General features: G+C 42.6%; 1 protein-coding gene across 1 annotated transcript; it reads right to left on the bottom strand.

Moving 5' to 3' along the window:
- Positions 1 to 6,927: 6,927 nt before the first annotated feature.
- Positions 6,928 to 51,407, bottom strand: LOC124868192 (NACHT, LRR and PYD domains-containing protein 12-like). The gene is made up of 8 exons (XM_047365102.1): positions 51,370 to 51,407; positions 33,978 to 34,081; positions 21,310 to 21,591; positions 18,794 to 20,633; positions 18,454 to 18,627; positions 10,879 to 11,052; positions 7,622 to 7,668; positions 6,928 to 7,509 (listed from the first exon to the last, which is right to left on the bottom strand). The coding sequence occupies exons 3-8, from the start codon at positions 21,581 to 21,583 to the stop codon at positions 6,944 to 6,946; spliced, it is 3,075 nt and encodes a 1,024-aa protein (XP_047221058.1). The 5' UTR covers positions 21,584 to 21,591; positions 33,978 to 34,081; positions 51,370 to 51,407; the 3' UTR covers positions 6,928 to 6,943.
- Positions 51,408 to 54,541: the final 3,134 nt, after the last annotated feature.

The following is a 54,541-nucleotide window of genomic DNA, read 5'->3' as shown; positions in this document are numbered from 1 at the left end:
CATGTCTTGAAGATATAAAAACTTGGATGACTTTACATTTTCTGCTTCTAAATTCAGACAAGACAGAAGTTGTCGTCTTTGGACCAGAGTCTTTAAAAAAGAAACTGCTTAGTCAATCACTTAACCTGGATGGCATTAAATTGACCTCCGGTAATAAAGTAAAAAACCTTGGTGTTAACTTTGACTAGGACATGTCATTTAAATCCCATATCAAACAGGTTTCTAGGATTTCCTTCTTTCATCTCCGGAACATTGCCAAAATTAGAAATATCCTGTCCAGGAGTGACGCTGAAAAACTAGTCCATGCATTTGTTACTTCAAGGCTGGACTATTGTAATTCTTTACTATCAGGATGTCCACAAAATGCAGTTAAAAGCCTTCAGCTGATTCAAAATGCTGCAGCAAGAGTTCTGATGAAAATTAAAAAGAGAGATCATATTTCTCCTATTTTAGCTTCCCTTCATTGGCTCCCTGTTAAATCCAGAATAGAATTTAAAATTCTCCTCCTCACATATAAAGCCCTTAATGATCTAGCTCCATCATACATCAGAGATCTGATTGGTCCATATGTTCCTAACAGAGCACTTTGTTCTCAGACTGCAGGTTTACTGGTGGTTCCTAGAGTCTCTAGAAGTAGAATGGGAGGCAGATCCTTTAGTTATCAGGCTCCTCTCCTGTGGAACCAGCTCCCAGTTTTAGTCCGTGAGGCAGACACCCTGTCTACTTTTAAGGCTTAAAACTTTCCTTTTTGATAAAGCTTACAGTTAGAGTGGCTTAGTTTATCAGGGAGGGAGCCTTCCTCCCTCGTTGGTTGGAGTAAGGGGGAGTCAGGTTTAGCCTAAACCGGCTCAGTTAGAGTTGAGTTCCAAACACACCCTCCATTTCTGCTACCTGTATGACCCCCTTCTCTTTTCCAATGGTTATAATCAGTCTGACAGAGAGAGGTATCCCAATCCTTGTGGTTTTTAGTATAACAATGACCATCAGTGGGCTCTAGATGGACAAACGTTATCAGTGTATTATTTTACTTAGTGCCCCTACACATAGCCCATTCTAACTAATCAGTCAGATTCAGTTATTTATTCAAATTGGATAAAAAGTTTTTCTATCTAAGGAAACCCAGCAGATTGCATCCAGTCAGTGACTTGCAGCATTCACTCCTCCTGGATGAGCATGTAGAGACAGTGGACAGTCACTGGCGTTGACTTTGCAGCAATCCCTCATACTGAGCATGCATGTAGCGACAGCGGAGAGGAAAAACTCCCTTTTAACAGGAAGAAACTTCCAGCAGAACCAGAACCAGGCTCAGTGTGAGCGGCCATTTGCCACAACCGACTGGGGGTTTGAGAGAACAGAGCAGAGACACAAAAAGAACACAGAAGAATCAGAATCAGCTTTATTGCTAAGTTCGTACATACAAACAAGGAATTTGACTCCGGTACACTTTGCTCTTTTGTTCTGTTTTTGCATTACAGAATATACAATTTACAATGTACAATATACACACATCTAACAGAAAAGGTGCATTTGCAACATCTGTATGCTGTTGTTCTGTACTCTATTGAATGTTAATCAGAGAAACAGCCTGGGGGAAGAAACTGTCTTTGTGGCGGCTGGTCAGAAGCTATCTGCTCTCGGTTTGTGCCGGCTGAAAGTGGATATAAAGCGTTTAGTAGTTATGTGGTGGATAACTGCGAGTACCAGTATATAAAATGTAATATTTTTCACCAGAAATTTGTAATTTTAATTTCATGTAGGAATTGTAAACTATTTCACTACAGTTTTGTAAGGCAAATACTTTAAGGCAGTGCTGATGATCAGAGCACTTTAAATTTTCCATGTACATAAAAATAAACATTTTCCTAAGATTTTCTTTTCATGTAAACCTAACTTAGTAGGGGCTGCATGGTGGCACAGTTGGTAGCACTGTTGCCTTGCAGCAAGAAGGTCCTGGGTTCAATTCCTGGCCTGGGGTCTTTCTGCATGGAGTTTGCATGTTCTCCCCGTGCATGTGTGGGTTCTCACCGGGTACTCCGGCTTCCTCCCACAGTCCAAAGACATGCCTGTTAGGTTAATTGGTCTCTCTAAATTGACCTTAGGTGTATGAATGAGTGTGTGCTTGGTTGTTTGTGTGTTGCCCTGCGATGGACTGGCGACCTGTCCAGGGTGTACCCCGCCTCTCGCCCATAGACTGCTGGAGATAGGCACCAGCTCCCCCGCGACCCACTATGGAATAAGCGGTAGAAAATGACTGACTGACTGACTAACTTAGTAGAGTGTGTAGTCTACTATTATTTACCATTTTTCATAGTTTTATGCAGATGGCTCTGCAGGAGGAGAGACCACAGTTCCAGGCTTGGATGCAGTTTCCCAGAAGCTCCCAGTGATCCTCTTCACCCTTGTGTCCTGCCATTCTCTGCTCAACTGTCTACACATCTTCTACTTTACATAAATATTTGCCTATGATTAGACAGTCAAGGTATCAGATCCCTGTACTTCTGGACTGATTATCTGTTTGTTTGGTTTTCATTCTAATAAAAACTTTTTTTGTTTTGCTGTAGATATCTAGAATGAGTTTACCCAATGATAATAGAAGAAAAATAAGTGTGTTAAGAAATGTTTAGTAGTTATTGTAAATGGATCATGCAGTTATAAAGCAACAACTCTGGCCTGTTGCAGGTTGGTAAAAAGATTTTAAACAATGATTTAAACTTTTCCTGCTTATGGATCCAGAACAACTTAAAGAGTAACTAGAATTGCGCCGCTCAAGGTGGCAGCAGGTTGGAGTACCTCTGTTACTTTTGATTCTGATTTATTCTTTTTTGGGAACTCTTCCTCTTGTGGTGGATACAGTTGATTTTATTTTTTGGACGACTGTCCACTCCAGTGTCAGATGCTGTGCAGCTTGGAGGATTTTTCCTAATACTTTCTATTTTTGGACATTTGTTATGATGCATTGCCATGGCAACAGGGTTTTTTCTTACAACCAGGAGCACCTGATTAATATCTCAAAAGCTCAAATAATACTTCAACTACAACCCCAAATCCCTGATGAGTTGAAAAGGAGACACCGTGGATGCAGAGCAGTAACAAAGAGAAGAGAGAGGAGGAAGTTCAAACCATCTCTTCCGTCGATTATGATGGGCAATGTGAGATCGTTGGGAAACAAGTTGGATGAACTCCAAGCCCTACAAAGGACCCAGCCAGAGTACCGGGCATGCAGTATCATGTGTTTTACTGAGACATGGCTGTAGGATCATATCCCCGACTCCAGCGTCTCGCTGCTGGGCTTTTTAACCATACGAGCAGACAGAGATTTGAAGAGGAGCGGCAAATGTAAAGGAGGTGGACTGGCAGTACCTGTGAACAACAGATGGTGTAATCCAGGACATGTAACTGTGAAGTGTCATATCTGCAGTCCAGATATTGAACTGTTGGCAGTAAGTTTTCATACATATTATTTACCCAGAGAGTTCACCAGTGTTATTTTGGCAACAGTTAACGTTCCACCTTCCGCTGTTGCCGACACTGCATGTGATGCCATCAGCTCAGTTGTTGCTAAGCTACAGACACAAAACCCCAATGCTTTTGTGGCAATTTCTGGTGATTTTAACCACGCTTAACTCTCTGCTACACTTCCAACGTTCCAACAGTTTGTCGGCTGCTTTACCCGAGAAAACAAAACGTTGGATTTGTTTTATGCAAATGTCGAGGACTCGTACATCTCTACAGCAAGACCTCCTCTAGGCAAATCAGATCACAATCTTGTTTTTCTCTGCTCGAAATATAAGCCCCTTGTTCAGAGGCAACCTGTAATAAAGAGGACTGTGAGAAAATGGTCACAGGAAACTGAAGAAGCTCTGCAAGGTTGCTTTGAGGCTACAGACTGGGACGCACTGTGCCAGCCACATGGAGAGGACATAAATGCCATGACTGAGTGTGTAACAGACTATATAAACTTCTGTGTGGATAACATCATCCTCACCAGAACTGTGAGATGCTTCCCCAATAACAAACCTTGGATCACCAGTGACCTGAAGGACCTGCTTAACAAGAAAAGAGCCTTCAGAGAGGGAGACAGAGAATTATTGAGTAGTTTACAGAAGCAACTTAAAGTCAAGATAAGAGACAGCAAGGAGGTGTACAAGAAGAAGCTGGAGAGCAAACTCCAGCAAAACAATATCAGAGATGTGTGGATAGGAATGAAGAAGATCACAGGCTTCAAGCAGAGGGATGATTAGACCGATGGAGGTCTGGACAGAGCCAATGAACTGAACACATTCTTCAACAGGTTCAGTTCAGAAACAAGCTCAGCAACCTCCTCTCCTGCTCACAGCCAAACAGACATCTCACCCTCCTTTGACCCACAGCTGTCCAGTAACACCTCAAATGTTTTATCTTCTACCTCAGCCCTAGACCCTTCTGCTTCTACATGTTTGCCTTCAACCATATCAGAAGATGCTGATGCTTCCTTTGCTTCCTTCCACCTGTGTGTCTCAAGAAGTCAGGTGAAGATGCAACTGGAGAGACTGAATCGGAATAAGGCTGCAGGTCCAGATCATGTCAGCCCTAGAGTTCTGAAGGCCTGTGCAGAGCAGCTCTGAGGGATTCTACAGCACCTCTTCAATCTTAGCCTGGCCCAGAAGAAGGTTCTGGTGTTGTGCAAGACCTCCTGTCTTGTTCCGGTACCAAAGAAAACTCACCCATCAGTCCTCAATGACTATAGACCTGTTGCCCTGACATCTCACATCATGAAGGTCCTGGAGAGACTCCTGTTGGCCCACCTGAGTAAGCAAACAGTAAACCATCAGGACCTCCATCAGTTTGCTTATCGCTGTGGAGTTGGAGTTGAAGATGCCATCAAACATCTGCTTCAACAAACCTACTGTCATCTGGACAAAGCCAGCAGCACTGTGAGGATCATGTTCTTTGATTTCTCCAGAACATTTAATACAATCCAACCTGATTTGCTTTGTCAGAAACTCCAGAAGACTCAGGTGGAGGCCTCAACAATCTCCTGGATCAAAGACTACCTGACAAACAGACCACAGTTTGTGAGACTGAAGGGTTGTGAGTCTAACCAGGTAGTCAGCAGCACAGGAGCACCACAGGGGACGGTACTCTCACCATTCCTTTTCACTCTGTACACCTCAGACTTCCAGTACAAGACAGACTCCTGTCATCTGCAGAAATACTCGGATGATTCTGTAGTTGTTGGTGGATCAGAGATGGAGAAGAAACTGAGTTCAGGGAGCTGGTGGACCACTTTGTGGCATGGTGTGGAAACAATCATCTCATCCTGAACGTGACTAAAACAAAGGAGATGATTGATTCAAGAGAAACAGGAATAAGTCAAAAACGATTTCTATCATGGGAGAAGAAGTGGAGGTGGTGGAGGAGTATAAATACCTCGGTGTTCACCTGGACAACAGACTGGAGTGGAGATGCAACTGTGAAGCCATCTACAAGAAGGGACAGAGCAGACTGTACTTCTTGAGGAAGCTTAGGTCCTTTGGTGTTTGCAGCAAGATGCTGCATATCTTCTATAAGTCTGTTGTGGAGAGTGTGATCTCTTCTACCATCATCTGCTGGGGAAGCAGCATCAGAACCAGGGACTTAAAAAAGCTCAACAAGCTGATAAAGAAAGCTGGCTCTTCTCCGGAACCTCTGGAGATCATTGTGCAAACAAGGATTCTTCATAAAATGAAGAACATTATGGAGAACCCTGAGCATCCTCTTCATGAGACTGTCCTACAACAACAGAGTGTCTTCAGTCAGAGGCTTCTTCAGATCTGCTGTAAGACGGAGCGCTACAGGAGATCCTTCCTGCCCACAGCCATCAGCATCTACAACGACGCTTTGAAGAAACCTTCATAATATGAGCTACAACAACATTTAATTTCCCTTTGGGATTAATAAAGTATTTTTGAATTGAATTGAACTAATTCCCATATCAACTTTTTTGGCAGATAAATTGTATAATGTGGGCCTTCAGCGTGCTATCTTTATGTTACTGTTGCATTTTCATGTAGACTTGTTTAATCCTGCATTATTTGTCCTAAAACCATCTTAGTGCTGCCCTATTTGGGTTGAATGGTGGCTATTCAAGTTGAATTTTCCTATTGGTTCAAACGGTCCAGCTTGGTCCATGTCCAGGCCACAGCACCACGTTCAGGTATAAAACCAGCTCACTCAGACACGTCCCCGTAGCGAGTCAGGACTTGAACCTGCTAGCATTGATCAGATGCTTTACTGGAGATAACATAAATCTACATGTAAATGTAAACTGTCTGAAAGTTACAGCTTTGAACGTTAGCGCATGTTAGCTATAATGCTGCCAACATCATTTTTCCACTCAGAAACTGGACCCGTTCTGTTTTCCACTGTCTCAGCAGCCTCCTTTGGGCATCGCCTAGTCAGCGACTTCAGTCAGTGGCTCCAACTGATAAGGTTCAGGCCCGCTGGGCTCCATAAAGCCTCCTTCAACGTCCGGTGGGGGGTGAAAAATCCTCTACCTGAAAAGATCCATTAGTGGAGGAACTACTGGCGTTGCTCTGCTCACGCTCCTGGCCACGCCCCTCAGTCTTTCTTAGCACCACCCACTTTGTTGTCAGTTTTCTAAATCAGTCTGGTGGCGGGGTTATGCTTTCACATCACACTAATGACGTTTTTTCAAAGTGATCTAATATAAAATTCACAGATTCGTGATAAACCAACAGTTAACAAATAAATAAATAAACCCCTAATTCTTTTCCAGGATATTTACTTTAAAAAACATTTACGGAGTTTTTTTTCCAGATAAACTGAATCCTGGTTCTGCTTGAGATGTTCCTCACATGTAAAATGTTCTGGATGTTAAATTCAGCTTCATTGTGTCTTTCATAATAAAAATTAAAACCAAAAAATCAAAAATTTTCTCTAAAGAAATGATGTTTGTGCTACTTTAATAGGATTCATCACAAAGAGGTTTGTTCTCCTCCAGAGAACACAGAGAAGCTGAAGATCCAGACCCACCAAACCAGAACCCAAAGCCAGCATATAGAGGTTCAGTGAATGTGGTGTTGAAGGTGTGGAGGTGGATCAGTGAGTCAGAGGAGACTCTGTAGAAGGACAGAACGCCAGCAGGACAGTCCACATAAACTGCTACTCTGTGGGAGACCGGGGAGGACGAGAGGACGGCTTCTTGCTCATTGTGGCCCACGGAGTAACCAACAGCTGAGCAGCTCAGACTCCACGACTGGTTATTTCTTCCAAACAAGCAGTCTTCTCTGGTTCCTTTCCTTCTGATTCCTCTGTAGCTCACCGCTATATGAACCACTCCTTCCCACTCCACCTCCCAGTAAGAGCGACCAGTCAGAGCATCAGTGCAGAGCAGCTGACAGAAGTGAAATCTGTGGGGATGATCAGGATATGGCTGCTGCTCTCTGACCACTGCCACCTTCCTGTTGCTGTCGGACAGCTGGAGCTTTCTGTGAGCCGTGTTCGGGTCCAGAGTCAGTTCACAGAAATCTGAGAGACAACCAGACCACAGCAGTTTATAAGAAGGCTCAGGTCTTTGGTTTCATCTGCTTCTTTATTAACAGACTGACTTTATTTTATGAATGCAAGTTAAAAAACTCACACTTCTTCAGTCCAGGTTTCAGTCTGTGTTCTCCTCCACATTCCAGTCTGCAGGAAGAAAACATCTCAGAAGATTATCTTCGAAAAATAAATCTTTGAGTGTTTAAAATGTACACAGACCACCGACTGATCCAAACAAACATGCTTAAATGAAGACAGTTTATAGAAATTAAGGTAAAAATCTGTCAACATATAGAACCCTGTTGGTATTGTCCAGCAACAGGGATAAATGTTAAATAAAATCAAAACATGTCTGTTTGATTTTAATTATTTTCCTTTAGTTGTCTCTAAATTATGCTCCATTGTTTTAACTCACAGCTGTAGCAAACATGTAAAAATGTGGTGCCTACAAATATTTAATCTGTTTTGAGTCCATAAGGAGAATATCAGACTTTAAAAAATAAAAATGATTTATAAAATAAAACTTGGAAAACTAAGGTATAGTTTTCTTCGTAAAGCTGTGACAGTAAATAATAATTTAGTTGTTATTTTGCATGTAGTTATTTAAACCTGACCGAATCCAGCTGTGTAAGAACGAACAACCTGCTGGACAACTTTGATTGAGGAGACATTTGTATTAATTGGTTAATTGATAGTCTGAGGAGACAAGATCTAAAATCATCAGCCTTCATGAAGAAGAAGGCAGGATTTTTGTAAGTGTAGTGACAAGTAAGTGATAAGACAGAATTCTTCGTTTTCTGGCGTTATAGTTTGGAGAGAGGGTGGTTATAAATACACTCCATGGAGATGATGTTTAGATCTTTCTAACTTGACCTTGGGTCGCTTTCTAAAACCTGATTCAAACCATTTCTTCATATGGAGTTTTACGGGGGTATAAAATAAAATTTGCCAAATCTCAGAACCAGAAGCAGTTTTAATCACCAAGTTTGTGACACAAAGTTTATTTCAGCTACACTTTGCTCTCAGTGAAGACATTTAAAAGATTTTATAGACATTAAATATAAATATATAAAAAGGAAAGTAGAAATAAAAAGTTATTTCTAAATATGTATAAATACAGTGTTTTACAAAAAAAGAAGACAAGGTTTAATTAGTGCAATTATGCCTAGTATGGATCTGGGCCCAGTTAACTGTTCATCAGAGCCGGGGGGAGAAACTGTCTCTATGTCGGCTGGTTGATGCAGATAGTGCTCTGTAGCGCCATCTGAAGGTAAAAGTCTAAACAGATTGTGACCAGAATTTTGTGGGGTCTTTGTTGCAGTCTGGACCTGTCCTGTTTTGTGGATGAGCCGAACCACACTGTAGTGGATGAACATAGGACAGGTGGAATAATAGTGTTGTAGAAAATGATCAGCAGTAGAAGGAGACAACATGAGTTGCAGGAAGTACGGAATCTGCTGGGCCTTCTTCCAAACAGTCTCTATTCGTGAGGACCACCTCAGGTCCTGAGAAAGGGTGGCTCCTAGGTATCAGAAGTCATCCATACTAGACACAGTGCTCTCTGGAAGTCCACCGTCATCTCCAGTCTTGAGAGAGTTAAGCTCTAGGTCAGGGGTGCTCATTACGTCGATCGCGATCTACTGGTCGATCGCAGCGTGACGTTAAACAAAATATTTGTCAGCCTATCAAACATCCCGTCACTTGATTGGCATACAGGGCAACCATTCAGATGACATGAAATGTGGAGTGGCATTTTCGGACTGTTCATGGAAAATATGACATCGACTTTCCGCCGAAAAGCCAGCTGAGAAAGAGAAAGGTGGAGGAACTAAAATCCCAGTTGTCTGGATAGCCGTCATTTTTCACTCAACAAACTTCAAAAGCGAAAGCCGCCACCGAAGCATCGTTCCGGGTGAGTCACGCCATCGTTAAAAACAATAAGTCCTTCCAAGACGGAGAGATGGTAAAAGAAGCATTCGTTGAAGCAGCTGACTCAGGTAATTACAAAAAATTTAAATAATTATTTATTATGTGTGTTTTGCAATATTGGCTTATTCAGTAATGCAAGGTCAACATACATTGTACATACAAAGAATCCTTAATAAATTTGAAAATAGTTATATGTTTTGCATTTTTGTAGTGGGAAGGTTGATCTTTTTGACTCGGTTGTTTTATAAGTAGCTCGCATGCTGAAAAAGTGTGAGCACACCTGCTCTAGGTGTTTCTGAGCGCACCAGTGGGACAGTCGAGCCACCTCTCGTCTGTAAGATGCATCGTTGTCCTGGATCAGACTGGTGGCAGTGGTGTCATCTGCAAACTCCAAGTGTTTCACAAACGGGTCCACTGAGGCGCAGTAATTTGTGTACAGAAAGAAGAGGAGTAAGGTGTGACCTGGGGGGCGCTGTTGCTGATGTTTGTGTGCTGGTGCTGATGCTAAGACCCTCAGTATCTGTTCCTGACATTTTAAAACCTTTTCCCTGTTGCTGCTCACCATCTGTTTGTTTTGTACTTTGGAAACAATGTGTCACTTACTTTTAGTGAGTTATTCAAGGACAAACATCCTAAAGGCTGATTTAAATTGTTGTGTTTGCCTCGAATGTTCTGCCCAGGCAGATTGACTCAGTACAGGGTGTACCCTGTCTCACACCCAGTGACCCCTGGCTATAGGCACTAGCCTCCCCTCAACCCTTTAAGTATATATTAGTATAGACAATGGATGGATGATTGTTTCCTATCCTTCTATTTAATAAAGTTGGTGTAGCATTTGAAGGCTGGTTGGGTTTATTTATTTGAAGCAAGAGGATACAATTAAAATGGCTAAATTTCAGATGCTAGGGTCTCCAGGGGTCTTAGATGTTCTATCAACATTTTGGTAATAGCAGAGTAGTTCAGACCTGACCCAACTGCCATCTGGTGGGATGTCTATATAATAACCCAATCACTCTCAAAATGAAAGCCCAAAGGTCCATCCACATTTTAGAAGGTCTCTCTTAGAAAATGTCATCTTTTACTATTGGTTTTAATAGTCCAGACTTCCTGGAAGGCTGCCAAGATCATAGTTTCAAAGCAAGGTACAAGATGCAACGACCAAGGGCAGGGGATTTACTTTATGTCTAGAATTTATTGTCTTTCCAACAACTGCAAGACCAGTTTGGCTGAAAATTATTTATAACTATGTATTCCAGAAATGCACCAGCAATGGCTTTTAATCAACCCAATAAATAAAAACCTGTCATCACTGCCCCCCGTCTTCCAGGAATAGACAGAACAAAAAGTCTCAGCCAACTAGTATAAAACAAATAACTCTTAGTGTATAAATGCATTGCATTCAACATGAAACATAGACATTAATCTGACCTGAGAGATTTTAGTTTGGAGAGTGGATGCTCAAATGTAGCAGAGAGTAGTGTTTTTCCTGACTCGCCAGGGTGATTGTAGCTTAAGTCCAACTCTCTGAGGTGGGATGGGTTGGACCTCAGAGCAGACTCCAGAAAAGCACAGCCTTCCCTTGAGATCATACAACCTGACAACCTGCAGGCAAACATGGATCAAGATATATAATCTAGTGGGCACATCTTTAAACGCACCAACTTTGTTATTATTATTATTACCAATAAGTGAAGATATTAAATCTAAAATAATTTTCTTTGTGAAAAGGCAAAATAAAGAAAAAAAAAGCAACGCACTGAAAAAAACCCACGTGTGCTATATTGACCATCATTACATCCTATTATTTTTAATAACTGAATAAAAAAGGTCCTTCATTTGTCTGGCAGATGGAGGAAAGGACATTGACTTCCAACTGGGTCAAGACTCAGTCTCAGTCATTGCTGATTAGAAATAAAATATTAAGGCCATAATACATACGTACACACATATATATATATATATATATATAGGAATCTTGTTTGACGAGGTGTTATATCATAACTAAAACATTTTTCATTTGGTTTTAGCTGCTGAGGACAAACTCAAACATTACCTGAGAGTTTCTACAATGCAGTGAGAACTCTGAAGTCCAGCAGAAAGACACTTCATCCCCGAATCCCCAAGGTCATTGTTATTTAGGTCCACATGTCTCAATTTTGAGGACTGGGAGTAGAACACTAATGAGAACTCCTCACAGCATTTCTCTGTGAAAGACGTTTGATTTAACCTGGCAGAAAATAGAAGTCACTGTAAGTATTCTAACTGAATGTTCAAAGGGCTTAGGATGCAGTGCTTTAAACTCTCTCAAAGATGGTATTTTCTGAGAAGTCATTTGCAACAAACTTTCCACATTGTACCTCTTTAAATAATTTTCCATCCTGTATTTCATTGAAAAGTACAACCCTGTCGAGTGAAGAGGCTTCCCTCCTCCCTGCTGGAGGGGAGATGACAGAAATCGCAGTATTGCAAACCCTCCAGCGAAGTTCCTGTCAAATCCCTTCCAAAACCGGGCCAACTTCACTACCCAAACCAGCGCCCTTTAGACCTCCTGTCCTCCTTTTTCAGAACGGTTCATGTAAAGAGGAGTATTTGGCCATCGAAAATTAGTTCAGGATGAAACAACCTAAATATTGTTAAGTTGAACTAGCTATCAGTGCTAGCAGACTATCTGCTCAGCTAATGTGAACAGACCTCTTCAGCCTTGAGGCTAGTTATTTGTTCCAAGTTGTGTTTTAAAGTTATGAAGAACTTAATTTTAATGAGGTATAAACACTGATGTTTCAGTAATATGAGTTTGCTCCATTTATGTGTTTTTCCTTATGTCCCTGAGCTAACCTGCTAAAACCTAGGTCTAATATTTGCTTAAACATGCCAAAGATCTGTATCTGCCAGCAGCTAACAGGCTACAATCTCTGCTTACATCACATGTTAGACAGCTTTGTTTATAACAGAGCTCTTTTAATTTGCTCCGTAATCGTTAGGTAATAAGTTGTCAGTGCTAATGTGCACATTAATCAGTGTATTAATGGTATTTAAAGTCCTACATGCCTTCTTACGTCCGTTGGCTGTACGCTCCCTGGCATCTTTAAATAAAGTCTTGCTGCCATTTTAGTAGTCCATTACCCCATGTGATGGCAGGTTAAAACATTAAGAACCAATTATCCAAAAACGGTTGATTTCTAATTCAGCAAAGCATTCTTTAAAATATTATTTTATCAAAATAATGTTTTATTTACTCTTCTGATTTTGCATTGTTACTGGGTGTCTGAAGACATAACAATTATTATTCTTAATTAGTTCTAAAACTAATTGGATTTCCAAATTCCTTCAGATAAACCTTGGTTCCTAAACATAAATATTTACATTGAACTGATATTCCATAATTTGTATTGATTCCCTTGTTCCTTCATTTGTACATAGTTCATTAGTTTTCTTTATTCCTTCATTTTGCTTGGTAGTTTTAGTTGAATTGTTCTAGCCTAGAGTTTGTAAACTGAAATATTTTAACTTGAAGTTGAATTGTTTTGTTATTAAATTCCTAGATTATGGAAAATGTTGTGAATAACTGATAATGGTTCTGAAGTGTTCCAGAGCTCATGTAGTAATATCAATGCCTCCTGAGGGGTCAAAGGTCACAGGCATTCAACGTTGGTCTCCTTGCTGCTACATGCAGAGATTTCCCCAGATTGTCTGAATCTTTGGATGATATTATAGTCTGTAGATGATGAAACCTCTAAATTCCTTGCTATTGTACGTTGAGAAGCGTAGTTCTTAAACTGTTGGACTATTTGCTCACACAGTTGTTCACAAAGTGGTGAACCTTGCCCCATCCTTGCTTGTGAACAACTGAGCCGTAAGGGATGCTCCTTTTCCACCCAATCATGACACTCACCTGCTTCCAGTTAATCTGTTCACACGTGGAATGTTCCAAACAGGTGTTTTTATTTTTTATTTAAAGATTTTTTTGTAACACTAGTGGGTTTTATTTTTTTAAAGTAACTTGACAGGAATTAGAGGCAGAGAGAGAGGGGGAGGGGGGGAGACATGCAGCAAATGTTGCCAGGGCCGGGACTCGAACCCAAGACAGCCGCATCAAGGACTAAAGCCTCCCTAAATGAGTCACGCGCATATCGACAAGTTCGTACATACAAACACGGAATTTGACTCCGGTACACTTTGCTCTTTGGTTTTGTTTTTGTATTACAGAATATACAAATTTACAATATACAATATACACATACAGGGGTTGGACAATGAAGCTGAAACCTGTCATTTTAGTGTGGGAGGTTTCATGGCTAAATTGGACCAGCCTGGTAACCAGTCTTCATTGATTGCACATTGCACCAGTAAGAGCAGAGTGTGAAGGTTCAATTAGCAGGGTAAGAGCACAGTTTTGCTCAAAATATTGAAATGCACACAACATTATGGGTGACATACCAGAGTTCAAAAGAGGACAAATTGTTGGTGCACGTCTTGCTGGTGCATCTGTGACCAAGACAGCAAGTCTTTGTGATGTATCAAGAGCCATGGTATCCATGGTAATGTCAGCATACCACCAAGAAGGACCAACTACATCCAACAGGATTAACTGTGGACGCAAGAGGAAGCTGTCTGAAAGGGATGTTCGGGTGCTAACCCGGATTGTATCCAAAAAACATAAAACCACGGCTGCCCAAATCACGGCAGAATTAAATGTGTACCTCAACTCTCCTGTTTCCACCAGAACTGTCCGTCAGGAGCTCCACAGGGTCAATATACACGGCCAGGCTGCTATAGCCAAACCTTTGGTCACTCATGCCAATGCCAAACGTCGGTTTCAATGGTGCAAGGAGCGCAAATCTTGGCCTGTGGACAATATGAAACATGTATTGTTCTCTGATGAGTCCACCTTTACTGTTTTCCCCACATCCGGGAGAGTTACGGTGTGGAGAAGCCCCAAAGAAGCGTACCACCCAGACTGTTGCATGCCCAGAGTGAAGCATAGGGGTGGATCAGTGATGGTTTGGGCTGCCATATCATGGCATTCCCTTGGTCCAATACTTGTGCTAGATGGACGCGTCACTGCCAAGGACTACCGAACCATTCTTGAGGACCATGTGCATCCAATGGTTCAAACATTGTATCCTGAAGGTGGTGCCGTGTATCAGGATGACAATGCACCAATACACACAGCAAGACTGGTGAAAGATTGGTTTGATGAACATGAAAGTGAAGTTGAACATCTCCCATGGCCTGCACAGTCACCAGATCTACATATTATTGAGCCACTTTGGGGTGTTTTGGAGGAGCGAGTCAGGAAACGTTTTCCTCCACCAGTATCACGTAATGACCTGGCCACTATCCTGCAAGAAGAATGGCTTAAAATCCCTCTGACCACTGTGCAGGACTTGTATATGTCATTCCCAAGACGAATTGATGCTGTATTGGCCGCAAAAGGAGGCCCTACACCATACTAATAAATTATTGTGGTCTAAAACCAGGTGTTTCAGTTTCATTGTCCAACCCCTGTATTATCAGTAAATAAAGAAGCTATGTCACCCTGTTAGAAACCAAAAGCCAAAAATGGAAAGCAGTGTAAGGTGGAGGAATGATGCTAAGTTATGAATATCACTGGGATCTGACCTGAGAGTTTCCACAGTACAGTGAGGACTTTGCAGTGCAGCACAGAGCAGCTTCACTCCCGAGTCCTGCAGGTTGTTTCTGCTCAGGTCCAGCTCTCTCAAACAACAGAACTTTAAGCTGAGGACTGATGATAACTCCTGACAGCTTTTTGCTGTGATGCCAGCCTGGCATAACCTCATGGACAGAAACATTTTTAAATTTACTTACTAGTTCATTATCATTATCTAGGAAATTAAAGTATGATGTATTTTTATTTAGCCAGAATTCTGGAAGGTATTATAAAGAGGTCATTAACCGAACTTTGCAACCTTTTAATATGTTTTGGTAATAATAACTTCCAACAGCAGGTGGATTTTTAATAATCCGATGCAAATGAATGAGTAAAACCTCTGTGTTTGAGATACAGTTTCTATATTCAACTCATTAAAGGTGAATTTGCATGCAAAAGTCAACTAAAGGTTGAAAGTTGTGGGACAAGTCAGAAAAATTAGAATCACCAACAACCTCGACCATCACTGAGGTCACATTTTATTAACCCATTTTACCATAATGTATGGTATTTTGGTTCCTGTCAGCTATAGATGTTTAACCTAATTGTCAAAGTAAGCATCTTCCATGTGACATGCTGTATAAATTTAACCTGAATAATGACCAAATAAGGTGTGTAGGGAAGCCAGTTTTTTTGTTCAGTTATCCATTCATCTGACAATTGCCTCGTACTTATCCCAGATTAACAATGATAACAGGGAACTGTAGACAACCCTCTTCCCACGAACATTCTCCAGCTCGTTCCAGGGAATCCCAACACATTCCTAGGCCAGAAAGGAAATTGATTCCCTCCAGAAATTCTGGGTCTGGCCAAGGGTTTCCTTCCAATGGGGCCTAGAGAACCTTTAAAGGGAGGTACCGAGGAGGATCCTGATCAGATGCCACATCCATCTAAGCTTAGCTGATCTTTTGATGTGGAGAAGCAGCAGCTTTACTCTGAGTTGCCCCCCGATGGTGGAGCTCCTTAGTCTTCCTCTATGGCTGAGACCAGCCACCCTATGAAGAAGGCTTATTTCAGTCATTTCTTCACATGTTCTCATTGTTTTGATCATGGTCCATATCTTGTGACCATAGCTGAGGGTTGGAACTTAGATGGATTGGTAAATTGAAAACTTTTCTTTTTGGCTCACCTCTTCACTGCAGTAGAGTCTATTCATTTCCAGCTTCATCCTACCATTTCTCATGAACAAGACAACTACATACTTCCACTCCTCTGGTTTAGATAGGGACTTACCCCTGGCCTGGAATGAGCAGTGTTTTGAGATGGGGACCATGGGGACCTTAAGGGACTCACTTATCCACATTCATATGAATCATCCGATCCATGGCCCGAAGAGACTAACAGAACCATGTAATCCACAAGAAGCAAAAATGAGACCATCTTGAGGCCAGGCTGGTGAAGACCAACTTGAATATTGACAAAGCTTTTCTTCGTGCCAAGAATGCAGACAAAGCTCCTGCTTCAATAATACAAGTTCCAGATAGCCTTTAAGATCATCCCTAACACACCATACTCCTGAAGCACCCTCCACAAAATACCCCAGAGAAAGAAATCCTAAGCTTTCTCCAGAACCATAAAACAAAGATTGGAAAAGTCTGCAGAAGTAAAGAATGTTTCCACTGTTAAATGGTCAGGGCAAACAAAATATTGCTTCTATTGAATTGATAATCAAGCATAAGCACTCCCGGGGAGGCTGACAAGTACTCGTACTCGTACTCGTCGTCTTCCGCTTTATCCGGGACCGGGTCACGGGGGCAGTAGACTCAGCAGAGACGCCCAGACGTCCCTCTCCCCAGACACCTTCTCCAGCTCCTCTGGGGGGAGCCCAAGGCGTTCCCAGGCCAGTCGAGACACATAGTCCCTCCAGCGTGTCCTGGGCCGTCCCCTGGGCCTCCTCCTGGTGGGACGTGCCTGGAACACCTCCCGAGGAAGGCGTCCAGGAGGCATCCGGTATAGATACCCGAGCCACCTCAACTGGCTCCTCTCGATGTGGAGGAGCAGTGGCTCTACTCCGAGCCCCTCCCGGATGGCCGAGCTCCTCACCCTATCTCTAAGGGAGTGCCCGGCCACCCTACGGAGGAAGCTCATTTCAGCCGCTTGTATCCGGGATCACGTTCTTTCGGTCATGACCCAAGACCCCGAGATACTTAAACTCCTTCACTTGAGGCAGGAACTCCCCTCCAACCTGAAGAGGACAACCCACCCTTTTCCGGTCGACAACCATGGCCTCGGACTTGGAGGAGCTGATCTTCATCCCAGCCGCTTCACACTCGGCTGCAAACCGCCCCAGCGCATACTCTAGGTCTTGGCTAGAGGAGGCCAGCAGGACCACGTCATCTGCAAAAAAAGAGACGAAATCCTCTGGTCCCCAAACCACACCCCCTCCGGCCCTTGGATGTGCCTAGAAATCCTGTCCATAAAAGTTATGAACAGGACCGGTGACAAAGGGCAGCCCTGCTGGAGTCCAACATGCACCGGAAACAGGTCCGACTTAGTGCCGGCAATGAGAACCAAACTCCTGCTCCGCTTGTACAGAGACCGGAGTAAAGGGCCCCCGATTCCATACTCCTCCTGGAGCACGCCCCACAAGGCATCATGAGGGACACAGTCAAATGCTTTCTCCAGGTCCACGAAACACATGTGAATCAGTTGGGCAAACTCCCATGAACCCTCGAGTACCCTGTAGAGGGTATAGAGCTGGGCAAGCTGACAAGTGTAATCCCTTTATAATTGGGACACACTATTCGGCCCCTTTTCTTAAATAGTGGAACCACCACCCAGTATGCCAGTCCACAGGTGTTGTCCTAGGTCCATCTGATGTCCACATCAATGTCCATCACTTCCACTGATTGACCTGCCTTCCCTCGAGACACCAAACTCTCTACTGCAGAGAACATGGTGACCAGATAGAAGAGATCTTCAAAGTGCTTCCTCCACCACCTTACAATGTCCTCAGTCTGGGGGCAGCCCAACTGCAGTGGATGCTCATAAGACTGACCATTCAAGCTCCATGACCCCAACCATTAGAACATTTCTTCAAGATCTCCTAGAAGTGGTCCTCAGCCAGATTTAATCAATTCACTTTCAGCACACGTTTTGTTAACTAGAACTGTCTGAACATACAGATGAATTCTGCATAACCTAAAATGGAAATGTTGTAAACTCATCACTTTTCATCTGGAGCCCAGTATGTTGTTTGATTGAAAAACCATTTAGATGTTATTAGTTGTTCATGAAGTGTAAAACAAACTAACTACATTTCCTTTCAGTTTAACACACTAGTTAAATTAAAGTACTACACAAAGTTACACAAAAATATAGCTTGACCTTACCGAAGAATCTCCAGCTTACAGTATGGACTCTCCATTCCAGCCAACAGTAGCTTCACTCCGGAATCCTCCAGGATATTTTTGCTCAGGTCCAAATCTTTCAAAGCAGATGACTGAGAGATAAGCAGACAGCCAAGAGCGTCACAGCTTCTCTCTGTCAGATTACATTCACTCAACCTGAAGGAAGTAAAAAGATGGACTCTGTGATTGCGCTGCTGTATTACTGTTTACAGCTGCTAATTTTCAATCACGATATTGAAGTGCACATTTGTTCAATTGTTTACATTAATCACTACAAGCTCTAAAAATGTCATACAACAGGAGCAGTTTTCTGTGCACCTACAGAGCTTTTCTGGAAACTTTGACCACTGGCAACAGCCTCAGAAGAGCCTCCTCTGAAGAAGAGTATTTCTTCAGGTCAAACACATCCAGATCTTTTGTTGAAAGTAGGATAAAGACCAGAGCTGACCACTGCGCTGGAGATAGTTTGTCTGTAGAGAGACTTCCTGAACTCAGGTACTGCTGGATCTCTTCCACCAGAGAACGATCACCCAGTTCATTCAGACAGTGAAACAGATTGATGCTTTTCTCTACAGACAGATTCACACTGATCTTCTTCTTGATGTATTGAACAGTTTTCTGAATGGTTTCTAAACTACTGTTTGTACTATTCAGCAGGTCCTTCAGTTTATCTCGGTTGCTGTGCAGTGAAAGACCTAGAAAAAAGCGAAGGAACAAGTCCAAGTGTCCGTTTGGAGACTGCAATGCTTTGTCAATGTAAATCCTGTGAATCTTCTTTGAAGATGATTTGTTTAATGTAAGTTGAAGGTTTTTTAATGATCGTTTTGTGAAAAATGAGTTTTTGCTGTTGCTACTAAGAGACATCCTCACATAAACAGCAGCCAGAAACTCCTGAACGCTCAGGTGGACAAAGCTAAACATCTTTTCTTTGTCTTTCCTGCCGCGCACTTCTTTGAAAATCTCTGTGAACACTCCAGAGCACACAGAGGCTTCTTTAAGGTCAACGCTGCTCTCCATGAGATCATTCTCATAGAAGATTAGGTTGCCCTTCTCCAGCTGCTGATAAGCTAGTTTTGCTAAGGATTTGATGTACTGAATAGACATCCCAGACCCATATTTGTCTTTAGTGTGATCAATGTGGAACACCAGGAACTCTGTATACATCTCAGTCAGGCTCTTGGGTAGCTCTCCTGTTTCTCTGGTTTTCAACATATCCTCCAGAACTGTAGCTGTGATCCAGCAGAAGACTGGGATGTGGCACATGATGTGGAGGCTCTGTGATGCCTTGATGTGGGAAAGGATCTTGTTGGCTTGGTCTTCATCTCTGAATCTTTTCCTGAAGTACTTCTCCTTCTGTAGGTCAGTAAACCCTCTGACCTCAGTCATACTGCTAACAAACTGTTGAGGAATCTGACTGGCTGCTGCTGGTCTTGATGTTATCCAGATTCGAGCAGAGCGTAGCAGTTTTCCATTGATGAGTTTCCTCAACAGAACTTCTGTTGTGGTTGTCTTTGTCACATCGACAGATCGAATGTCATCAATGTGGAGATCCAGATGAAGGCGGCTCTCATCCAGTCCATCCAACACAAAAAGAAGTTTAAATTTACTTTTGTCATAGTTACTGTTTCCAGAAGACTGCAGAATTTTAAAGATGTAATTCAGAGCCTCCTCTTTGATGTCTACAGTTTCTGGGATGCATTCATGGATGAGCTGAACTAAACTGAATTTTTCTGCTCTCAGTGGATTTAGCTGACGGAAGGTGAAGGGGAAAATAAGATCCACGTCTTGATTGGATCTTTGTTCAGCCCAGTCCAACACAAACTTCTGCACAAGGAATGTTTTTCCAATTCCTGCTATTCCATTGGTCAGGACAGTTTTTATGGGCTGGTATTCTCCTGAAGGATGGCTGAACATGTCTCTGGGCTTTACTGCTATTTCTTCTGCTGGCTTTAATACATTCTCAATCTGCCTGACCTCATGTTGTGTGTTGATGTGTACGTCACACCCAGCAGTGATGTAAACGTCTGTATAGATATCAACCAGACGCTGTTTATCTTCTGCCCAGCCCTCCTGTGTACACATGAACTTGTCCTGGAAGTTTAACTGAAGCATCCGTTGGTAAAATGTGATGGGATGCGGCTCAGGAACTGGAACCATATGATCTGTGTATACAAATAAGTTAATTGCGAGTATGTAACCTTTTTTCCTAGTAAGACTGATCAGTAAATATGGTTTTGACACATTCAACAGCCCTATCAGCCAGGAAACTAAAACTCATCTAAAAGACAAAATTGTTTTTAACTGGTTAGAGCATCAGAGATTTAAGAAGATTAATAATCTGTATCATTTGATTTAAAATAACCGAATAATTACAAACAAAACTACCCACATAATTGTTTTATTGGTCCTTGCATTAAGTTTGAAATACAGTCAGTTGAGCTCATCTTCATCATATCATTAGCTTTCTGGGTCACTTCAGCACAGCTTTCAGAAGTCAAGATCAGACATATTTTTCGCAGATCTGGGGTTCAAGGAATGATTCACATAGACAGATATGTCAGTGCATCACCAGTGTTAACCTAAGTTTTGAGTTATATCAAAGATTGACATTTTGACTACAAGACATCCATATGTACCAAAGAAGCTAAGATGTTTACCTTCTCTTTGAGGAAGAGGTGCCTGAGAGGAGGCATGTCCTATGTTTACAGAAGAGTCCTCAACATCACCAACACAGACTGACAGACAGAGATTATATGTGGCAAACAGATATGAGATGGTTGCACCAGTACAATACATTAATCAGTGTGCAGTGCACTGATGTTTAATTCTGTGACTGACCTTCCGGTTCTGAGTTGCTGACAGACAAACTTTGGAGTAGATCATTCCTGTTGATCTTTTCTAAAATCTTCCCAGTAACCTTCAGAGCTCCAGGAAGTCTGTAGGTCTGAAGCATCAGATCAACAGTATCCTCTCTGTTTGCCATCTGAAGCTGACCCTTTTTGATAGTTGGGAGGTCTTGAAGGCAGTCAATGTTTTGCAGGAACCATTTGAATCTAATGAACTCCTCATTGCCAAGATTATCCAGAGTGTTTAAGAGGTCCTCTGGTGTCATGATGGCTCCTGATAAAAAAAAACATTAAATACTGCCTTTAGTGGAGTTAGGGTTGTATTATTTTTGTGTTAATGTCCTGATCTGAGCCCAGTTAGGTGCTTTGTTTTAGGGTAGGCATGGAATGTCTATAAACACAATTTTGAAGCCTGTAGCGTGCCACCAGGCCACCTTGGCCCAAAGGCCAATGATTGCTTTTGTAATTATATCTTTGGAAATTTGTTAAGTCTTTGACATTCTGTGTGAAAAGAAAAGCAGAACTGATCACCACCTGGAATTCAGTTGGATGTTGAGGTGGGTTAGACTGGCAGACAGACCTCATAAACCAAATCAAGTGGTCACAGTGAATTGGGAATGTCTATAGGACATCCCTGCTCTGAAGATCTTAAACTCACACATCAATGCAACATTTCAGCTTCTGAGAAAAGTTTGGAACATCAAATCTGAACTGGCCATGTAGATGGTTCTCTATTACAGATACAGCCTTCAGGAACTGTGGCTTCAAAATCTTTGGTACCTGTTGCAACCAAAACAAGAGGACCCACTGGCAAACACCATTGGTGATGAAAGCCGTCGAACTCAAGAAGGGCCTGGCTGGCTCTAGGGACTCCTGGTACAGGTAACAGGTGGCCAGAGAAGAATATTGGTAGGTCAGATTCAAGAGGAGTAGTGCAGCATTCGCCCTGGCCATGAAACTATAAACCAAATCCTTACCCTTGCAGAGTTACTGAAGGGATCCTGGAAATGTTGTTGTCCATTCAACATGTTTTGTGGATCTAAAGAAGACTGGAGAGCACACAACTGTATCCAGCAAGGTATTTTGTGGGGACTTTCTGTCATGCACACCCAATGCAAGAGTTGGTTTTGTATTCTTGGCATAATGTTGAACTTGCTGCAACTGCAGGTTGGACTTTACTATGCCTGCTCATTGCTCCTGTTTGTGGCATTGATGGACAGGTTCTCAAGGCATAGTCATGGATAAGAAGGTGTCTGGTTTCTGAACCTGGGTTGTCAGCTCCTCCATGAGTCCATGGCACATCCTACGGGTAGGAGACCCCAGGGGAGACCCAGAACTCGATAAAGGAACTACAGGTCCTTCTCAAAACATTAGCATATTGTGATAAAGCTTCTGCTGGCAACAACTTAATGCTCACCTTCTACAGATGATCCACATGGCCCTGTCTTTCAGTGTTTAACCCTTTCTCTCTCCTAGACATAGCTACTGACTGAGCTTCTACTGTGACTAACTCTACAGGTCCTTCTCAAAATATTAGCATATTGTGATAAAGTTCATTATTTTCCATAATGTAATGATGAAAATGTAACATTCATATATTTTAGATTCATTGCACACTAACTGAAATATTTCAGGTCTTTTATTGTCTTAATACGGATGATTTTGGCATACAGCTCATGAAAACCCAAAATTCCTATCTCACAAAATTAGCATATCATTAAAAGGGTCTCTAAACGAGCTATGAACCTAATCATCTGAATCAACGAGTTAACTCTAAACACCTGCAAAAGATTCCTGAGGCCTTTAAAACTCCCAGCCTGGTTCATCACTCACAACCTGGTTCATCACTCACAACAAGCGTGCTACAGAGACTAATACCTGTACACCTTTGTAAGGGCCAGCCCAGAGCGATGGGCCATCTACAAAGAGAACACAGGTTGTTCATTGCATCGCCTATCTGAGACTCGCTGGAGTGCAAGGAATGAGGATGTAAACGTGTAGCAAAACACCTACCTTCTGTCATCAAAGCCCTTGATAGCATAGTTATGACATGCAGTCTCACCGGTGAAGAAAGATCAGAAGCTAATGGTCTTTTGATGCCATTGTTCTTCTCACTGTCTGGCTGAAAGTACTGCAAAGGTTTGAGAACAGGAATGTTATTCTCCAGTCAGGAGTCTCTAAGCGACGGCATCGGGAGTCTCTCCTAGCTGAGGCAAAGTTGACAGCTAGCGAAATGAATATTGCAGCACCTCAGTTAGCAAGGAGTGCAGACACCAGAAGAAAAGGCTGAGATTCTATGAAGAGTCCTCTGAAGAGGAAACAGGTCAAGAAGATTCAGAAACTGTGTTTCAGAACACTGGTTTTACTGCTATGGACAGTATCATCAGTGACCTGGACACTAGGTTCCAGAACACTGCAAATATGGTGAATGAATTTTCTGCTGTTCTGAAAGTTGGGCAGATTAGCGAGGACAAACTCTTCTATGTGCCAACTACTGATCACAAAGTACTCTAGTGATCCTACTCCTGATTTTGAAAATGAAGTAAGACACCTAAATATTGTACAGTACTGTGCAAAAGTTTTAGGCAGGTGTGAAAAAATGCTGTAAACAAAGAATATTTTCAAAAATGGAAGTGTTAATAATTTATTTCCATCAATCAACAAAATGCAGTGAGTGAACAAGAGAAATCTAAATCAAATCCATCTTTGGTGTGACCACCCTTTGGCTTCAAAACAGCATCAATTCTTCTAGGTAGACTTGGACAGAGTTTTGGAAGGAACTCGGCTGGTAGGTTGTTTCAAACATCTTGGAGAACTAACCACAGATCTTCTGTGGATGGAGGCTTCCTCACATCCTTCTGTCTCTTCATGTCATCCCAGACACACTCCATGATGTTGAGATCAGGGCTCTGTGGGGCCAGACCATCACTTCCTGTTAGGGTTTTTATATCTTTTGTATTGTTTATCACTCATGTAAGTGCTTTTCCTTCCTTACATGTTACAGGAAGGGAGATGGTCACAAGAATGAGTTATGCTTTTATTATTTTATTAGCAGCATCTGGGGGCTATTCACCAGGTCCCCACTTCCCACTTCCTCTGTTTGTTTATAATCAAGACAAATGAACCCTAACCTTTCTGACCCCACACACACACACACACACACACACACACACACACACACACACACACACCCTGAATGTTGTTTGAACTGTGTGTGACCAAGCATGTATAAATAAAGAGAGAGGAGTGTTAATATTTTGTAGTTTGTATTGCAGAGCTACCCTTGCCGCAAGTAAAACTGACTCTGTGTCGTTCCTTACCTCTGAGTTGATTAAATAATACCTAACATTAATTTGGTCATTCGAGCCGGAGATTATAAGAACTAAACTGATTTTATCTTTCTTTGCAGTGACTGGCGGATCTCTGGGAACAGCCTGACGTCGAGTTAAGCGCCGTTGTACAGCCGCATCTAGGCCTGGTGGCTGAAATTCCCGGTGTGTGACGTTCGCATCTGGCCGATGGGTTATTGTCTTGCTCGATGCCAGGTGACTCTGGAGGTCCGACAGAGTCACCTAGAAGTCAGCTCAGAGGTGAGACAGTTTTAAAATACAGTACATGAGATAAGAGTAAGCGCTATATAAATGAAAAAAGAAAAGTACTTAAAAGTCGTTTGGTAGTGTGTCGCCGGTTAAGGACACTGCATTGGATAGGTTTTATTTCGCTGCAAAGAAATAGCGATAAATTTAGGTAGGATCTCGCCGTAAGGAGATTAAAAACGACTAGGCGCCATAAAGTGAACTGGATAATTTGGTTGGTAACATTTCGCCGGAAGGGAATGAAATTAAGTGTTGAATAATAAAGGGAGCTCATAAACTAAACTAGGTCGACCATACATATTGCTGAAGGGACATAAATATGTTAAAATACAAATTGTGTGAGTGATGTTTTGTGTGTTTGCGAAGACTAAGCATTTTGGAAGAATCTTAGTAGGATTCTGCTGGTCTTGTGTTTTCTTTTACCCAGAATAGAAAGACGTTTTGGTGATTCTTGGAGATAAAGGTCGGGTTTAATCCCAGAAAATTAACACCGCTGCGAATTAGTCGCAGTAGAAGGGCGTGTTAATGTCCTCTCCTTGAATCTCATGCCAGTGAATTTCTATCTGGGACATTTATAGTATTGTGAAGTAAAATTAAATATCATGGGGAAGAAACAAAGTAAACTAACTAACTTAGAAGGAGATGTAAAGTTTATGGAGAATTATGTAGAAGGAGCAGGTATGATCTGTCATAGATGGAATAAAAAACATGGTTTCTTGGGTAAACTAAATATTAACGATATCTTAAAATTACAAAGGGATTTAAAATTAGAAATAATAAAAACCAAGAAACCAACTAAAAAGGACAAGAGAAAGGTTGAGTATAAATTCTCAGACAAATGGCTGGAACAAAGTAAATTAAGAAACATTCAGAGGCGAGATAAGAAGGAGAAGCGACAGGAGAAGCTGACAGCTGCAGTCTTGGTGCGCCCACATGAGGAAACAGTGGTCGCCTCCAGACAGCGAGGTGTTCAGCCCCCTGCCGTGCAGGAAGCAGGACAGGAGGCTGGAGCACAACAAATTGGAGGAGAGATGGAAGGAGCAGTTCCTAAAACTCCTATAAGTAAGCAAGAAAAATTAAGTAATCCTTTTAAAACAGAAGAACAGAGCTCTTCTAGTGAGTCCTGGTCTCCTAATTCCTGGTGGGACACAGGAGTGCGAACTAGGAGTCAAAATAAGAAAATTACACCCAGTATATACCCAGGCGAAGCCTTAATGGCTCACGAACAGAAATTTCATCCATCTGAAATAAATTTAGAGGAAAACACATTTCCTCTAGTTGAGGTAGCCAATCCAAACATAGGTGACGCTAATCACCGACAGCCGCCAACTATTCTAGTATATAGACCATGGACACAGGAAGACAGAACTGCTGCTTTAAAAGGTATCCCATCGATACAAGAAGGCGTGGAAGAATTTCTAGACGCTATTACAGAACTCAGAGGAAGTTTTCATCTTAATGGCAGAGAGATGCTCCAGTGTTTTACCCAGCTGTTTGGCCATCGCTGGTGCAGAGTAGCAGGAGGTTTCACTGGATGCGATGATAATGGTGACATACTAGCACATAATTCACTAGATTTAAGAGACGCCTTACGCTTACTCTTTGAAAGAATTCAAAGAGTTTATATATAGACAGCAGATTATGGTAAAATCTCACAATGCAAACAGAAGGAGGAAGAAGACCCACAAGATTTCTTGGATAGGATGAGACGTGTTTTTAGAGCAAACTCTGTTATACCATATGATGAAGCAGAGGCAGGAGCCTATCAGCAACAGTTGAAGAGAGCCTTTTTGCAAGGCCTTAAAATTGAACTCAGATGGTATATAGATAAACACTGGGTTCATCAAAATACAGGAACTGTTACACAAGCCTTAGAGTACGCAGAGCACGCTCATAAAACACAGAAAGATAGGAAGACAGATACGTTTGGAATGCAAGACAGTTTAATGGCTTTGCATCGCTCAGGGGCAAGCGGGCAAAGAGGACGGAGAGGATTTAGAGGTCACGGAGGAAGAGGAGGAGGAGGAGGGCCACGACACAATTACACACAGAGCAATGTGTGTCTGAGGTGTGGAAAAATAGGACATTATGCTAGAGAATGTAGGACAATTTTACAAAACCCTGGAGCAAGAGATGAAAACTGCTGGATCTGCAATGAGCCAGGACATTATGCAAGAGAATGTAATGAAAAGCGGGTGTATAACCCCAACTCTACCCAGAATTGACAATTACACCCACAGCCTCCACCTCCTCCCCCACTAGCAGAGAAAAACAGTAGTGAAATGGAAGAAGTTGACATACAAGCAGCATTAGAACTTATAGCACTAAGTAGGACGCAAGATTTGCCATATAAAAACATCATAATAAATGGCAAAGTATATAGCTGTTTGTGTGATACAGGGGCATGTAGAACTGTGCTAACTAAACCTCCACCCGGAGTAAAATATTCTAACACCGCAGTGCATGTTAGATCAGCAGCTGGCACATCAGAGGTACATTACCTAAGTGCACCAGTAACAATAACAGAACCTGAGACAAAACTTACTTGTCAGACTCCTGTTCTGATAAGTCAAAAATGTCCAGTAAACCTGTTGGGAAGAGATCTTATGCAAAAGTTGCATATAAATATAGTATCAACAGAAACAGGTATGAAAGCTGTTGTAGAAGAAGATGCCCTAGTCCTAAATGAACTCTCACAGCCGCATTATTACTGGTCCTTCGATCTAGCCCCCACACCAACAGCTCGAGAACTGCTGAGGAGAACCAGAGAAAAACAAACTTCCCAGTACATGCTAGATACTGAGCTCCATGTAACCATGAGATATAAAAATACTGCAGGGTCAGATTATCAGTATGATACTGTTTTTCATAGAGAAAATAATCAGACTGTTACCATACAGCACCTGTATGTTGACCCCAAAACAGGGAAATCCTCCATCTCAATCATACTGTCAGGAAGACAGCTTCAACAGTTTAAAGACAGTACACCTCATCTGTCATTAACTAAACCTGTGGGGGGTCAGTGGAAAGAATTAGAAAACTTTATACAGCGTGCTGAACAAGCTCTGACTGGAAAGTAGATAATAACACAGGAATCTGGAAACTCACTCTGGGTGGATAGTCGAAGTTCATCCAAAGACACATTTGGATGAGGCAAAGTGACAAATACAGGGCCTAGCTGAAAGCAAAGAGAGCAACAGGCACCCTGCCTTAGCTGCTGTCCCACCTGAACTGTGGTCCCAATCATCGACTGATGTAGGGCTTATAAAGGGGTTTCCACCATATAAGGTTAAATTAATATCTGAAGAAAGGCCAGTAGTTCGCCAGTATCCCTTGAAACCAGAAGCTGAAGAGGGTATTAAGCCAGTAATACAGGATATGTTGAAATCAGGAATATTAAGGGAAGCACCTGATGCTACATGCAACACACCTATCTTTCCAGTGCAGAAAGTCAGCACAGGAAAGTGGAGGATGGTTCAGGATCTTAGACCGATAAATAAAATAGTGTGACATGCGATTCCAGACGTCCCGAATCCACATACATTACTGCATTCATTAACTCCAGATAAAAAATATTTCTCAGTGGTAGATCTTAGCAATGCTTTCTTTACAGTACCACTGCATGAAGAGTCACAGCATTTATTTGGCTTTCAGTTTAAAGGGAAAAAATACACTTACACCAGACTACCACAAGGCTTCAGTGAAAGCCCACATGTATATACACAAGCCTTAAGATACTCTATGAGCACCTGTGAGGTGCCTGAACATAGTCAAGTCCTGTTGTATGTAGATGACATTCTCATAGCTTCAGACACTCAACAACACTGTGAGGAAGCTACTATAACAGTTTTAAAACATCTCTACCAGACGGGGCACAAAGCCTCTAGGGATAAACTGCAGTTTTGCAAGGAGAAAGTGAATTATTTGGGACATATGTTATCACAACATGGTCGTTCCCTCCTAAGCAGCAGAAAAACAGCCATACAAGAAGCCCCAAAACCACGGACTAAACAACAAATGATGTCCTTTCTGGGACTGTGTAACTTTTGCAGAGAATGGCTACCAGACTATGCAGCCATTGTACAACCCTTGCAATCTATGATCTATGGCAAAGACATGACATTAAAAGACAAAATCATATGGACTAAGGAAGGAGAAGTAGCATTCACAGAGCTAAAAAATCTGCTTCAAACAACAGTTACCTTAGCTCTGCCAGATTATAGCCAGCCTTTCACACTTTGTGTAGATGCATGTAAGGGTTATATGAAAGCTGTATTAACCCAACCATTTGGCTCCAAAAACAGACCTTTAGCATTTTATTCTAAAAAACTGGACTCTGTGGCATCTGGATTTCCAAATTGTTTGCAGAGCTGCATCGCAGCAGCAGAAGCTGTAAAGCAGACAGCTGAAATTGTGTTGTGCCACAAGCTCACACTGAAAGTTCCTCATTCAGTGTCACTTATATTGCTACAAATTTCACTTCCTTTCTTGACTCATGCAAGGCATATTACGTTGACCTCATTGTTACTCTCACAACCAAATATAACTTTGCAAAGATGTGGTCCACTGAACCCTAGCACATTAATTCCAACAGCAGAAGATGGAAAACCACATTCTTGTAAAACAAAGGTAGAGGAAGATACAAAACCTAGGCAAGATATCTCTCAGACACCTCTGGAAAACTCACAAATAATCTTTGTAGATGGATCAGCATCAAAAGATGAATATGGAAAAAACAGAGTTGGTTATGCAGTAACCACTGAAACTAAAATTATAGAATCACAGGCCCTGCCCCATACATGCTCAGCACAGACTGCAGAGCTGTATGCTGTTATCAAACCGTGTGAATTATATGAAGGAAAAATCCTAACCATTTATACAGACAGCCAATGTGTATTCAGTTCTGTTCACCATTTTGCTAAAATATGGGAAAATAGAGGGTTTAAAACATCAGCTGGAACAGAATTGACACATTTTAATCTGTTAAAACGACTGCTGTTAGCTATCCAACTACCTGCAAAGATAGCACTTTGTAAATGTAAAGCGCATCAATCTAATGAAACCATGGAAACAAAGGGGAACACCTTTGCTGATATTTCTGCTAAAATAGCTTCGGGACTTCCCCTCACTTTGAAAATGTCAGATCTCCTATTTATAGATACAGATGTGCTGAAATATTCACGACAATCTGCACCAGCTGCAGAAGTTAAATCTTGGCTGAATAAAGGGGCCATAAAGAAAGATGACATTTATCATTTGGGAAATAAGCCAATGTTACCAAATAATTTATACAAGATGGCGGCCCATGCGACACACGGAATTTCGCATGTGTCGACAGGAGGGATGGTACACTTCGTAAATCTACATTTCCATACCATACATTTTTCTGATTATGCAAAAAACTTTTGTAGATCATGTATTATCTGCTGCAAACATAATCCACAGGGGAACATGAGACCCAAAAGAGGCCAGTTCCCAGCAGCAATTCATCGCTTTAACACGATACACATGGATTTCATAGAGTTATCATGGTCAGGGGGAAAGAAATATTGTTTAGTGGTTATAGATGCATTTTCAAAGTGGGTTGAGATGTATCCTGCCAAACACTGTGATGTGCTCACAGTGGCGAAGAGTTTAGTGACACATTACTTCCCTACATATGGTATCCCACAAATCATAAGATCAGATAATGGGACTCATTTTGTAAATAATGTAATAGAACTGTGCTCTAAAGCATTAGGGTTTCAGTTAAAAAACCATTGTTCTTACCACCCACAATCTGCTGGGCTGGTTGAACGAACAAATGGAACAATAAAAAATAGATTATGGAAAACAATGGAAGAAACAAGGAGGCCATGGCCTGAATGTCTATCTCTGGTTAAATTATGGATGAGAATAACTCCAAATCAAACAGGTCTTACTCCATTTGAAATAGTATATGGCAGACCTTTTCCATTGCCATCAGAAGTGGATGACATGGGAAAAGCACAGCAGGAAACATCATTAGCTGAATGGATGAATAAGATGTTACAAACAAAAGAAGTACAGTTGTCCAGTAGTCTGCCAGTAAATTCTGCTCCGATTTCACAGGAGAACCTGAGGCCTGGGGACCTGGTCCTGATTAAGACACTTCACAGAAAGGACTGGAGCACCCCCTGCTGGAAAGGGCCATACCGTGTTCTCCTGACCACACCGACAGCTTTGAAAATTGCAGAGAGACCATCCTGGATCCACAAGAGCCACTGTAAGCTCATATTACCGTTACAGGAGCCAAACCAACCGACGGGGTAACAGGGGAAAGACCGGGTACAAAGGGGTTGGAAACCCATATGGTCCAACATCTCAAACCGGCGAAGAAAACAACTGACCTGTGCCCAACTTAGCATGGCTTTCTGTGACGTGTGGACAGGACTGATAAGCCTGAGCCTAATCCTGGTAGCAGGGCTCTTTCTCTGTTTAAGACAGGATCCACAGGATGCAACATCACACGAGAAGAGATGGACAAGATGGACACTGGACCCAAAAAAAAACAAAAAACAGATGACTATGATGACATGTTGTAAATGAATATATCTTCAATGCCTGAGTGTATTCATTATTGTATTTCATAAAATGACCTTATAGCAGAAAATCGAAAGAAGTTGCTGTTTAAGTGAAATGAGAAAAAGTGCAATGATGATATGAACAAGGCTTGTTTTAATTCTTTTATTTTTTATTATTACATTTTGTTTTCTTTGTTTTATTATATTGTTTCACTCTGCCATGATTGGTGGTTGCCTAGGGCGGAGGAACCGTGTGAGTGTTTCCCACAAATAATCTGCTTTCCGTCCTGTGGGTTTGTGCTTACACAGAGTGTTTTCTTTTATATGTATTTACTCATGACTTATTCGTGATAAAACAGGGGGGACTGTTAGGGTTTTTATATCTTTTGTATTGTTTATCACTCATCTAAGTGCTTTTCCTTCCTTACATGTTACAGGAAGGGAGATGGTCACAAGAATGAGTTATGCTTTTATGCTTTTATTATTTTATTAGCAGCATTTGGGGGCTATTCATCAGGTCCCCACTTCCCACTTCCTCTGTTTGTTTATAATCAAGACAAATGAACCCTAACCTTTCTGACCCCACACACACACACACACACACCCTGAATGTTGTTTGAACTGTGTGTGACCAAGCATGTATAAATAAAGAGGGAGGAGTGTTAATACTTCGTAGTTTGTATTGCACAGCTACCCTTGCCGCAAGTAAAACTGACTCTGTGTCGTTCCTTACCTCTGAGTTGATTAAATAATACCTAACATTAACTTCTAGTAAGTCTTTTTCTTCTTTACGCTGAAGATGGTTCTTAATGACTCTGGCTGTATGTTTGGGTTCGCTCACTTAGCATTTTGTAAATTGATAAAAATCATCATTTATATTTCTGAGAGCATTTGTTCACACCTGCCTAAAACATATGCACAGTACTGTATATGTTTCCAGTTCCCCCCCTAACTTGTCCCCTCTTGAACTCCTGAATGCAATTTATAAGCTGCAGCTGCATAGCATCTTTGGGGAAGTGTGCATTGTTTTGCGAATATTTTGCACATTGCCAGTTACTGTTGCTGGTGGTGGGAGAGCTTTCAGTAAGCTCAAAGTGATAAAAAAAACTACTTGAGGTCCACTATGTCTCAGGAAAGTCTTGCCATGCTCCCCATTGAGGGTCAGTTGGCTAGAAAGCTGGACTTCATTGACCTGATCGGTGACTCTGCTGGTGAGAACGCTCGACGTTGGGCGCTTGGTGAGAAATGCTGAGCAAGGGCCAGTGATTGTAAATGGGGTGGCAAGAGGAAGCTTGACTCAGCAATGTTGTATCTTTGCCATTCCTTGATATAATATTACACAAGTTCTACCTTTAAAATGTGTTTATTTATTTGAAGTATGGCTCCCAGCCATGGTTTGGCTTTACATCTCCACAGTGGGTTACTTGTAGCCCTATCTATTACATTCAGTTCATGCAATACAATACACCATATGAAGTCCTGCTATTTTTCTGTTTATATGTGAGCCTACTTGCCTTAGTTTAACATCTGCTGCAGATTTTATTTATCATTATTATTTATTTCATTGTTTGCTTGTTGCATCTTGTTCAATAGATGATAATGTTGATTTTACAATAAATCATAAAAGGCTATTGGCCATTTTGTTTTTGATGGTGAGATTTTTTTTATTTCTTCACAGATTATAATAGCCTTTCATTTTAATGAAAGAGGTTAATTTGTATTTAGGTTTTGTGTTTTCAGGTAATTAATCATGTGTTCTATCCAGCCAGTGTCTGTTTTGAGTTTGTGTTTTTGTTTATTTCTCCTGGTCTGGTCCTTAGTTTACCCTTTGTTCTGTGTTTCTGACTTAATTGGTTTCACTCCCTCTGTCTCCCTGCAGTCTGACCCACACCAGTTCCTAGTTCCTCCGATTACCTGGTTCCTCTGTTCATTGGTTCTCCCTGCATTTCCTGTTTGTATTTAAGCTCCTTAGTTGCCTTTGTTCCCCGCTGTGTCCTGGTCGTACTTATCTTTGTTCCTGGTCGTACCTGGTCGTGTACCCGAATCACGTCTGGGGTCTATGTCCTGGGTCCTGACCCGGTTATAGGTTCTCTGCCTGTTCCGGGAGTGGGAGATAAATAAACCTTCTACTTACCTACTTGTGTCTGACTCCGGCGTATACTTTTCTGCACATTGGTCCAAGCACAAATGCACATGACATCTTAAGAGAATTTTATGTTGAAGTATTTAAAGAAAGACATGGATTTGGAATATAGAGTGTCATTCTTACAGCAAATAATTGAAACTATATTAATTTCATTGCATTTTCGGTGCTTCCCTAACCAAGTAACTGTCATGTTTTTTTTTTATCACAAATATGGGAATGAGAACCAAAAATATTACTAAAATGCGTAGTTTATGTAAAACAGAATCAAAATTTTCTGCTGGCCTGGTGGCCGGCTATGAGGGAACCAGCAAGATTTCTTTTCAGCGGGCCCAAAATCCCTGGCGGCGCCACTGCCTGTATAGAACCTGTGTGGTACCTGTGTAGTATCGTCGGAAGCAGTTGAGGACAGTGTGGAAACATGGAAGGTCAACTGGAAGTCTCGGAACGTCGTGTAAACAGTCTGTGATTCTGATGGGTCACCTGAGAGGAGACAGAAAGGTCTTTTTCTGATATGGATCAAAGACAGATTAGTGGAATCAGAGCGGATACCGATTCAGTTTTATTTCAATTCAATCTATTTAAATAGCGCCAATTCACAACATTTCGTCTCAAAGCTTTTTACAAAGTCAGTTCAATCGAATCATCCTGATTCCCAGTCAGGTTCATACATTACAATTAATCCTAACTATCAACAGTCAGATTCAGTTATTTATTCAAATTGGATAAAAAGTTTTTCTATCTAAGGAAACCCAGCAGATTACATCCAGTCAGTGACTTGTAGCATTCACTCCTCCTGGATGAGCATGTAGAGACAGTGGACAGTCACTGGTGTTGACTTTGCAGCAATCCCTCATACTGAGCATGCATGTAGCGACAGTGGAGAGGAAAAACTCCCTTTTAACAGGAAGAAACCTCCAGCAGAACCAGAACCAGGCTCAGTGTGAGCGGCCATCTGCCACAACCGACTGGAGGTTTGAGAGAACAGAGCAGAGACACAAAGAGAACAAAGAAGCACTGATCTAGGAGTACTTTCTATGGGAAGGAAAAGTAAATGTTAATGGATGTAGCTCCTTTAGTGGCTTCATCTAGGAGAAAAAGACAGCTAAGTAGATGAACTCTGAACCAGTTTTCAGGTCTAGAGTCTGAAAGAGAGCACATAGAGTTAGTCAAAGTAGAAGCTCAGTCAATTGCCATGTCTAGGAGAGAAAAAGGGTCAAACACTGAAAGACAGGGCCATGTGGATCATCTGTAGAAGGTGAGCATTAAGTTGTCACCTTCTACAGGAAGGTGCCACAGCTAAACACAGAGTCAGGCCAGGTGTAGCTTCTAGAAAGAAAAAATCAGAGAGAGAACATAAAGTTAAAAGCTGAAATAACAGCAAATAACGCAAAATTGGAGAGTAGTATAAGAATGTAGCGAAGAGGGTGAAAGTGGTCATTATGTCCTCCAGCAGCCTAAACCTATAGCAGCATAACTACACAGATAGCTCAGGATAACCTAAGCCACTCTAACTATAAGCTTTATCAAAAAGGAAAGTTTTAAGCCTAGCCTTAAAAGTAGACAGGGTGTCTGCCTCACGGACTAAAACTGGGAGCTGGTTCCACAGGAGAGGAGCCTGATAACTAAAGGATCTGCCTCCCATTCTACTTCTAGAGACTCTAGGAACCACCAGTAAACCTGCAGTCTGAGAACAAAGTGCTCTGTTAGGAACATATGGAACAATCAGATCTCTGATGTATGATGGAGCTAGATCATTAAGGGCTTTATATGTGAGGAGGAGAATTTTAAATTATATTCTGGATTTAACAGGGAGCCAATGAAGGGAAGCTAAAATAGGAGAAATATGATCTCTCTTTTTAATTTTCATCAGAACTCTTGATGCAGCATTTTGAATCAGCTGAAGGTTTTTAACTGCATTTTGTGGACATCCTGATAGTAACGAATTACAATAGTCCAGCCTTGAAGTAACAAATGCATGGACTAGTTTTCAGCGTCACTCCTGGACAGGATATTTCTAATTTTGGAAATGTTCTGGAGGTGAAAGAAGGAAATCCTAGAAACCTGTTTAATATAGGATTTAAATGACATGTCCTAGTCAAAGTTAACACCAAGGTTTTTGTACTTTATTATCAGAGGTCAATTTAATGCCATCTAGGTTAAGTGGTTGACTAAGCAGTTTCTTTTTTAAAGACTCTGGTCCAAAGATGACAACTTCTGTCTTGTCTGAATTTAGAAGCAGAAAATTTAAAGTCATCCAAGTTTTTATATCTTCAAGACATGCTTGTAGTCTATCTAACTGGTTGGGTTCATCAGGATTTATGGATAAGTAAAGCTAAGTATCATCAGCATAACAGTGAAAATTTATCCTATTGTTGGAATAATTGAATAAAGATTTGTCTTATAGTTTCTCCTATTTATTAACTTGACTATTTGATTATATAACCTTTCATAATGTATGTGTGAGAAAGGATGTGTGAGTTTTGTCTGCAGGTTAAGGTCACAAAGTGGAGCTGAGCTTGCGAGAAAAGAAGCAGTCCAGTTGAGGAGGTCATAAAGAGGGGCTGATTGCACTGAACAAGAGGCCAGAGTTGACCCTGCCAAGTTGGAGGAGACTGTGGGAAAGATGTTGTTAAAAGATAAAGGAGTTTATGACCTGTCTAAGATGCAGCTGTTGTTTTCCCCCATCCTTTAGAGAACAATGTTTTTGTAAACTAGGGATCCCCGAAAAACAATAAAAAGAGGAGGCGGACAGATGCTGTTCAGAGCGGTGCGAGATCTGTAACTGAGCATATCTTGACCGTTTCTCCTCGCAAAGCAAGTAAAAGGAACTAATACTTTGTCTCTCTTTTCTTTTTGTGTTGTTATAAGTATTGTTAGGTTGGTTGAACCTGACACCTATGTTGCCTAATAATTTAACCTATTGGAAGCATATATATAGTAAAGAGAATTGGCCCAAGTACTGAACCCTGTGGTACTCCACAATTAACCCTGGAGTTTAAAGATGATTTATCATTTACATGAACAAACTGGAATCTGTCAGACAGATAAGATTTAAACCAGCCTAGCGCTGTTCCCCTGATCCCTACAGCATATTCCAGCCTTTTTAAGAGAATATTATGGTCGACTGGATCAAATGCAGCACTGAGATCTAACAGAACCAGAACAGACACAAGTCCATTATCTGAGGCCATAAGAATATCATTAGTGACTTTCAGCAGAGCTGTTTCAGTGCTATAATGAGCTCTGAAACCTGACAAACTCTTCAAACAGGTCATTGCTGTGTAAGTGCTGGTAATCATAATTACCCAATCCCAATCCCAACCATAATTTGGTTGGGATGTCATGATGAAAATTTAACATTCATATATTTTAGATTCATTGCACACTAACTGAAATATTTCAGGTCTTTTATTGTCTTAATACGGATGATTTTGGCATACAGCTCATGAAAACCCAAAATTCCTATCTCACATAATTAGCATATTTCATCCGACCAATAAAAGAAAAGTGTTTTTAATACAAAAAACGTCAACCTTCAAATAATCATGTACAGTTATGCACTCAATACTTGGTCGGGAATCCTTTTGCAGAAATGACTGCTTCAATGCAGCGTGGCATGGAGGCAATCAGCCTGTGGCACTGCTGAGGTCTTATGGAGGCCCAGGATGCTTCGATAGCGGCCTTTAGCTCATCCAGAGTGTTGGGTCTTGAGTCTTTCAACGTTCTCTTCACAATATCCCACAGATTCTCTATGGGGTTCAGGTCAGGAGAGTTGGCAGGCCAATTGAGCACAGTGATACCATGGTCAGTAAACCATTTACCAGTGGTTTTGGCACTGTGAGCAGGTGCCAGGTCGTCCTGAAAAATGAAATCTTCATCTCCATAAAGCTTTTCAGCAGATGGAAGCATGAAGTGCTCCAAAATCTCCTGATAGCTAGCTGCATTGACCCTGCCCTTGATAAAACACAGTGGACCAACACCAGCAGCTGACACGGCACCCCAGACCATCACTGACTGTGGGTACTTGACACTGGACTTCTGGCATTTTGGCATTTCCTTCTCCCCAGTCTTCCTCCAGACTCTGGCACCTTGATTTCCGAATGACATGCAGAATTTGCTTTCATCCGAAAAAAGTACTTTGGACCACTGAGCAACAGTCCAGTGCTGCTTCTCTGTAGCCCAGGTCTGAGGAATGCGGCACCTGTAGCCCATTTCCTGCACACGCCTGTGCACGGTGGCTCTGGATGTTTCTACTCCAGACTCAGTCCACTGCTTCCGCAGGTCCCCCAAGGTCTGGAATCGGCCCTTCTCCACAATCTTCCTCAGGGTCCGGTCACCTCTTCTCGTTGTGCAGCGTTTTCTGCCACACTTTTTCCTTCCCACAGACTTCCCACTGAGGTGCCTTGATACAGCACTCTGGGAACAGCCTATTCGTTCAGAAATGTCTTTCTGTGTCTTACCCTCTTGCTTGAGGGTGTCAATAGTGACCTTCTGGACAGCAGTCAGGTCGGCAGTCTTACCCATGATTGGGGTTTTGAGTGATGAACCAGGCTGGGAGTTTTAAAGGCCTCAGGAATCTTTTGCAGGTGTTTAGAGTTAACTCGTTGATTCAGATGATTAGATTCATAGCTCGTTTAGAGACCCTTTTAATGATATGCTAATTTTGTGAGATAGGAATTTTGGGTTTTCATGAGCTGTTTGCCAAAATCATCCGTATTAAGACAATAAAAGACCTGAAATATTTCAGTTAGTGTGCAATGAATCTAAAATATATGAATGTTAAATTTTCATCATTACATTATGGAAAATAATGAACTTTATCACAATATGCTAATATTTTGAGAAGGACCTGTATTTGATTCGAACATAAGTTTCACAAAAACCCCTCTAATCTGGAGGGGTGCAAAGGTCCTTCTATTGGTACCCAGAGTGAGAACCAAAACTCATGGTGAGGTGTCCCTCAGCTGAGGACCAGCCTACCTGAAGACCAGAAGGCAGCTGAGACTTTAGATGGTTTTAAAGTTCTGGCTTTTTGTTTAAGTGTATAACTGTTTATGATCTCTTATAGATTTTATCATGGATCAATGTTAGTTACTTAGAATTTTGACAAGTATTTTGTTATCTATTTATGTTTTATCTTACTTATACTTATGCTACCACTCCTTGAACCACCACCTTAACGTGGTGGAGGGGTTTGAGTGCTCAAATGATCCTAGAGGCTATGTTGTCTGGGGCCTAAATGCCCCTGGTAGGGTCTCCCATGGCAAACAGGCTCTAGGTGATGGGTCAGACAAAGAGTGGTTCAAGAATCCCTCATGAAGAACAAAATATCGAGGCACGTGACGTCGCCCGGTACGGCGGAGCCGGGGTCCCACCCTGGAGCCAGGCCTGGGGTCGGGACTCGTCGGAGAGCACCTGGTGGCCGGGTTGCTCCTCGCGGGACCCGGCCGGGCCAAGCCCGAACGAGAGACGCGAGGCCATCCCTCAGTGGGCCCACCACCTGCAGGGGGAACCGTGAGGGACCGGTGCAAAGAGGATTGGGTGGCGGACGAAGGTGGAGACCTCAGGGGCCCGATCCCCGGACGCTTAGGCTAGCTCTAGGGACGTGGAATGTCACCTCGCTGGGGGGGAAGGAGCCTGAGCTTGTGCGGGAGGTCGAGAGATATCGACTAGAAATAGTCGGGCTCGCCTCCACGCACAGCATGGGCTCTGGAACCCATCTCCTTGAGAGGGGTTGGACTCTGTTCTACTCTGGAGTGGCCCACGGGGAGAGGCGGCGGGCTGGTGTGGGTTTGCTTGTTGCCCCCCAGCTCAGCCGTCTCGTGTTCGGGTTTACCCCAGTGGATGAGAGGGTCGTATCCTTGCGCCTTTGGGTTGGGGAGTGGTCTCTGACTATCATTTCAGCCTACGGGCCGAGTGGCAGTGCAGAGTACCCGGCCTTCTTGGCGTCCCTGTCGGGGGTGCTGGATAGTGCCCCTCCCGGGGACTCCATTATTCTGCTGGGGGACTTCAACGCCCACGTGGGGAACGACAGTGACACCTGGAGAGGCGTGATCGGGAGGAATGGCCTCCCCGATCTGAATCCGAGCGGTGTTTTGTTATTGGACTTCTGTGCTAGTCACGGATTGTCCATAACGAACACCATGTTCAAACATAAGGGTGTCCATCAGTGGACCTGGCACCAGGACACCCTAGGCAGGAGGTCGATGATCGACTTTGTTGTCGTATCATCAGACCTTCGGCCGCATGTTTTGGACACTCGGGTGAAGAGAGGGGCTGAGCTGTCCACTGATCACCACCTGGTGGTGAGTTGGATCTGCTGGAAGAGGAGAAAGCCGGACAGACTTGGCAGGCCCAAGCGCATAGTGAGGGTCTGCTGGGAATGCCTGGCAGAGCCCTCGGCCAGGGATGTATTCAACTCCCACCTCCGGGAGAGCTTCGACCAGATCCCGGGGGATGTTGGAGACATAGAGTCCGAGTGGACCATGTTCTCCACATCTATTGTCGATGCTGCTGTCCGTAGCTGTGGCCGTAAGGTCTGCGGTGCCTGTCGCAGCGGCAATCCAAGAACCCGGTGGTGGACACCGGCAGTAAGGGATGCTGTCAAGCTGAAGAAGGAGTACTATCGGCTGTGGTTGGCTTGTGGGACTCCTGAGGCGGCTGACGGGTACCGTGAGGCCAAGCGTGCTGCGGCTGTGGCCGAGGCAAAAACTCGGACCTGGGAGGAGTTCGGTGAGGCCATGGAGAAGGACTACTGGTTGGCCTCGAAGCGATTCTGGCAAACCGTCCGTCGCCTCAGGAGGGGGAAGCAGTGCTTCGCCGACACTGTTTATAGTGGGGGCGGGAGACTGCTGACCTCGACTGAGGACATTATCGGGCGGTGGAAGGAGTACTTCGAGGATCTCCTCAATCCTGCCATCACGCATTCCGTGGTGGAAACAGAGGCTGGGGACTCGGGGTTGAACTCTTTCATCACCCAGGCTGAAGTCACCGAGGTGGTTAAAAAGCTCCGCGGTGGCAAGGCTTCGGGGGTGGATGAGATCCGCCCTGAGTACCTCAAGTCTCTGGATGTTGTGGGGCTGTCATGGTTGACACGTCTCTTCAACATTGCGTGGCGGTCGGGGACAGTGTCTCTGGACTGGCAGACTGGGGTGGTGGTCCCCCTTTATAAGAAGGGGGACCGGAGGGTGTGTTCCAACTACAGGGGGATCACACTCCTCAGCCTCCCTGGTAAGGCCTACGCCAGGGTATTGGAGAGGAGAGTCCGACCAATAGTCGAACCTCGGCTTCAGGAGGAGCAGTGTGGTTTTCGTCCCGGCCGTGGAACACTGGACCAGCTCTATACCCTCTACAGGGTGCTCGAGGGTTCATGGGAGTTTGCCCAACCGGTTCACATGTGTTTTGTGGACCTGGAGAAGGCATTCGACTGTGTCCCTCGTGATGCCCTGTGGGGGGTGCTCCAGGAGTATGGAATCGGGGGCCCTTTACTAGGGGCCATCCGGTCCCTGTACGAGCGGAGCAAGAGTGTGGTCCGCATTGCCGGCACTAAGTCGGACCTGTTCCCAGTACATGTTGGACTCTGGCAGGGCTGCCCTTTGTCACCGGTCCTGTTCATAACTTTTTTGGACAGGTTTTCTAGACGCGGCCAAGGGCCGGAGGGGGTCGGGTTTGGGGACCAGTGGATTTCGTCTCTTCTTTTTGCAGATGACGTGGTCCTGCTGGCCCCCTCTAGCCAAGACCTACAGCATGCGCTGTGGCGGTTCGCAGCCGAGTGTGAAGCGGCTGGGATGAGGATCAGCTCCTCCAAGTCCGAGGCCATGGTACTCGACCGGAAAAGGGTGGCTTGTCCTCTTCAGGTTGCAGGGGAGTTCCTGCCTCAAGTGGAGGAGTTTAAGTATCTCGGGATCTTGTTCACGAGTGAGGGAAGAATGGAGCGGGAGATCGACAGATGGATCGGTGCGGCTGCCACAGTAATGGGGGCGCTGTGCCGGTCCGTTGTGGTGAAGACAGAGCTGAGCCGAAAAGCAAAGCTCTCAATTTACTGGTCGGTCTACGTTCCTACCCTCACCTATGGCCATGAACTTTGGGTCATGACCGAAAGAACGAGATCCCGGATACAAGCGGCTGAAATTAGCTTCCTCCGTAGGGTGGCCGGACACTCCCTTAGAGATAGGGTGAGGAGCTCGGCCATCCGGGAGGAGCTCGGAGTAGAGCCGCTGCTCCTCCACATCGAGAGGAGCCAGTTGAGGTGGCTCGGGCATCTATACCGGATGCCTTCTGGACGCCTTCCTCGGGAGGTGTTCCAGGCACGTCCCACCGGGAGGAGGCCCAGGGGACGGCCCAGGACTCGCTGGAGGGACTATGTCTCTCGGCTGACCTGGGAACGCCTTGGGCTCCCCCTGGAGGAACTGGAGGAGGTGTCTGGGGAGAGGGACGTCTGGGCGTCTCTGTTGAGTCTGCTGCCCCCGCGACCCGGTCCCGGATAAGCGGAAGACGACGAGTACGAGTACTTATGCTATGTATAATATTTGTGAGTTCTCTCACGTTTTTAAACTATATTTATTTGTAATAGTTAAGATTTTATTGTTTAATTGATTCATTTATTTGTTTATTTCTAATTCTAAATGTCATTTATCTTCTAATTAGGCCCGAGCAGCAAAGCAGCTGCGAAGGCCTATTGTAATCGCTCGAATTCTTATTATTATTCTTCCGGGGACTTTTGGCGGCGCAATATGGGGACTTTGCCATATCCCAAAACTCATCAAATTTTACCCAAAATTGTCCCCCGCGTGAAATTTTTGTTCTTTAATGTCGTCGTCAGTGGGCGTGGCCAAACCACTTAGCCACGCCCCCAAACGTGAGATAGGCCAAACCGTAAGTCGTACAGATCTGAAATTTGGCACAATGCTAGAACTCCTCAAACCAAGAAAAAAAGTATCTTGGGGGTATGCCCTAAAATGCACAGGAAGTTGGCCATTTTGGGTCAAAGGCCGATTTTTGCCCGTTTTTCATTTTTACTCACCTCGAACTTTAGCTGAAAATCCCTAGGAGGAGTTTGTTATCGGGTTCATATTTGGTCTACATGCAGTTAAGGCATGGGGGATTAAAAGTTATCAAAATCCTGAGTTTTCGGCCATGTTTAGGGGGCGTGGCCGGGGCACGAACTTGGCGTTCGCTCTGAAAGTCAAAAATTGCAATAACTTTCCCAAAAAAATTCCAAATCACAACAAAGTTGGCATGAAGGAGGACCTTCCGGTTCCCGACAATCCTATGGAGTCATATGCTGACATCACCAAAGCCACGCACCCTCAGAACAGGAAGTCACTTTTTTCACTTGGAAAGGTGCCTCTCTGACCCTCTTGAACCAATCAACTTGAAAGTGTGTCAGAAAACAGATAACTAGTGGGTATAATTTCGTTTGAAGCAGTGACTTTTCATAAAAGGGCGTGGCCGTGGTGGCGCGGCGAAGTCAGACGTCACGCCATGGCCATACGTTTGGCTCTAATTTCCACATAGATCATCTGATCTGCACCAAATTCAATGTGATTGATCCTTGTCCAGTCCCCAACAGAGATCTGATGACATATTCGGTGAGCGTGGCCTAATTCGTCCACAGCGCCCCCTGGAAAATTTCAAATAATCAGCCCCAACCCATGCTATGACCGAGGATTCTGAAATTTGGTACACATATGTAACGTCGCAGGACCTACAAAAAAGTCTCTTGGAGCGTTGGTCCAAACCCCACAGGAAGTCGGCCATTTTGGATTGAAGTTGCCATTTTGACCCAGTTTTGACCGTTTCTAGCACGCATATCTGAGCGAACTCCTCCTACAGCTTTTGACTTAGAGACATCAAAATCACTCAGTTTACTCTTAAGGGATTGGGGATCAAAAGTTATAAAAAGCTTTTTAATACATGAAAGCGTGTGGGCGTGGCCACGCCTCAAAATATGACTTCTCGCCATAAAACACTACATTGATATAGCTCCTACAAGGAAAGTCACAGACAAATGAAACCTTCTGGGATTGATCTGCCTCTAGGCCTCAACAATATTCACTGATCAGATGCTGACATCATCGAAGCCCCGCCTCCTGAGAACAGGAAGTATCATGTTTTCCTTTACAGAGTCAATGTTTGATGTTCTTCACCTAATCAATGTGAAAATGTCCCAAGTAACAGATAACATGATGCTCTTAGACAGTCGACAGTACTTACTGCTTTAGCTGGAGGGATTGAATATGATGGCGTGGCGAATTCTGATGTCACGCCACGACCATACATTTGCCTCTAAACTACACATGCATGGTCCGATTCACTCCAAACTCAATATGCTTGATCTTTGTCATCCCCCAAACAGCTCTATTGGATTACATTGAAATTTGGATCAATAGCGCCCCCTAGGACACTTCAAGGGCTATATCTCCCTCATTCATCATCGGATCCACTTGAAATGTAGTATACATGATCATGAGTTAATGATGGACATTTTGACACAGTCAATTGATGATGTTGTTTTAGCCCCCCCCGCCCACAAACAAACAAGCGACTGCAGCGTCCTTCTGGAAGGTCCGATTTACTCGAAATTTTGAATGCTTTTTGCCAGACCGAAACTCTGCATGACCAAAGATCATATGAAATGTTGCTCACAGTACCACTTAGTGACGACATGTTGAAGTGAAGCAGTGTCATCGTCGGTGGCGTGTATGAGGTGATGCCAGGCTCCTGCGGTCGCTCAACAGCCCGAGTTGCGCTGAGGGGTGCGAGGGCCTTCAAAGCTGCTTGCAGGTTTCTAGTTTAATTTTGAGCCTTTTCTCACTATCCAGAAACTTCAGGTTCTCCAAGATTCTTTGGTTTCCATTGGTTTCTGTCTTTGTAACCTTCTACTAAACACCTTAGCTTAGATTAATATTCATATAAATCTTTGAATACAGTACAGACCAAAGGTTTGGACACACCTTCTCATTCAAAGAGTTGTCTTTATTTTCATGACTATGAATATTGTAGCTTCACACTGAAGGCATCAAAACTATGAATTAACACATGTGGAATTATATACTGAACAGAAAAGTGTGAAACAACTGAAAATATGTCTTATATTCTAGGTTCTTCAAAGTAGCCACCTTTTGCTTTGATTACTGCTCCACACACTCTTGGTATTCTGGTGATGAGCTTGAAGAGGTAGTCACCTGAAATGGTTTTCACTTCACAGGTGTGCCCTGTCAGGTTTAATAAGTGGGATTTCAAGCCTTATAAATGGGGTTGGGACCATCAGTTGTGTTGTGCAGGAGGTGGATACAGTACACAGCTGACAGTCCTACTGAATAGACTGTTAGAATTTGTATTATGGCAAGAAAAAAGCAGCTAAGTAAAGAAAAACGAGTGGCCATCATTACTTTAAGAAATGAAGGTCAGTCAGTCCGAACAATTGGGAAAACTTTGAAAGTGTCCCCAAGTGCAGTCACAAAAACCATCAAGCGCTACAAAGAAACTGGCTCACATGAGGACCGCCACAGGAAAGGAAGACCAAGAGGCACCTCTGCTGCGGACGATAAGTTCATCCGAGTCACCAGCCTCAGAAATCGCAGGTTAACAGCAGCTCAGATTAGAGAACAGGTCAATGCCACACAGAGTTCTAGTAGCAGACACATCTCTAGAACAACTGTTAAGAGGAGACTGTGTGAATCAGGCCTTCATGGTAAAATAGCTGCTAGGAAACCACTGCTGAGGACAGGCAACAAGCAGAAGAGACTTGTTTGGGCTAAAGAACACAAGGAATGGACATTAGACCAGTGGAAATCTGTGCTTTGGTCTGATGAGTCCAAGTATGAGATCTTTGGTTCCAACCACTGTGTCTTTGTGCGGCGCAGAAGAGGTGAACGGATGGACTCTACATGCCTGGTTCCCACCGTGAAGCATGGAGGAGGAGGTGTGATGGTGTGGGGGTGCTTTGCTGGTGACACTGTTGGGGATTTATTCAAAATTGAAGGCATACTGAACCAGCATGGCTACCACAGCATCTTGCAGCGGCATGCTATTCCATCCGGTTTGCGTTTAGTTGGACCATCATTTATTTTTCAACAGGACAATGATCCCAAACACACCTCCAGGCTGTGTAAGGACTATTTGACCAAGAAGGAGAGTGATGGTTGCTGCTCCAGATGACCTGGCCTCCATAGTCACCGGACCTGAACCCGATAGATGGTTTGGGGTGAGCTGGACCGCAGAGTGAAGGCAAAAGGGCCAACAAGTGCTAAGCATCTCTGAGAACTCCTTCAAGACTGTTGGAAAACCATTTCAGGTGACTACCTCTTGAAGCTCATCAATGCCAAGAGTGTGTGGAGCAGTAATCAAAGCAAAAGGTGGCTACTTTGAAGAACCTAGAATATAAGACATATTTTCAGTTGTTTCACACTTTTTTGTTCAGTATATAATTCCACATGATTTAATTCATAGTTTTGATGCCTTCAGTGTGAAGCTAAAATATTCATAGTCATGAAAATAAAGACAACTCTTTGAATGAGAAGGTGTGTCCAAACCTTTGGTCTGTACTGTACATAAGATAATGAAGATGTGAAATAAATAGCTTTGCGTTTGGATATACACAACAATGACCTGTTTGAAGAGTTTCAGTCAGGTTTCAGAGCTCATCATAGCACTGAAACAGCTCTGCTGAAAGTCACTAATGATATTCTTATGGCCTCAGATAATGGACTTGTGTCTGTTCTGGTTCTGTTAGATCTCAGTGCTGCATTTGATCCAGTCGACCATAATATTCTCTTAGAAAGGCTGGAATATGCTGTAGGGATCAGGGGAACAGCGCTAGGCTGGTTTACATCTTATCTGTCTGACAGATTCCAGTTTGTTCATGTAAATGATAAATCATCTTTAAACTCCAGGGTTAATTGTGGAGTACCACAGGGTTCAGTACTTGGGCCAATTCTCTTTACTATATATATGCTTCCAATAGGTCAAATTATCAGGCAGCATAGGATAAATGTTCACTGTTATGCTGATGATACTCAGCTTTACTTATCCATAAATCCTGATGAACCCAACCAGTTAGATAGACTACAAGCATGTCTTGAAGATATAAAAACTTGGATGACTTTAAAGTTTCTGCTTCTAAATTCAGACAAGACAGAAGTTGTCGTCTTTGGACCAGAGTCTTTAAAAAAGAAACTGCTTAGTCAATCACTTAACCTGGATGGCATTAAATTTTCCTCCAGTAATAAAGTAAAGAACCTTGGTGTTATTTTTGACCAGGACATGTCATTTAAATCCTATATTAAACAGGTTTCTAGGATTTCCTTCTTTCATCTCCAGAACATTGCCAAAATTAGAAATATCCTGTCCAGGAGTGACGCTGAAAAACTAGTCCATGCATTTGTTACTTCAAGGCTGGACTATTGTAATTCTTTACTATCAGGATGTCCACAAAATGCAGTTAAAAGCCTTCAGCTGATTCAAAATGCTGCAGCAAGAGTTCTGATGAAAATTAAAAAGAGAGATCATATTTCTCCTATTTTAGCTTCCCTTCATTGGCTCCCTGTTAAATCCAGAATATAATTTAAAATTCTCCTCCTCACATATAAAGCCCTTAATGATCTAGCTCCATCATACATCAGAGATCTGATTGGTCCATATGTTCCTAACAGAGCACTTTGTTCTCAGACTGCAGGTTTACTGGTGGTTCCTAGAGTCTCTAGAAGTAGAATGGGAGGCAGATCCTTTAGTTATCAGGCTCCTCTCCTGTGGAACCAGCTCCCAGTTTTAGTCCGTGAGGCAGACACCCTGTCTACTTTTAAGGCTAGGCTTAAAACTTTCCTTTTTTATAAAGCTTATAGTTAGAGTGGCTTAGGTTATCCTGAGCTATCTTCCTTATTTTTTACCTCCGTCTTCTTCCCTCCCTGTTGGTTGGAGTAAGGGGGAGTCAGGTTTAGCCTAAACCGGCTCAGTTATGGTTGAGGTCCAAACACACCCTCCATTTCTGCTACCTGTATGACCCCCTTCTCTTTTCCAATGGTTATAATCAGTCTGACAGAGGGAGGTATCCCAATCCTTGTGGTTTTTAGTATAACAATGACCATCAGTGGGACCCTTTGTGAGGTTCCTTGAGACGACATTGTTGTAAATAAGCGCCGTTTAACTAAATAATCTGAACTGAAACTATCTGTGTAGTTATGCTGCTATAGGCTTATGCTGCTGGAGGACATAATGACCACTTTCACCCTCTTCGCTACATTCTCAAACTACTCTCCAATTTTGCGTTATTTGCTGTTATTTCAGTTTTTAACTTTGTTCTCTTTATTCTCTTCCTAGAAGCTACACCTGGCCTGGCTCTGTGTCTACCTGTGACACCTTTCTGGAGAGAGGAATCGTCCAAGCTTCTGCTGGTAACAACTTAAAGCTCACCTTCTACAGATGATCCACATGGCCCTGTCTTTCAGTGTTTAACCCTTTCTCTCTCCTAGACATGGCTACTGACTGAGCTTCTACTGTAACTAACTCTATGTGCTCTCTTTCAGACTCTAACCTTGAAAACTGGATCAGAGTTTATCTGTTCTTTCTTTCTAGATGAAACGACTAAAGGAGCTACATCCATTAACATTTACTTTTCCTTCCCATAGAAAGTACTCCTGGATCAGTGCTTCTTTGTTCTCTTTGTGTCTCTGCTCTGTTCTCTCAAACCCCCAGTCGGTCGTGGCAGATGGCCGCTCACACTGAGCCTGGTTCTGGTTCTGCTGGAGGTTTCTTCCTGTTAAAAGGGAGTTTTTCCTCTCCACTGTCGCTACATGCATGCTCAGAATGAGGGATTGCTGCAAAGTCAACACCAGTGACTGTCCACTGTCTCTACATGCTCATCCAGGAGGAGTGAATGCTGCAAGTCACTGACTGGATGCAATCTGCTGGGTTTCCTTAGATAGAAAAACTTTTTATCCAATTTGAATAAATAACTGAATCTGACTGAACTGTTCAATAGTTACGATTTAATAGGAATGTATGAACCTGACTTGAAATCTGTATTATTAGAGTGAATTGATTTTGTGAAATGAGTTAAGTTCCTTGAGATGACATGTGTTGTTAATTGACGCTATATATATATACACACTGCTCAAGAAAATAAAGGGAACACTAAAATAACATCCTAGATCTGAATGAATGAAATATTCTCATTGAATACTTTGTTCTGTACAAAGTTAAATGTGCTGACAACAAAATCACACAAAAATCATCAATGGAAATCAAATTTATTAACCAATGGAGGCCTGGATTTGGAGTCACACACAAAATTAAAGTGGAAAAACACACTAGAGGCTGATCCAACTTTGATGTAATGTCTTTAAAACAAGTCAAAATGAGGCTCAGTATTGTGTGTGACCTCCATGTGTCTGTATGACCTCCCTACAACGCCTGGACATGCTCCTGATGAGACGGTGGATGGTCTCCTGAGGGATCTCCTCCAAGACCTGGACTAAAGCATCCGCCAACTCCTGGACAGTCTGTGGTGCAACGTGACGTTGGTGGATGGAGCGAGACATGATGTCCCAGATGTGCTCAGTCGGATTCAGGTCTGGGGAACGGGCGGGCCAGTCCATAGCTTCAATGTCTTCATCGTGCAGGAACTGCTGACACACTCCAGCCACATGAGGTCTAGCATTGTCCTGCATTAGGAGGAACCCAGGGCCAACCGCACCAGCATATGGTCTCACAAGGGGTCTGAGGATCTCATCTCGGTACCTAATGGCAGTCAGGCTACCTCTGGCGAGCACATGGAGGGCCGTGCAGCCCTCCAAAGAAATGTCACCCCACACCATTACTGACCCACTGCCAAACCAGTCATGCTGAAGGATGTTGCAGGCAGCAGATCTCTCTCCACGGTGTCTCCAGACTCTGTCACGTCTGTCACATGTGCTCAGTGTGAACCTGCTTTCATCTGTGAAGACCACAGGGCACCAGTGGTGAATTTACCAATCCTGATGTTCTCTGGCAAATGCCAAGCGTCCTGCACGGTGTTGGGCTGTGAGCACAACCTCCATTTGTGGACGTTGGGCCCTCATACCATCCTCATGGAGTCGGTTTCTAACTGTTTGTGCAGACACATGTACATTGGTGGCCTGCTGGAGGTCATTTTGCAGGGCTCTGGCAGTGCTCCTCCTGTTCCTCCTTGCGCAAAGGTGGAGGTAGAGGTCCTGCTGCTGGGTTGTTGCCCTCCTACGGCCTCCTCCACGTCTCCTGGTGTACTGGCCTGTCTCCTGGTAGCGCCTCCAGGTTCTGGACACTACGCTGACAGACACAGCAAACCTTCTTGCCACAGCTCACATTGATGTGCCATCCTGGATGAGCTGCACTACCTGAGCCTCTTGTGTGGGTTGTAGAGTCCGTCTCATGCTACCACGAGTGTGAAAGCACCACCAACATTCAAAAGTGACCAAAACATCAGCCAGAAAGCATCGGTACTGAGAAGTGGTCTGTGGTCCCCACCTGCAGAACCACTCCTTTATTGAGTGTCTTGATAATCACCAAAGATTTCCCCCTGTTGTCTTTTTCATTTGAACAACAAGATGTGAAATTAATTGTTAATCAGTGTTTCTTCCTAAGTGGACAGTTTGATTTCATAGAAGTTTGATTTACTTGGATTTATATTGTGTTGTTTAAGAGTTCCTTTTATTTTTTTGAGCAGTGTATATATATATATCTATATATATATATATATATATATATATATATATATCTATATATATATAGATATATATATATATATATATATATATATATATATATATATATATATATATATATATATATATATATATATATATATATATATATATATATATATATATATATATATATATATATATCTATATATATATATATATAGATATATATAGATATATATTTTTTTTCTGATGCACCTTCTGATAGGCAGCTTCTTTTTGATCTAGGAAAAACAATGTTGGACAGGAAGCAGTCAGCAATCCCCAGCCAACAGCATAAAAGAAATATAATTTACAAAATACTCTTAAATTGTATTATCAATCACATTAGTATTAAACATCAAAACTGAAATACATTTATTAAAAAAAATACCTACATAGAAACTGTACGAAATCTTTCCTTTAATGCGGACACCATGGATCCACCTGCAGATCTATTCAGTCTTTAACCCTCCAGTTAAACAAAAAGCCGTGAAAAACATCGTGAGGAAGAAAACTTTCACAACAATAGTATTGCTCAGGAATCAGTCACACCCATTTCCCCATTCAGCTGCAGAGAAAATCCATCATTAAGTGCTAAATAGCATGAAATAAGCTTGTAACATTTACATCCTGTTATTTCTTCCTAAACGCTCAACACTTAGATTCAGGGTTGGACACCTGCTATAACTCTACCAGATAGACACCAGAATGGTGTCACACAGTCTTACTGATAAACACTGAGGGAGGGAACATCCATTGCCATAAAACTACTTGTGACCTTCTTTCAGGGTTTTCTGTCACTTCAATCACCGAGTGGGTTAAGGACGGGAGCCATCAGCGCTGATCTCTGTAACCATTATTTAGAATAAAAGTGTTGAGAGTCTAGAACAGTTTGAGACTCATTCATTTTAAGAGAAAGTGATTAAGCATAGATGCCGCTTCTGGGGAAAAGAGTTCGGAGACATCCGAGGCATCTGATCGCTAACAGGGTGCGATAGCTCGAACAAAGTCTAATGAAAGCAAAAGAAACTGTTTAAACTGAAACAGTTGAGTAAACTCTAAACTCACCAACATGGACGTCTCATCTCTGAGTCTCTTTCCTCCGGGCTTCGCTCGCTGTTTTCCCCTCCATCCTGTTCCTCTTCTTCTTCTTCTTCTTCTCCTGTTGAAACCTGACACCGACTGCTGATTGGCTGCTGATTGGCTGCTGATCGGCTGCTGATTGGCTGCTGATTGGCTGCTGATTGGCTGCTGATTGGCTGCTGATTGGCTGTCCCGGCTTAAGTCCCGCCTGTCTTGTCTGATATTCGGTTGGTGCTGAGAAAACACGGACACAGAAGTAGATTATTGCTGACATATTGTTTCTCTGGACCTGCTAGCAGATGTTAGCCAGAAACAGCAGTCTCTCTGCCATGTCCATCAGATTCATGACTCTGTCAAGCTTTTAATTGTCTTTTTGTCACTTAATGTAATTAAGATGCAAAAAAAAGTCAAGAGAAGATTAACAACTTTTCCAAGATGAACCCTGTAAGTGATATTACTGTAAAGCTAAAAGCCTATTTAAATGAAAAAATAAATATATTTTTTTGGATTCGATTTTTTTGTGTAACCTGAGCCATAAAGTATTTATTAAATAATGTTGAGCCCAATATTACCACTGCACCCTTCTGGTTTAGGACAGGTAGGTACAGGATGAATCAGTTTCAGAGAAAGCACATGAAGGTTCAGAGGTCAGCAATAAATAAATGTAGGTTTAAACTATACTATACTATTACAGTTTGTGAAAGAAGTTAATTGAAGCAGACAGTGTGTGTGTAATGCTCACTTTTTCATCCCCGATGTGATGTAATGTTCATAAGCATTTTTTATGAAACAATCCCCACAGATTTGAAAGCTTGCTACATCACAGCTGGCCACAAAAACAAGTTTGAACACAGGCGTGGTGCTGATGGTGTAGGGGTTAAGTGTGCAACCATGTATGGAGGCTACAGTCCTCAAAGTGGCTGTCCCAGGTTCTAGTCCTGGACCTGGCCACATTTGCCAAATGTCTCCCCCTCTCTCTACTCCTCTTTCCTGTCTACCTACTGTTAAAAAATAAAGGCCACTAGTGCTGAAAAAATATCTAAAAAAAGCAAGTTTAAACTGTGGGAGGATCAGAGGTGGTTGGATGTTCTGCTATTTATTATTCTTAGCTCATATTACACCATAAAACGTCCTCAGCGTGAATGTTTCACGTGGAAAAGTCATGTAGACTTTGGCCTTTTGCTTGTTCCCTTATCCAACTGGTAGTTTATACTTTAACTTCATGTGTGTCCTCTTCTGTCTCCATGGATGATCATTGTTTTCAAGCCCAGAACATTCCTCTAATTTTATGATTAAAATGAACAAAAATTCAAAAATCACCATGACCTTCTAGCATGCTTTCAAATGTGTTTGACTTTAATAAGGTCAAAACACCTAGAAAATTCCAAAAATAAAATAGATATTTCCTTAGGACAGCACAAGTGCCACTGGATTCAAAGATGGGGCTTTGAAGGTTGGTCCAAGCCCACTGATGAAGTGGTAATGCTTCATATTATTACAACTTATTCTCCTGGAAATATTGAAGTGCTTAATGGCATGAAAATGAATTTTACAGAATTCCAGTGTGTTGATAAAAGGCTGAAAAACAGGAAGGTCATATCTGCTTTTCAGAGAAATAGAAATTTGAAGGACCTCCTGGTTCATGCTAAGGTTAAGCAGGACATGCAGCTTAGTACCAATGGTCATGGACAATTTTTCAAGCACTAGAAAAGGTTGCAAAATGTTTCTGCAAAAACGGTGTATCACGTCCCTAAGATGGGTGGTCCTTGGACACATAATTGTGCCTTTTTGATCACCTCCCTGATTTACAATGTGAGATTTGTAGGTGAAACGGCAAATAACTTGCTGTCTAGGTTCACTGCCAACAAAGTGTGGAATAAGAGAGAGAGGAAACCAGACTTTTTATTTCTTCATCATTTTATTTTACATAGTTGGGACTCAGAGTTATGATTTTGGAAAATAATCCCAGTTGGACAATTGGTCATAGACGTAAAGCCACAAATATTTGGATTGCCAGACTTGGAACACAATTTACCCTTTGGTCTAAATGAGGAGTAAAAATAAAAAAATTATTAATTTAGTTTTCACGTCCGGGGGCTTAGGACAGTATGGCCCTGGCACAAAATTCCCACCACTTTGATGGGGGTTTCTTAGTTTTCAGTTTGGTTCTATACTTTTAGAATCTCTAGGAACCACCAGTCAAGATTAAAGACAACAAGGAGGCAAACAGGAAGAAGCCAGAAAGCAACCTCCAGTAAAACACTTTAATAGATGTGTCATCAGGGATGAACAAAAGCTTCAAACAGAATGAAGGTCAGATGGATGGAGGCCTTGAAAGATTGAGTTCATCTTCAACTAAATCAGGAGATGCTGGTGCTCATTTCTTCCCCCTCCCTGCCCGTCTGACTCTCTAGATGTAAGGTGAAGACACATCTGGAGGGACTGAACAGGAACAAGGCTGCAGATCCTATGCAGTACTATGGACCTGCTATCAGATTGGGCTTGATTTGGTGAATATTGTCAAGAATTCTGCACAAATTACAAGAATCTATTCAGAATACTGCAGGAATGTTAGGAATCTGCTGAATATGCATCTAAGAATCGAGTATGATTAAATACCCTTTCAGTCAGCTGTGGCTCAGGTGGTAGGAGTACATCCTGTAACCAGTGGGTTCCAGTTCAAGCCCCTGCTATGTCTGTCTCAGTCGTTGTGTCCTTGGGCAAGACACTTCACCTTCCTTGCCTGCTGATGGTGATCAGAGGACTCAGTGGCACCGATTGTATGGCAACCTCTCTTCTGTCTGCCCCAGTGCAGCTGTGGCTTCAATGTAGCTCACCACTGTGAGTGGATGAATGGGTGGACAATTGAATGTAGTGTAAAGTGCTTTGGGGTCTCTGGGAACTTGATAAAGTGCTATACAAGTTCACGCCATTTACCAGTTACCATTAAATGTGAATTTGTACTTTTCTGGACTATGAATGGGATTTTCCATGAAGATGTAATAAAAAGTCATGAGGGACCATCATAAGGTAAAAGTATCTGAATGATGACTGTTCATATTTAGAAGTTAAAATGTTTTGTTAAAGTGAAAGTGAAAATGTAAAAAGTAAAGTGCTTGTATGGACATATAATTTTAAAAAAATTTGGACATAAAAG

The sequence above is a fragment of the Girardinichthys multiradiatus genome, chromosome 5 (assembly GCF_021462225.1).
Source record: "Girardinichthys multiradiatus isolate DD_20200921_A chromosome 5, DD_fGirMul_XY1, whole genome shotgun sequence".
Taxonomy (NCBI): domain Eukaryota; kingdom Metazoa; phylum Chordata; class Actinopteri; order Cyprinodontiformes; family Goodeidae; genus Girardinichthys; species Girardinichthys multiradiatus.
This window is presented reverse-complemented; position numbering and strand designations above follow the sequence as displayed.

What these genes read in the sequence shown, in the direction of transcription:
- LOC124868192 (XM_047365102.1), bottom strand. Translation starts at nt 21,583, where the DNA reads ATGACACCAGAGGACCTCTTAAACACTCTGGATAATCTTGGCAATGAG. An exon ending in CAGCAACTCAGAACCGGAAG is followed by an intron (nt 20,634 to 21,309) that starts GTCAGTCACAGA and finishes TTGTATACACAG; the next exon opens with ATCATATGGTTCCAGTTCCT. An exon ending in GAAACCTGGACTGAAGAAGT is followed by an intron (nt 7,510 to 7,621) that starts GTGAGTTTTTTA and finishes GTTGTCTCTCAG; the next exon opens with ATTTCTGTGAACTGACTCTG.